The 72,089-nt window shown below is 39.6% G+C and overlaps 1 protein-coding gene across 1 annotated transcript; it reads left to right on the plus strand.

Annotated features, from left to right (window-relative positions):
- Nucleotides 1-4,342: 4,342 nt before the first annotated feature.
- LOC148027259 (altered inheritance of mitochondria protein 32-like) lies at nucleotides 4,343-53,950 on the plus strand. Its single transcript, XM_087691835.1, has 5 exons — nucleotides 4,343-4,832; nucleotides 5,758-5,834; nucleotides 5,959-6,264; nucleotides 6,356-6,439; nucleotides 53,455-53,950. Exons 1-5 carry the CDS (start codon nucleotides 4,587-4,589, stop codon nucleotides 53,756-53,758), a joined length of 1,017 nt encoding a protein of 338 aa, XP_087547961.1. The 5' UTR covers nucleotides 4,343-4,586; the 3' UTR covers nucleotides 53,759-53,950.
- Nucleotides 53,951-72,089: the final 18,139 nt, after the last annotated feature.

The raw sequence follows: 72,089 nt of genomic DNA on the forward strand, positions 1-72,089 counted from the left end.
CAGTACTTCTTCTTCCTCATGATAATCCATGACATAAGCTGGCTGTCCTTGGTACCCTGCATAGTGTGTGCCATAGGCATTATTTGCACCCATATCATGCTCATATGCATAAGATTGATGCTGCCCACCATTCATGCATAATGCACAAGCTTCATACTACTCATATGGATCATTATATGCATGATTATCCACCCTTCCATCAAAATATCCATGTCTGTCTCCCATTTTATACATGCAGTCTGAGTATACAGCAGTGGAAAATCCTCAATAACTTGAGCTCCAATTGTCCAAATTGAGTGCTTTATGGCTTTGTTTGAAGCTTATACAATACTCTTTCAAATGAGTTATCAAGCTCTGCAAATGGATAAGTATAGACAATTCTGGAAATGCTTTTTGTTGTCAGCCAGACACACTCTGTAAAGAGTGAATGCCTTGTTTCAAGTGTCTTTTGTACTTCTCATCAAAATTTGAGCAAATATCCAACACCAAAACACTCAAAGGAGTAGGGAAGAGCTGTAGGGTATTGAAATAGATGAAAATAACCTCTGCAATTCCAAAACTGAAGCAAATCTTGCTTAAGAATACCCAAGAAATGGTCAATATGAATCCAAGTCAAGGTTCACTGAAAGAGACTCTCTTTTGCCCATAGGAAAGCCAATGAACATGTATGCCCTATTCATACCCCTACATACATCAAAGTACTAACTCTTCCAAAGTATAGGGCTGAAGTAGATTGTATTGTACATTCATTGCATACTCATCCCTGCATTCCATTTGTCCAAGAGAGAATACATCTTGCTGCCATTCTTCATTACCATGTTGCATCCATAACATTGAACCATTTGTCCATAGATGTTCATTGATCAATTTCCATTGATCAAACAACCAAATACTTGAGTATCATACCCTTGAGAATGCTCCATCGGTCTATGCTGTCCAAGTTCTTCAACCTTCAAGAAATGGTCATGGATATTTTGATGTGGGCAGCAGTGAATTACAAACTCCTTTTGAATGCAAGGCTTTTCCCTGATATGAAGTTGACTAGCATGCATGCCATATTCTCAAGCAGTACACCAAAGCAAAATACATTTGTCCATGAAATCTGCTGCATAAATCACACTTCTGTTGCTGGTTATATATATGAGGAACCTTTAGGAAGCATCAACGGCCAAAAGCCCCATTATCAAGATGAGGAAATTTGAGAATATCAGCCCGCCTCTTCCTCACGCCTTTGTTGGCCTGAAACACAGATTTCTAAGCTGCAGCCTTAATCCACTGATGATCTGCAGAACTCTTATAGCTGCTTGTTCTGTCTCTATCAACTTGCTCTGAATTGCTCACTGTTACTAGAGTAGTTACTGTAGGCTTAAAGCATGCTTGCTAGTTGGCTGAATACACGCTGGTAAAAGCTGGTTGATCATGCCAATGTCATGCCATAAGAGTGCCGCCTCCTGGAATTCATAACTCCTGCCTACTTGTCTTTATCTTGCTTTGTCAAAAGCCCTGTCAAAGGCTAATAAACCTTGTAGATCTGAGATCGCGGCTGCTCTTCCTTTGATAAATGAGGTTGTGATCTAGTTCTATAGCTGAAAAGGATGTAGCCCTTGTGTCTAATTCTTGCATCAATGATGACACCCTTGAATAAGAAATAGCATTAAGCTGGACAGACACATTCCTTTGCTCAACAGAAGCATCATCCACTACCGCATTAGCAAGGGAGTGATGAAGCTTCTGCCATTCGTGTGTGTCCTTCTCTTGCCTCGCAGCGGAAGTCACATCTGTCGTACCTTCCCCAAGCATTCGACATCACCAGTTGTGCATTAGTACCGGTGATGTACAAATCTTTATATCCCAACGCCTTCAACTTTTAGGAGCAATGATGATCATGTGCTCTACTTTAGGACTGAAATTTCAGAAACATATGCTTGCATAATGGCATGCCCCTGGTCTATGAAAAGATTGCCAAGACAATTCTTGCAAAGCTACAAAATGGGACTTCCACAGAAGGATTGCGAGCTTCTCGGCCTTTGACAGGAAAGAACCCCATTAGCTACAGTGCTTTTGCATTTCAAGACCGCAATATTGAGCATTGGTCAAAACCACAGAGAAGGTTGCATTGCCATGAACCTGCGGCATCTTTCCGATGGTTGCTGAAGGGAAACAAGTGTGAAATTAAGATATGATTCGTCTTCTAATCTGCAGATTGTTCCATACTTGACCTGATGAATGAATTCGGTGATCAATACTATGCTTCAATGTTACTCTCTGGTCATCCAGACTGAGTAGACGGAACACGTCAGGCAGGCCATGATCATTAGTAGCCCAGCCAAGCCACCGATGAAGCAGCAGAACTACACATCTGCAGAGGCCATGGCGAGTCTTGAGAAGAGGAGAAGGAACGACCTCGCGAGGAGAGGCAAAGGCTCCACACAAAGAACACAGATAAACCTTCAATAAACCTTCATCCAGATATCATTCTGATGGCTCTTTTCGAAGACTTTCTCTTCTTCCTCTGATGAAGACATACCAAGCTCGTTCGTTCGCTACCAGGGTTGCCGTCATCCCTTTTAGGGGAAATGACATTCAAGATGCCGTCGACACAACCAGATTGTGTGGACTTGACACTTTGGATAGTTCCTGATGAAGAGCCATCGTAGTTGATCTCCAAGCGCAGCTTACAGAGTCTTTCCCGATGTGGACAGGCATGACTATGATACGGAAATTTTCCTACCAGACAATGTGAGGTTTGATGCGATCATTCTCTCCATAGGTTGAAATAGGAATTGTAGTTGATCAACAAGAAGCTTGAGATGAGGTACAAAAGCTCAAAAATCTTCATGATCACAAGCAATACAGCACCTTGAATTTTTGGCACAAGCAGCGTGAGTGCATGCTAAAGTACAATGAGATCTAGAGGTGGCTAATAAGCCATTTGAGTACTCAATGGAAAGCTTAGAGCATGGAGGCTTAAGCTATCAGATCCATTTTGACAGTAGAAATCATGGGAGAGAGAGAGGATGGAGATTTTGGCTATGGAGGATGAAGAGAGCTTGAAACGGGAGAGAGAAAGACTGTGTCTGAAAAGTAAACCCTTCCCTCTCAAAAGTAAACCCCACTAAACTCAACCTCAACCCAAGTTACCACTGGATAGTGCCAAGATCCACCATCTTTAACACAGTTTGAAGTAGTACAACAACATGACTACCTAGTCACTGTCAAGTAGAAACCAAACCATGTAACTGTGTCTTCAACTCCAGTTACGCAAAAATTATGTCTATAACCAGATCTTCCATGAAAATGACCTCCCCAACCAGATCATAATCATGAAAATGATGGAATTAAAACCTGCCTTGGATCAAAGCAAGGCTCTGATACCATTGTAATGAAGGTCCTAGACTGCCATAAAATCTAACTATGGAACAATGGAAAATGAAGAAATCACTACATTAACCTATGGTGAAAACATGAATACAAGAAAGGAATCTTGGAACACACCCCAAGCTGGTGCCATGGAAACTCACCTCCATGTAGGTGAAGGACAAGAAAACTAATGTGGCTACCAAGAAAACTTACATGAATAACATGTCCAAATGGCAAAAGGCCCCTAACTATGGCTAGGGCTGCCTATTTATAGCAAACCTTAAGCCCTAGACCTCTAGTTTTATCACAAAGGCATTTAGCCTGCTATCATTGTTTGCCATTGGCCTTATTTGCTTCATTACAGTTGTGCCGTGGGGAAGTCGCGTCACGTCTTCAGACGGTGGGGTGTCGAGGTTGGGGCGTCATGCTGGGGCCGACGCGTCGGGGGGGCGTTGCGACGTGGGGCAACACGCTGTGGGTCGTTACGACTTCGATTTCTTCGGGGCACTGGATCTTTCCTCCTGCTTCCGTGAGCACTCCTTCACTCCGAGCAAAAGTCACTCTGATACCAAGTGTGATAAGCCTGCACTCGTTACGCACTCAACACGGCACAGAAAGGTAACACGATATATAAGCTCAAGGTATACTCTTGTATTATTCAATCCAAAAAGCGAGACAACATAGACACATTTCACGACTACACCCTCGTGATGCCACATATAAAAGGGTTCACCACTGGGTATAGGGAATCACACGTAGAGTGAAAACAAGGCAGGGCTTTGAGTCACTACTACTCCCTATATAGGTGCAATCGGTAGCAACGACATGGTATAGCTACAAAGCCTTTACAGGGGAGGGGGTTAAAATACCATCACTTTACGAGCATCCTAAATGACCCGCACTTCGGAGGCCCTAACTAGGATTCGCATAGGAAAAAAAAAATCGTACGAGGTAGTTCGCGTCTCCTGAAACGATAAAAAGAATTCACGTCCTCCCTTTGGAGCCTTGGTCCCTAATGAAAGTTTTTCCTTTCCAATGCTCCACGGCTATGGCGACGAGTACGCACTGTTGAGTTGGAGCACCTCTCATTTCTTTTTGCATCATCAGAGAGTCGTATTCCAAGCGCTTTCCGTCCACTCGATTTTGTATGCGACGTATATCTTCTGGCGATCTCTCGCTTCTACGGGCGCAGGCTCTCGTCCTCCTCCTCCTCCTCCTTGGCCGCAATGGCGTTCCCTCCTTCATCCTCCGTTGAAACCCTAGATGCTCAGGATTTGAAGCATGGATTCAGCAGGCCTGAAATGTATAAAGAATCTCTGGCAGGCACCGTCCAGCTGTATGAGAAACACGTCTTCTTGTGCTACAAAGAGCCTCAGAACTGGCCGTCTCATGTGGAGAACTCCGACAAGCATCCTTTTCCCCGCGCTCTCGCAGCAGCCATTAAGGCTCGGAAGAATGACATGCCAAAGAAGGTCACGCACAGAAAACCTTTACCCCAGATTTTTAAAATGGCATCGTCTAGAAAAGTTTGTGATTTCAATTCAGTGTTATGACAAGACAAGCCAACGGCTTGCTGGTTCAACGGATCTATATTTTCATTTTCAGAGCTGAAACACACTTCTTATAAGGGAATTGATGAAGGCTAGGTAACTCGTTTACCTGTATGTTATAGTTTTTGTCTAAAACAAGAGGAATGCAAATCATGGTAAATTGTTGAAAATTTGTGAAGGATTCATTTTTATTAGTAGCTATCTCTCTCACCTGCTTCAATCATCTCCTTCAGCGATCCGTTCTAGCTGACCTTGACATGCCTCTCATTGCCTGATAGCATACAACTTTAACGTGATCCAACATATGTTTTCGAAATTTATTGCTTCAATTCCTGTCTGTGAAGTAGGCTTACAGTAGTTCTTTTGATACTGTGTAACGTGAGGAATACTTGTCCAAATTTGTTTCCTTTTTTTTTGGGGGGGGGGGGGGGGGTTTGGGGGATAATCTGCTTGATTTCAGAATGGGATTTGTAAGCAAGTCTCATGTGTTTGTCCATTGGAAGCAAGTAAAGTTTGAAATTTCTATGTGCGAATCAGACTGTTTTCTTGACTTTTGACAAGTAAGGGACCATGCTTTCATGCGTTTAAGTATGGAGGATGAATCACTTGAGATTGGTTAAAATTTACTTCCGTCACATTCTAGAGGTTCTTTGAGTATTGAGTTGTTTGCAGTTCACTTGGCGGTTACATCCTAGGCAAAAAACTAATGCTTTAGGGCTTAAAAGAGGGGATTGTCTCACCTGAGTGAAATTTGATCAAATAAGTATACATGGCAACTTGCATTTCGGAGTTTGTTTGTGTAGTTCCAGAACCCTCTTCTGAAGCGCTATTTGAATGACTTGGACAGACACGGCTTACCATTTGTGAAGGTGGTGATGAACTTGATGGTGATGTACTTATTTTTCCTAACATGATCTGTTACAAGTGAGTTTCCAGAGTCTGTTGGTAGTATGTTATTGGCACTCTTGAATATCATTGGCTAATATGCTCAAGAGGCTGTCAAAGTTGCTTCAGTCCTCTTAATACAGGAAGTATTGAAAACTTTCAGGGGATTGACAAGGGCAGATGTGGAAAATTTTGTGGAGGAGGTTCTTGTTCAAGAGCAAGAGTGGTTGTCAAAGAAGGCAGAAAAACTCAAGGGGTCTCATGTTTTTGTCTGTACCCATGCCAGCCGTGACATGCGTTGTGGTTTATGTGGGCCTGCTTTAATCAAGAAGTTCAAAGAAGAAATCTTTAGTCGTGATTTGAACGGTCATGTGTTTGTAAGACCTTGTTCTCATGTGGGTGGTCACAAATATGCTGGTAACATTGTGATATACAGTCCAGATGCGTCTGGAGAAATTGCTGGCCATTGGTAAGTCTGTTATAATGCCCATGAGTTCAATAACTATTGCTTTGCTTTTTGTTTGAATCTTCTTACAGCAAATTGTTTCTTACCATATTAGGTATGGGTACGTTACCCCAGATGACGTTGCTGTTTTGTTAGATGACCATGTTGGCAAAGCTATTATTGTTGACAAGCTTTGGAGGTTTGTTATCAATATGCCTGTTCTTATGTGATGTTTTAAGGCGCTGGTGTCTGTTCTTTCTATAAAATAAAAGTTAAGTGTTGTGAGGCAGAAATTTTACATGGTAACTGTAGGTTGAGTTTAGGCAACAAACTCTTAAGCTCAATGTCCATATGGTATGAGATAATAACCATCATGTAACTTGTTTGACAATGTCTTTGTTGACTTGCAAATGCATTGTATAATTCGTCTCTCAAAGAGAATGTATGATTTTTTGCACTGGATCTATTATTAAGTGAGGACTTCATGACTGTTGTCATGATTTTACATTTATACATGAAGTTATGCCTACAAAGTTAGATGAGGAACTTTGTCTAGATTCCAACGTCTTTATGTGACTTAACAACAGAATTGCAAAGTTTACGCGAGACCATGACGAAATCAAATCCCCTAGTTGCAGTCTGCGGCCCCCATGGCAAGGGTTAAGAGCCTGGTAAGGACTTTGATTGAGAAATAGAAATACACGTACACAACTCTTTTTTTTTTCCCGGGGGGTGAAACCACTATTCATTGTTTCATTAAGTCCAAACTTTACAAGAAGAATAGACTTCATCATAAAATTGTTAGCAGAGTATTTGTCAGCTCGTGTGTGAGTCTAAGCTTGATCTGGGCTGGGCATTTTTATTAGGTATTTTAGGTATTTTTCTAGTGTGGCATTTTATGCCAGTGGAGCATTTTATGCACCAGTCGGCCAGCTTTAATGCTGTTCGACCAGCATTATTGCTCCCCACTTTTTCAGTCTATATATACTCAGTGGCTCCTCCTTAGTCATCATCATCATCTTCACCATCTGCAGACTCTGTGGAGAGAGGAGCCAGTGCCAGTGCCAGTGCCAGTGCCCACACAGCCAGTGACTCACTGTTGTATGCGAGTGTCTCGTGTTCAGATATATGGATTCCATTTCCCGTGCATACATCTGAGTTCTCATCTGTATCGTGTTCTTTTCTCTTTTTGTCTCGTGTTTCAGCAGTTTATTTGAGCACATGTTTATGCTTCCACCGTTGCTCCACTTCTGACATGGTATCAGTTTTCAGGATTTGTGTTTTTGCTGTGTTTTCTTGCTGATTTCAGGACTGTTTTGTACCCCTGCTGATTAGACGACTGCTGTTGCAGCCAGGCGACCTGTTTTAGGGCTGTTTTCAGCCTGCGTTTTTTGCAGTTTTGCCATCGCCTGCTGCCTACGCACCCTCTGCTGCCTGCGTTTTTCATCTGCAGCTGCTGGCGATAGTTTTCTACCCGTTTTTCTCCAGTTTACAGCCTGCGTTTTGCTGATTCAGCGTCTCTCGTGGCTGGGTGACTGTTACTTCAGGCCGTTTTTGCTGTTTTTGGCAGTTTTTGACTGATTTTTTTGACTTTCTGCAGCAGCTTTTGTCTTCTATTGATCAGATTTTGGATTATATTGCATGTGAACTCTCATTTTCTGCCGTCTGTGCTTGTATTTTGGCTGTGTTTCCTCTCTAAATTCCATCTCTTCTCTACTTCTCTTCTTATCCTCTCCATATGGCTCCTCCGTGCACTTCCACTGATGATAAGTTACATGGACCTGATTATCTCACATGGAGTGCTGTCATGAAAGCTTGGTTTGTGCAGAAGCCGTTATGGTACATCGTCTGTGGAGCTATTCCTCAACCTCTCCGTCCTTTTCCTCTTCCTGAAGACTTTGATGAGGACAACCCTGAGGAAGCGGTGCTCACATGGGACTCAGACGATGCCCGTGCTTACTTGGCGTTGCTTCGGTGTATTTCTAAAGCGGTCTTACCGGCGGTTACCTCCTGTAGGACATCTCCTGAAGTATGGCAGAAGTTGCAGCAGATGTACGAGGCACCTTCCACCATGCGGGCCGTCACACTTTATGGCCAGCTCCAGCAGATGACGTTTGAGCCAAAAGATACTATTCAGTCTTTTCTTCGTGTTACGTAAGTACAGGACCAGCTTCGGCACATGCAATCTGCTCTTCCCGAGGCGCATCTCGTCGGGACGGTCCTCTACAAGCTCCCCCCGGAGTTTGATGGAGTGGCCAATGCTTTGTGGGCGTAGACATCATCGACTCTTGTCAGTTTTACACATATGATCTCGATGCTTCTTGAGCATGAGACATCCTTGAGATTACAGGGGCGGCTTCCGGCACATTATGGAGGCGAGGCTTATGTCGCTTCAGAGAGGGGTAACGGGAAGAAGAAGTCGAAGGCCCAGTGTTACCACTGTGGCAAGAAGGGACATTTGCGGAAGGATTGCAAGACGTTAGTGGCTTCCAGGAAGGAGCAGAAGACGAAGCGGGATGTTGACTCTACCGATGAGTTCTCTTCTTCATCCGACTCCGATCCTACGACCAAGGTGAAGTCCAAGGCGCGGAAGGGATCCTCTTCTTCGGATCGCGGAAAGGGCTTGGTGGCCCCTTCCTTGGTTGCTTTCTAGTGGTGGTGATGAGGTCATCCCTCACGACTCTCTTGTGCCAGAGAGGGAGTGTGAGCGGATGTTCAGATGGGGCAGCCGCGCCTCATCTATACTTTTATACAGGTGCACAGGTTCCAGAGAGGGACGTCCTTGACGCATCGACTTCAATCTGGCGGAATCAAATCCTGGAGCTGGGATTGACATCCAGGTTCATGATGAGCTGGTTATCTGACAGAGAGCGGGAGGTTTTCGTCTGAAGCTCACATGAGGGGACACTTTGGCGGTCTGACCAAAGGCGGGGAATCCATGGTCACCTATATTCAGGGGCATTTTTACCAGGATGGTCTTGTATGCTACTGCGAGACATTGGTGATGGACACAGAGACATGCTATGATCTTCTCTATTTTCAGGTGTTTGGTACGATTGACATCGACATCAGGTTCTCTCCGAGGCACCTTGGTGGTGGCTTGATCACCCACTACTTGGGTATCCATGGTTCTACTTGGTGGTTCTATGTTGTATAGTTTCTGATCCTTTTTCATTATACTATTGTATTGTATCAAATCACCCATGATCTGAGAGAGGATGTTAGCAAAGTATTTGTCAGCTCATGTGTGAGTCTGGGCTTGATTTGGGTTGGGCATTTTTATTAGGTATTTTAGGTATTTTTTTGGTGTGGCATTTTATGCCAGTGGAGCATTTTATGCACCAGTCGGCCAGCTTTAATGCTGTCCGACCAGCATTATTGCTTCCCACTTTTTCAGTCTATATATACTCAGTGGCTCCTCCTCAGTCATCATCATCATCTTCACTATCTGCAGACTCTATGGAGAGAGGAGCCAGTGCAAGTGCCAGTGCCCCCCCACCAGTGACTCACTGTTGTATGCGAGTGTCTCGTATTCAGATATATGGATTCCATTTCCCGTGCATACATCTGAGTTCTCATATATATCGTGTTCTTTTCTCTTTTTGTCTCGTGTTTTAGCAGTTTATTTGAGCACATGTTTATGCTTCCACCGCTGCTCCACTTCTGACAAAAATTTATTCAAAGAATTGAGAAATAGTGGTAAAGCATATCCATAGCAGAAGCGTATAAATCTCCAGCATGGTGTTTTTACTGTGAATGTCTAAAATAGACATAGGGCTGAAATGATGGAGACGAGTGGGGCGAGCGTTGAAGAGCTGTCCCTGATAGGACAACGAGAAAGTATTGAGGAGTCCCCCATAGGAGGGTGAGAGCATTGAGGGCGAGTGGTGCAAGTGTTGAAGAGCTGTCTCCGATGAAGAGCCCTCCCCCATAGGAGGGTGAGAGCATTGAGGACGAGTGGTGCAAGTGTTGAAGAGCTGTCTCTGATAGGACAGTGAGACAGCCTCATGGATTTTGAGAGTGGAGTGTGTTGGTTCATGCTTCGGCTCTCCGAGCCATACTTGTACAACCGTCTACTTAACTACTATAATAAAGATTTAAGGATCACTTCCATCTTTTTGTGTTCTTTCATCTTTTGCTAAGTTGTGTGAATTAGGACCTAGTGTCTTATAGAAAGACCATCCAAAAATATCCTAGTTTTTTGGCAATAGCAAGGTAGAGATGATACTGTCTCGTTTGTATGTGAGCATATGAATAATGAGATGATGAGTTAAGGTAGTACAACATTTTGTCAAGTTTTTCCATGGCAAATATCCAAACCATGCATCTCCAAAAGTAAAGCCTTTTAAAAAATTTACGTAGATTTGATTTCCATCAAGTTCAAGATTTAATTTAAAAATTTAAAGATAAAAATTAAGTGTAGCTTACCTAATTATCATTAAATTAGAAATAATCATACATAAATTTAAAAAACTCTTAGATAATTAAAATAAATTACAAAAAAACTAAATAAGAGGTTAATTTTATATTCTCTTAGGACATTTTTCCTTTTTAGATCTTATCATTTTGATGCACAGTTTGACTATTATTAATTTTTACGTATTTGCAGGTATTTTCCTTATGTGTTTTTGCTATTTTTCCATGAAAACATACTCTCTTCTCATTGGAACTATGTTTTCACTGGATAGCCCTCTACGATTCATATTTCTTGTTATTACTTTTTGAGTGTGTTTTCTTACATGTTTTTGCTGTTTTTTCCTTATGAATGCGCCCCACTGGCATTGGCACCGTGTTTTGACCAAAGAGCCATATCGAGCCCTTTACCCAAACATTTTTTCTTTTCATTGCACTCTGTTCTGACTCATAAATTCTCCCAAATTAATTTTTGATTCATTCTGTGTGTGTGTGTTTTTTTGACATTTTTCCATGTGATCCCACCCCTTTCACGTCTAGCTTGTGTTCAAACTAGATAGCCATGTGCAGCTCAACATCTTGGATACTTTATCTCCCAATATTATTTTTTAAGTGTGTATGCATGTACTTTTTCACTTATTTTCCATATGAATCGTGCCTTATCGAGAAAGGGGTGAAATTTGAAAAAAATGAATGTCCTCCATACTAATGCAACAGTCCAAGTTTTCACTTAGTCTACGTCCTTTCGTGCCATATGTCACTTCATACTCATATGAGTTTGACAATTCATACCTATAACTGTTACTAACTGATTCTCTTGTCCTAGTTGGAATGATTAAATGAACAACTGAATAATATGGTTGTACAAGCCTTTTAAGCCTAAATCCATTAACTGTAGGCTTCAACACATTTCCCTGCAAATCTTTTACTAAGAATGTGCCCTAACCAATATCCTTGAATATCACAAATGGGCATGTATATCAAAGTTTTAATTTGCTGTGAAATTTTCCAAGTCGGAAATTATAAACTACAACCCAATCTCCTGGTTTGTTAGCTTTAACCTCTGAAAAGGCACTAACAATAAATGGTGCAAATAAGGGTGTTATTTCTCCAAATGGGTCTATGACGCATATGAAGTGCATGAATGTGACATGCAACCATGTAAAGATAATAATTGACAGGTCTCATTGATCACATCATCAATGTGTAGGATTCCCAATTTTAGGAGATTATGAGGTTTGACAGGTTCTCGAATTGGTAATGGTTCTTCAAGACACAACAATGCAACACTTGGCTGCATTATTTCTTTTTTGCAAAGAGTTACCTTGTAAAGGAGGCTTGCTAACCATTGACTATGAGATAACATTATGTTCTGGTCTTGTAGTAACAAGTGGAGTAAGGATAGCCTAGAAATTCCCCCTTGAAGTGACCCAATATTGCTTCCTAGTGGCCCACTATGCAACGACAATATGCCTTAGTTTTCTTGTTAACATACATGGCTGCTATCTTAGTTGCTCAAGGCTCTTTGTGCTGAAAGAAAGGAACCAACAATGTAGCTTTCTTGGCCAACAGATAATCAACATGAAGTATATTTAGGCCTCCATGCATATTGGAAGCATATATTAAATGCACCTTCAATAATTGCGAAGCCTTGTCATTTGTACTAGTTTTCCAAAGAAGCTCTATATGCTCTTTGTGCTGAAACAAAGGAGCCAACCATATAGCTTTCTTGGCCAATAGATAATGAACATGAAGTATATTTAAACCCCCATGTGAAACTAGCCTTCCTTCTTGGATAGGGTGGTAAATAACCTGATTAAGCATTGATTACAAGAATCATGAAATTCACCTAAACTAAATTGCAAATATCACCACTTAATCGTGGACATTGGATACCTTGTTGGCCCAAAAAATTGGTGCTCCTTGTAGTATTTCTTTAGCTTCTATTAAAATTAGATGAAGTACATTGAGATTTGGCTCCAATCTCCTTCACTATCCAATGTCTCTTACAATAAAAATGAGTAGCAAGCCTTCAATCTGATTTGCCCCTTGATCTAGTAGGGGATTGAATTGACCCTTCGTTGGTCAAAATGAGCCCCAAATCCAATTGGCTTGTTGGCTTCTTGAAATCTCTAGCAATTCCTCGAATTCTAGCTGCTGTATTCACATACTAAGCCTTCAATTTCTTGGCATGAGACTCAAGGTGGTGCCAAAACCCTAAATTTTTACCGTAAATTAGGGTTACAGCAGCAAATGCTTTGTTACTCTTTATTAGGGCTTGAAAATGGTTGAGAATTGCTAAGGGAACTCTTGTAGAGAAGAGAGAAAGCTGAGGAGAGAGAAATCTCTGATTTTTATCATGAGAAAGTGGTCAAACGTGTTGCTGCTTTGCTAAAAATGGCTGAATGCAGCCCACCACCAATAGGAGTACCACATGCAATTGCTTGCCCCTATGGGCCCCAAACTTGTTGTCACTTACTTGTAGACAGCCTATAGGGGTTGCACCTCCAATGGCCTCTTGATCAGCTAGCAGTAGCTCTTTGATAGTCTCCAATGGTTGGGCTAATCACCAATGCTTGGAAAATTGCAGCAATAGCTCTCTCTCCTACTCTCCCAACCTTCACAATGTTGGAATGAGACGCCAACAGCCTCTAATAGCCTTTCCCTCACTTGCACGAGCAAGTTTTGCCCAAGTGGCACCCTTCTAACTAGTTTTTTCAGCCATTTAAACTAATATTTAGAATTAATAATTCTTGACCTTGTTTGGATAACTAGACAATGGGATCAAGAGGTGTGGCAACTATTGAGCTAAGAAATATCATTAGCCACTTAAACAGCCCCAAAACAACTTATTTTATGCCTATTTTAGGCTTATTTTACTTAAAACCCTAAAATGGGGCGTGGTATGAGAGAGTTAAGTGGGGGCTCCCAAGCTTTCTATAAATAGGTAGTCTACCCTTCACTCTCCCCAATCTCGTTTTTGCAGAATTTAGGTCTTTCAGCTTGCTGCCGACACCCTAGATGTGGAGGATATTGTGGTCCAAGCTGGCCATTGTTGTCTATAACAGTTTGGCACCTATTTCCAGCCTTCTACATGCTGTTCGGAGCTGATCTCAGCTAGGCGATTGCTGTTGAGGTATTTCCCTGCTGTCACCAACCTCTCCTCACGAACCTGCATGCATTTTGTTGTTGGAGCTATCGGTTGTTAGATTTTCTTTCTCCTCAGTTGTTGCCACCCTCTGCAGACTGTAGATGCCTTTGCTGGCTGTGCCTGGCAGTTTTCTCTCTCCTCTAGCTATCGCTCAGCCCTTACAGGCTATGTTTTGCTATTTTCTCTCTTGACATTGTGTTTATTGTATATTCTCTCTCCTTTTTGTTATCTGCATAAAATCCAACACTTACATTGCTGCGTTTGCTAGTGTTCGACATCCGAAGGTTGCCTTGTTGTGTTTTGGGATCCATTCGAAGTATGATACACTCTCCAACTCATTACCCTAGCCCTAATCCTCGAGATACAGGGGTTTGTGGTACAATATTCACTCACTACGTAGTGTGTTTGTTGTGTGAGCATTGTATATTCAGCAATCATTCACTTCATTATTCTCTATGTTCATTGTCTTTGAGTCACCCTAACCCTAATTATGTTTTGTGTTATCAGTTTGTGCACCAACTGAAGAGTGCACTTCTGCTATGATACAAAAAATACTACCTCTGGAATGACCTACCTTCATCCCCAAAAAATAAGACAATTGATAGAGGTCAGTTATGTCAAATGTGGAACTTAGTTGGGCTTTAATTTCTGCTATGATAGTAGAATTTGAGTCACTCAGAATTCAATCGTTTACATATAGCAAAATAGAGTTTACCTTCTCTAAAGTGATATGGACATGTAAGTTCGGGTCATAAGGGGCGGAATGGTATTAGTGAGTCCTAAGGAACTTGTTCATTCTCTAGAACCAAGACTGTGGTGCTTACTTTAGCCCATAACGAGCTTTCCGCTAACGAAAGACCTTGTATTTTTGGTCCTAAAGAGGTACACTTGTCATTGTACCCAAGAACGTTGTGCTCACTCTCCTCTCTACTCTACACACACACTCTCTCTCTCTCTCTCTGTGCTATGTGAAAGCATCGTGTATCTCGATCCTCGTGCTCTCTATCTTAACAAACTGGTATCAGAGCTCACAGGTCGTGCACGCTTTCTGAATTCATTAATAGTCGTCAGGTTGAGTGACAAATGAGCAGGAGCTTATAGTCGTGAGGCTCTGAGTGTCGTAGGTGACAAGAGTTGCAGGTTGTGGGCTGCAGACGTCACGCGAGCAGGCGATGGTAGCAGCTGGGCGCGATAGGGCAGCTGACTAGGCAGTGACTAGGCGCAGGTGTGGATAGTCGACAGGCGATTGTCGATTGTGTGATGGCTAGTCGACAGGTTGCGGGTGCCAGACGGGATGGATGGCATTGTGACCGGACGAAGTGAGCTGACGGCACATGTTGATAGGTCAACACGTTGAGTCCAAGATTCGATAAACGGACTCCTTTTTTGTCATTTTTTTTTTCAAATTCTTGAAATTTTTCCTTCTTCCCTTTTGCCGGGCATTCATATGCACAAGCACAATGTGCAATTTTGACATGGAAAAATTGGGGCTTTTCTCGGATTTGGGAATCTTAATGTAGAATTGGACAAAATTTGACTCAGAAATTGCAAAATCAGTGCACATTTGCCCGGGGATTTTGGGGCTTTTCACATTTTGGTGATTTTTTTTCAATTTCACTGAAATTTGTGCACATCGGACCCGAGAAATTTGGGGATTTGTCTAGATTTGATGTGAGCAAGACACAATAGTGATATTTGTCTCAAAATTGCAGGAATTTGTGACATTTTGCCTTCGACATTTGGGGGTTTTCATGTAGATGCAAGAATTGGGCTGAAATTTACCCAATTTCTTGACATTGATGCACATTGGACCCCATGCAATTTGGGGCTTTTGCTGTTTCGGCGAAATTTGTGTGCCATTTGGTCATTTTATGTACATGCGGGTTTAATTCCATGCAATTTGGACATCTAACACTTGGAAATTTAGGGTTTTGCTGAAATTGCTCTATTTTGGCAACATTAGCCTATTCTATGCATGTCGGAGACAGTGCAGATGTATGGTTGATGCTTTGAGCACAAAATTTTGGGGCTTTTGACCATGTGTGTCAAATTTTGTGCCCATGGGTGTATGTACAATAGAAATTGCAGCCAAAATTTGGGACTTATCATATAATGTGATGTTGCCCTTGAAACAGTTGTAATCAGTTGTGGAGGGCTGTAGCACAAGGTTTAGTGCTGCTGAAAATTTATTTGCAGACCTGAAATATCTGCTTTTACAGGGCTATTTATTGCTGGTTGGTACTTGCTTGTACTGTGGTCACTTGTGTGCAGTTTGGGCTTGCATTTGCTGAATGTTTTGGTCACATTTGGGTTGAAAATCATGGCTGGCAGCAGTGACATAAGTAATCTCATGCACATTAAGGAGCTTGAAGGAGCACATAACTTTGCAGTCTGGCAAAAACAGTGCTACAATATCCTGTTGTAGAAGAAGCAGGCAAAGCCGATTAAGACCAAAGGGGCAAAGCTGGCAAATATGGAATAGGAAGACTAGGATGAGTTAAATGAGCTTGCATGCTCAACCATCGAGCTATCGATTTCTGATGCCTTGGTGTTTAACATTGAAGGTTTAGATTCTGCCTATGCTATTTGGACTCGATTGGAAAAACTATATGCACAGAAGAGTGCCCCAATAAAAGTTTATTGGCTGAAAAAGCTTATGGATTTGCGTATGAAAGAGGGTATCAACAATGTCTACTCTCTTGAGCGAGTTCAACTCCATTTTCAGCCAGCTGGTTGTCTTGAAGTTCATGATTGATGAGGAATTTAAGGCTACTTTCTTGCTTTGGACTCTACCAGAGAGTTGGGATATATTCAGGACTGCTATGAGCAATTCTAATGCGATCCTTCTGTATGCTGATGTAGAGAGTGCTCTACTCATGGAAGAAATGAATCGGCAGAATAATGCATCCAGTAAGTCTTCCAGTGCTTTGCATACTAGGGGTAGATTACAGCAGAAAGGCAAATTTGATAGCAAGGGACGCAATAAATCACGTGGTAAGGATGTTGAATGCCATCATTGTGGCAAGAAGGGTCACTTTAAACGTGACTGCTACAAATGGAAGTAAGAGAAAGGAAAGGGCAATAAGGCAGATGATAGCAAGGAAGAGAAGGAAGAGAGTTAGCCTAAGAAAAGCAGTGTCAAAATTGAAGAGGTGAATGTAGTCACTCATGATAGCGACAGCGGGAATGACGTACTCTTTGTCTCTTCACACTTTAGTACACATGCTTTACTTGCAGATACGAATGATGACATGCATACTTGGATTCTAGATTCAGGTGCTTTCTTTCACGTCACCCCTCATCGTGAGTGGTTTTTTAACTATATAGGGGGTCGACATGGTGTTGTCCATCGTGGGGATAACTATGCATGCGACATTGCAAGTATTGCCAGTGTGCATTTGCAGTTTCAGCATGGTTTTGTCTTCACACTCCAACATGTACGACATGTATTTCAGCTCAAGAAGAGCTTGATTAGCACATGGCAACTAGATGACGATGGATTTCATACCACCTTTAGTGATGGGAAATGGAAGATTTGTAAGGGATCTAGAGTGATTGCCAGAGGTTGTAAAAGTGATACCTTGTATCCTCTCCATGTATCTAGTGTGAGTGATCACGTTGTTGCCGTGATCGAGCAGCCAAGTGTTTCTTTTTGGCTTGGCCGGTTGCGACACATGAGTCAAATTGGAATGAAAGTGCTTTCTCGTTTGGGTTACTTGCCTTGTCTTTGTTATGTTGATTTTAGGCATTGTGAACATTGTGTTTATGGTAAACATGCACAGACGTCTCATAACTAGTCTCTTTCGTTGAAATCTTCTCCTCTAGAGTTAGTATATTCGGATATATGTCAAATGCCAAGGTTATCTTTAGGGGGAAATAATACTTTGTCACCTTTGTTGGTGATGCTACGCGGAAGGTATGGGTTTACCCTATTCGTAGTAAGGATGAAGTGCTTGACAAGTTTAAAAAATTCTTGGCATTGGTTGAGAATCGGGTTGATAAGACACTTAAGTGTCTTTGCTTTGACAATGATGGGGAATATGTGTCCAAGGCCTTTCAGGCATTTTGTGATAGCAAAGGGATAAAGAGGGAGCTCACTGCCCCTCATAATCCACCCCAAAATGGAGTTGCAGAGCGTATGAATCGGACCATACAGGATAAGGTCTGTACAATGCTGTCTCATGTTGCTTTACCTCATGGTTTTTGGGCAAAGGCTGTTATGACAGCCGTACACTTGATTAATCAGTCATCAAACAAGTCTTTTTTGGAGGGGGGGAGGGGAGTTTCCCAAGAAGCGTGGCCGGGCAAGCCTCCTTCGTATGCACACTTGAAAGTGTTTGGTTGCGAAGCATTTGTGCACATACGTAAGGAAAAATGCAGCAAACTTGAGCCAAAGTTTTGTAAATGTATTTTCCCAGGATATGGTGATGAGGGTGAAATGGGATATAGATTATGGGATCCCGAGAAAAGGAAAGTAGTACACAGCAATGATGTTATCTTCCGAGAAGATTGTATGCATAAACAGTCCGAAAAGACTGAGGAGGTCTGTAGGGTTGTATTCCTGGAAGAAATACCTTTTGGACAGCAAAATGTGCCCGCTATACAACAACAAATACCTGTTGTAAATGAACTTGCAAATGCAAAAAATAATGCTGGAAATGATGAGCCAGCTATTGCCCATAATGATGAGCCATTGGATGTGTAGGAATAGCCAGGACATCAAGTTGTTGATATTGATTTGCAGGTTGAAATGCCAAGACAGCAAGCTGAAAATGGAATTTTCTTGGCTCAACAGCCAGCAAACAAGGATCATTGCATCAGGAGATCGTCTAGGGCTACTAGACAGCCTAATAGATTCGTTCCTCATGCAAACAATGTGGTTGATTATGTCATGTTGACAGACTGTGGTGAACCGTCTTGCTTCAAGGAAGCAATGGACACACAGAACAACAAGAAATGGTATAAAGCCATGTTGTTAGAGATGGAATCTCTTGAGAAAAATGGCAACACATAGGACAACAAGAAATGGTATAAAGCCATGTTGTCAGAGATGGAATCTCTTGAGAAAAATGGCACTTGGGACTTGGTGCAGTTGCTTGAAGGGCAAAAAACCCTTCCATGCAAATGGGTTTACAAGATGGCCACTTCTGGTTCCTCGCGAAAGTACAAAGCAAGATTGGTTGCGAAGGGGCAGAAGCAAGAACATAGAGTTGACTTTGATGAGATCTTCTCTCCTGTAGTCAAGATGACCATTTTGGGCTTGGTTGTAGTTGAGGATATGGAGCTCATACAGATGGATGTAAAGACTGCATTTTTACATGGTGATCTCCATGAAGACATATATATGCAGCAGGGTTTGTGGCACAAGGGAAATAGAAGATGGTATGTAAACTCAAAAGGAGTTTGTATGGGCTGAAACAAGCATCAAGAGAATGGTATCATAAGTTTGATACATTCATGCAGTCTCAAGGCTTTCATAGAAGTCAAGTGGATCATTGTTTGTACGCCAAGAAGGCAGCAGATGGCAGCCTGATTATCTTGGTTCTGCATGTTGATGACATGCTGACTGGTAGGGATACTTATACCTTGGACTCACTGAAGCAAAGTCTTCATGATAGCTTTGACATCAAGAATCTTGGTGATGCAAATCACATTCTTGGCATGCGAATACTCAGAGATAGGTCAAAAGGATTACTCTATCTATCTCAAGAGGAGTATATCTCCAAGGTTTTGCAGCGTTTTAATATGGAGGGAGGGAAAACAATTTGGGTTTCATTGCCTCCATATGTGAAACTCAGTGTAGAGGACAGCCCTATATCAGATGATGAGAATGCTGAAATGGCCAAGATACCATATGCTTCAGCTGTTGGCAGCTTGATGTATGCTATGGTTGCTACATGTCGTGACATTGCCTTTGCAGTGGGAGTGGTTAGCAGATACATGATAAACCCTAGTAAAAAGCATTGGAAAGCAGTGAAAGGTATTACGAGATACCTCAAAGGCACAAAGGATTTGTGCATTTGCTTTGGAAAGCATAAGGCATTTGTTGTTGGCTTTACGGATGCAGACTATGTTGGTCATGGGATTGCCGAAAGTCCACTTTTGGGTATGTGTTTACTTTCACAGGAGGAGTAGTCTCTTGGATCTCCAGGCTACAAAAGTGTGTTGCATTGTCTACTACAGAGGCAGAGTATATTGTTGTCACTGAGGTATGCAAGGAGGCTTTATGGCTTTCACGTCTAGTGGGAGAGCTTGGCATTACGAAGTTACCTATTCTCCATTGTGATAGTCAGAGTGCTATCATGCTAACACGGAATCTCGTCTTTCATGCAAAGACGAAGCACATATAGGTGAAGTATCACTTCATTAGAGATGTACTTGACAACAAGAGCATTGAGCTTGTCAAAGTGCATATAGATGATAATCTTGCAGATCTTCTCTTGAAGGGTCTTCCAACAAAATGGTTTGCTCATTGCCGATAGATGATGGGAGTTGGATAGATATATGCATTCCAGTTTTGTACATACCTAGACTTAGTTGATTCTTTTCTCTCCTTAAGGCACATTGCCTTTAGGTGGGAGGTTGTTGGGAATAAAGGTACCTTTTTGATTTCTTCATATATTTCAGTTGGGTGTTTTTATTTATGTATGCTCTTCTAGGAGCCATCTTGACTTGACATTTGTCACCTTTGTAGATTGCTCCTTGTTAGCAATTGTACACTGTTTGATGTAGTGTTATGTTTTGGCTCCTTATCATGTAGACTTCCTCGATGTTAGTTTGATAGTCTCAAATTTTAGTTTTCACTATTCAATGTTATGTACATGTTAAATGTTTAATGCTTAAAAGGTTTCAATTGTCATGGTCATAAGTAGGAAATTATATATAACGTGATAATTGTCTGGTAATTGGTTAGTGAATCTCCGGTTGATGATGTGGATTGTGTGTGGTAATGTCTCTCCAAGTAGTTTGGCTAATATGCATAATGTACGGTGAGAAATATCCTAAAAGTTCTCTTGTTTATTATTTTTTAAAATAAAGGTATGTATTTTTACATATCTAGAAAATTTATCCATATGAAACGATGTACAATACTTATTTATACATACTGTACATTACATATGGAACCACCTTGCTCTTGCTCTTTCTCTCTTACCACCTCTCTTACCACATTTTCTTTCTCTACCTCTAGAATCTTCCTCTATTTCCACCTCTCTTATCACCTGCTCTATCTACCACCTTTCATACCATCTCTACCACCTCTCTTACCACCTTTTCTATCTACTATTAACATGCCTAAGGCTCTTTATGAAGCCTTTGCCTTACACACCTCTCACCTTGAGAAAGCTATTAATCTCACCATACCGTTGGACTTGTAAGTATTGTGGCAAGGTCCAAATGTGTAGTGTGACTAGGCTTCTCTTCCACTTGTCCAAAATGAATAGAGAATACGCTCCATGCCCAAAGATTCCTCAAGTGGTAGCTGACGAGATCAAAAAGTATTCTCCCATTTCAAAGGCATCGAGCAAGGTCTTTGTAAGTATGGCCCATGCTTAAGAGAAGATAGTCTTATTTGATATATGCACACCACGCCACTCCTTTAGCTACTTCTATGGCTACTATGGAGGGATTCATAAATCCCTCTGATTCCCCTTTTAGTTTGGTTGCCTTTGTCATTGCCATTTGTGGGTCCAAAAGGCTCAAGAGACAAGTCACACTTGTTGATGCCATTGGTTGTGTTCAGGGCCCACTATCATCATTCCTTAGGGAGTGACAAAGGAATACGGAAATCAAGTTTATACGAACCATCTCAGAAGGTGTTGTAGTTGGTTGTGGTACACAGGTGGCAATTAGTAAAACTAGCCTTCCTCTTCCAATAGGGTGGTAAAATCCGATCAAGCACTTAAGTACGATAATGAATAATTGAGCATAAATTGAAATGCACACATTATCTTAACAATCTTGGACAATCGACATCTGGTTGGCCCCAAAATTGGCGCCCCTTTTGGTATTTTTTAAACTTTGATTGGTAATGGACAATGTACAAGTTGAGATTCCATAATCTCCTTTGCTGATCCAAAAGCCCCTTACTGTACATACAATCAGCAAGCAATTTGGGTTATTTTCCCCTTGACTTTTCACTTGGGACTCGCATAAATGGAACCACAAATTGGCCAAATGCTGCCCCAATTTATATTGAATGTATTGGCATCTAAATTCCCTACCAATTACACAAATTTCAGGTTTTGAATTTAGTGTACAATGCCTTTTCCTATTGGTGTAGGTCCCAAGGTGGCCATCAAACCTTAATTTCTATAGAAATTTAGGGTTTATTGCCGAAATCCTCCTCCTGTCCATCAAATATGGCTGAGATTTTCTCCAAATGGTTGAGAAATGCTAAGATCTTTTGAGAAATTGCTGGAGAAGATAAGAGAAAGCCAAGATGAGATAGAGATCCGATTTCCTTCGCGAGAGAACCCTAAAATCTACCTGTTGCCTGCTCCAACTTGTATTTGATGTAGTCACCTATTGACAAACATCTCCAAACTGTTGTCACTTGATCAATAATGTTGTTGACAACCCTTGGAACGTGTCTCCTTGCTGTCCATTACCTTGTTGAGGCCCCCAGATGGCTATCTTCTGCAGCAAATTGCCGTTCTTTGATCAGAAAATGGACTAGCAGCTCCCTCCCTCCCCTCCCTCCCTCCCTCCCTCTCTCTCTCTCTCCCCCCTAGGCTGTAAACTAATCAAATGTTTGAGACCTAGCCCCCCAAAAACGTTTTCTTAGTTTGCATTGGTATTTTTGCCAAGTGGAAGCCTTCTAAACCCATTATTGAGCATTATCCAGCCATTTAATTAATTTTCAGAATTAAATAATCTTGAAAATTAATTTCAACCCTTTTGACCCTGCCTAAAATTATCCATCCATAATTAAATTGAATAGGCCATTTGCAACTTAGAGTGGTGCCTAACCTCTTGTGACCCTTAGATTGACATTAATTGATTAATTAATGCTAGTCCCTAGTGTTACCTTTGACACTTATTGGCCAAACAATTGTCCTAGGGTTAAAACTGAGACCAATCGACCCCTAAAGCCCAAATGGCATAACTTATCACAACTTTTTTCTTTGACACCCATTGCATCCTCGGGGCCTTGGGTTGTTACCATGAAATAACTTTCATGTGTATCACATGTGCTAAATAACCTTGCACATTTGATTAATATCTTAGTCAAAAGTTATCAGCAAGATTAGAGCATCTCAAAATTTCACGCCCTCGTGACAGTCAGAACTTATATGAGGTATGGTTTTGAAAGCTCTTTTGCACCGATTGTTTGTGTTGTTGAGGATACCTTTGTTTGAGAGTTATAGTATGATGAGCAGGGAAACCTCCTTATCAATGGTGTATTTGTTTGAGGCACTTCAGACTCATGTAGTGATGACCATGAGTCTCATGCAAGTGATGGGTTCGAGGACTCATTTGATATCTAGTATGGACTCTTGAGTCTTAGGTTCTTTTTGTATCTACTACTTTTTGTACTTGGCACTTCAGACTCATTTAGTGATGACCATGAGTCTTAGGTTCTAGGCACTTCAGACTCATCTAGTGATAATCATGAGTCTCATGCAAGTGATGGGTTCGAGGACTCATTTGACATCTAGTATGGACTCTTGAGTCTTAGGTTTTTTTGTATCTACTACTTTTTGTACTTGGCACTTGGCACTTGTGGCTTGCTATACAATGATCCATGAATCATGATTCATCATTGTAGCTAGCTCTTGAATCATGAATCATGATTCATCATTGTAGCTAGCTCTGGTTTTTGATCCATTGTACATGCCTGTAATCTTATGAATGAAATTGGATCTTAGAAATTACTTGTGGTTAGAGTCTTGGATTTACATTTTGTCTCAACCTTTCATCCTATTCATGAATCATTGTTGAAACTTGAATTGAAGCAAAGTCATTTGTGGTCTAAATTGTAATAATATTGAATAGATAACGCCTTGTGACACTCTATCTCATGGATAGTGACTCTCACGTTAAGACAAGTAATATTTACTAGACTAACCCTTAATTTGCTATGTTTTTTAAATGACCATACAAAACATCGGATTTTATTCGACATTTCTTTTTATGTAAGTTTGGTACTATAGCAAGTTCATGGACTAGATGGATCAAATGGATCGTACTTGACTACCCTGTTCCTGGTTGTTGTTGGTCATTCAAGTTAGCCCCATGAATAGAAGATTGAAGGTGATCCACCCAAAATCTTAGTGTACTTAATCTTTGAGTATCACAAGGTAAAGAAATACACCAACAGGCGCTGGTTGTTGGGGTCAATTAGGTATATCAAGTGTCCAAGATTGATTAGTAAAGTTTAAATTTCACATTTGTGAACTTTTATTGCTTGCTATAATAAGTGTTAAATCAGGTCATCCACTACCCTTTTCTAGAAGGGAGGTTGGTTTCATATGATGTGGATCACTTTGTGTGCACATGCATTGTATGTTAGAAGGTTAAGTTTGACCAACAAAAATGTATTGGATTTGTTGCTGAAACCAACCATCCTCTTCGGATAGGGTGGTGAAACGTGATCAAACACTTAATTTCAGCAATTAATAACTAGCACAAATTGAAATGCACAATTTGCCTTAATAATCGTGGACAATGGACATCTTATTGGCCCCAAAATTGACACCTCTTTTGGTAATTCTTTAACTTTGATTGCTAATGGAATGAATATAAACTAAGATTCCACAATCTCCTTTGTTGATCCAAAAGCCCCTTGCTGTAATAAGAATTAGCAAGCAATTCGGGCCATTTGCTCCTTGACTTTTTACTTAGGACTTGCACAATTGGAACCACGAACAGGCCAAATGCTGCCCCAATTTACAATGAATGGTTGACATTTGAATTCTGTGGCAATTGTATAAATTTTAGGTGCTGAATTCAATGTACGTTACCATCTCCTATTGGCACAGGTCTCGAGGTGGCTATTAAACCCTATAATTTTTGTAGTAATTTAGAGTTTGCGACAAAAATCCTCTTGGTGTCCAAAAAATATGGTTGAGATCTGCTCCAAATGGTTGAGAAATGGTGACATCTTTTTAGAAATTATTGGAGAAGGCAAGAGAAAGCCAAGATGAGAGAGAGATCGGATTTTCTTCGTAAGAAAACCCTAAAATCTACTTGTTGCTTGCTGTAGCTTGTATTTAATGTAGTCACCTATTGCCAAGCGCCTCTAAAATGTTGTCACTTGATCAATAATGCTGTTGCCAATCCTTGGAACGTGTCTCCTTGTTGTCCTTTGCATGTTGAGGGCCCGAAATGGCTATGTTCTTTGCAGCAAATTGTTGTTCTTTGAATCAAAAAATGGATCTCTCTCTCTCTTTCTCCTACGCTATAAACTAATTGAATGTTTAAGATCCAACCCCCAAAAACGTTTTCTTAGTTTGCATGGGCATTTTTGCCAAGTGGCAGTCTTCTAAGTCAAAATTTTAGCATTATCTAGTCATTTAATTAATTTTTAAAATTAAATAATCTTTAAAATTAATTTAAGCACTTTTGACCTTGCCTAAAATTAAATATGTCCATCCATAATTAAATTGGCTAGGCCATTTGCAGCCTAGAGCGGTTTCCAATCTCTTTTGACCCTTAGATTGACATTGATTAATTAAGTAATGCTAGTCCCTAGTATTTCCACTAACACTTATTAGCCAAACAATTGTCCTAGGGTTAAAGCTGACACCAACTGATCCCCAAAGCCCAACTAGCATAACTCATCACAACTTTTGCCTTTGACATCCACTGCATTCTCGGGGTTCTTGGTTATCATGAAATATCTACCATGTGCATTACATGTGCTAAACAACCTTGCATATTTGGTTAATAACTTAATCAAATGTTATCACTAAGATTAAAGTATCTTAAAATATCACGTCCTCGTGACAGTTATATCCCTTACCTATTGTTGATAGATCATGGTTCAACTTGATCATGGATTTTACCTTTAATCTTTCTTAGATATCTATACGTAATGATGGCATATGGACCATTATTTGTAGGTTTACCAAACACACTCATTTCACTTTGAGAAAAAGATAATTGCAAATCACATGACAAGATTGTTGATGTAGAACATCTTTAAATATCATGGCATGCTGCAGTCTATTATGAGTGACATGGCCCTCACATGATGAGTCTCTTTGGGAGAGGCAGTTTTAAGAAGATTGATATGACTCTAAAGTTTACATCTTCTTTTCATCTACAGACAGATGGATAGTGTGAAAAGACAAATGCCATTGTCTTAGATTTTTAAAAATGCTATGTGTTTGAGCATAAGATCAACTGGGAATAATTTTGTCCACTCATGAAATATGCTTATAACAACATAGTATATAGTTCAAGTGGCAAGGCACCATTTGAGATTGTGGAAGGGGAGAAGAAAGTCCCATTTATTTTGCATACAAAGGATAAAACCTTTTAGGATGATATGTATATTGAGAGTATAGATAAAGCTTATGCTAAAGGAAAAATAGTTATCCAAAAGACTTAAGCAAAGAAAAAGAAAGGGTGATTGGATATTGTTATTTCTTGAGAATGTGAGGTTAACGAAAATGAAGGGTAAAGAGTTACTTTTTCCTAAACTCAATGTGATATATTATGGGCCTTTTCAAGTGTTGCAAATGATCAATGAGGTGGCTCATAGGTTGAAGCTAGCTGATCATTAGAAGATTCGCAATGCTTTTCATGTAAGTCTTTCTAGGCCTTTCCATGGTGATATGCCTAAGAATATCAACGATGAGATGCAGATTGAGGTTGAGGAACTGAATGAAATCTTGGTTTCGAAGCAGATATTGATAAGAAAAAGAAGGTCAAGGGTAAAGTTTCCCGTCGCTATTTGGTGAAGCTTCAGAACTATGCACGACTTGAATAAAAAAGGAGGATTTTGTAGATTATAAGTTTACCTTGATGCCTTTTAGTTGAAGTGATTTAGGTCCAGGGTCAACAGAGCACAAATTTGGAGAATTGCATGATGCTCAAAGGTTGGATCTGGGGTAATCAGGTAGTGAGAAGAGAGAAAGACTAAAAACATTGGTACCTCAGGAGAGAAAAAGTGGGCGACAATAGATGAGTGCAAATATAGCCACTAGGAGCTAGGTGGCAAGTAGGAGAGAGACAAAACACCTAACATAGATGCTAGATGACTAAAGGACAGCTAGAGAGTGATGGCGATAGCTCCAATAAGTGGCGATAGTAGTAAATGCAGCTTCAAAGGACGAAGCACCAACTGTAGAATGATAGCGACAACCAACAGGTGGAGGTGGAGACTTGAATCGAGCGTAAAATGGTAGCATACAATAAGTTGACTGCAACATCCTTCGCAAACGAGGTGTGGGTGGTAGAGATAAAAGTTCTTGAAACTTGAAAAAAAAAGATTGAGGGAGAATGGTAGGTTGCATGCCTATTTACAGAAAGTTTGGGGCACCCAAATTAGGGTTTAGTATGTGTGATACGACTACTGTCTTAGATCACCTTTTTTTTTGAAAAATAATAAGGTTTCTTCATTAATTAAGCGTGTTTTGGGGTAATTTAAGTTAGGCTAATGCATTTTTAGCTCAATATCCCCTCTCGGACCCAAAATTGAGCCATGACAAATAAGCCCTTGTGTTTATTTTCTTTTATTCCAAGGCGTTTCATCCTAAAGCAACCAAGGCATCCGGCAAAGGGTGTGCGTTGGCTGCCTAGTGACCTACCAGGACTATATAGACAATGGTTATCTAACCAAGGGATCCCAAGTGAGAATCCCAAAGAGGCTAGGGCATTAGACGAAGGGTGCTCATTAGCTGTCCTAGGGGTCTACCAAGTTTTACAAAGGTGGATGGAATCAACAATGGACTATGTTTTGATTTTTGTTTCATTTTTTGGGATTTGTTTTAGTTTGTTACAAGATTTAGCATTAAGTGAGAGTTTCAAATCAATGTTTATTCGATTGAGTCACTGTGTCCCAAGGTACGGAAAATAAGGATGGGTAGCTCTACTACCTCAATAAAATAAGCAAAACTAATTCATACACTACTAAGATAAGTGCCTAAGGATTACCTAAGGGTGTATGTGTGTGCAAATAATATAGAGAATATGTGGAGAGACAAGCAATACAATGTGTGAGCAAGCAAGACAAGCAAAGCTAGCATGCAAGCATAGGAAAAAACTTCATTTTGAGACTCCCATGTGCAATGCTACAAGTATGGTGGATTCGACCACTCATAGGGTGACCGAAAAGAGAGAAATGTGCACATATACATGTTTATGTGAATAGAATGCCGATGCACGGGGTAATGCAAAGGAAGACGCAAGTTTTCATGCTCATGCAAAATTTGATGCAACGGTGCCACTTATACATTGTTTACTTGTCCGAGTGTTCTTTTACAATTATATCTTCTTGATAGTGTGGATGAAGTTACAAATGTCCATAGTATATAATACAAAGTAAATAAATGTTTGAGAGTGAAAAAATATAAACATCATCACTCTCACTATAAAGAAAAGAAAACTGCCCCCTCAAACTAGACGGAGAAGTAAGAGTGAAAAACTCTCCTTGTCAATTTGAAGAAGTAGAGGAGGGTGTATCCAAGCCGACCCGAGATAGAAGGTATTGTAAAATTGGCCGGTTTACCATCTTGGTCAAATATTTGCAAAATTGTCATTGCAAGGCACAAATTCTAGTTGAGTAGTGCATATCTCAATTTGTTTTGTAGTGAAGTGGAATTGAACCACCATGTGCCGTGTTCGAGTTATGATGATTGGATTGCTTGCAAAGGCAATGGCACTTTGGTTATCACAGTAGACAATTGTAGATGCCTCACAAGGAAATTGAAGCACAACTAGCAAGTTCCTTAGATAGATGGCCTTAGTAGTACCATTGAAGAGAGCTCGATACTTTGACTCGGCAATCGAAGCCACGGTCTCTTGCTTACGGCTAGCCGAAGAGATGGATGTCGTGCCCAAGGTAAAGAGGTAGCTGCCATGGGAACGTTGGGTGTCACGATCTCTTGTGCAGTTAGAATCAACGTACCTATGCAAGCATAAACCATGACTGTAAGCTAGTCCATAATTATAAGTACATCTCAAATATCTTAACACACGAAGACAAGCAATCAAATGAGACATTCTAGGTGCATTGAAATATTGACTAAGTAAACTAACTGAGTATGCAAGATCTGGCCTAGTATGTATCAACCAAAGTAGTTTCTCTACAATAGAGTATTAGGTGTGACCATCAAAAGGGTGATCTAAGGTATCCTTATGTAGATGGACAGTGGATCAAGGGCGTGGCCACTGGCTAGATCTAATTGGTGCAATATTGTTTCATCAGTTGTAGGGTGTAGTTTAGGTGTGACAAAAAGATACTTTCCCAAGAAATAAGACAACACATCTAAGTTGGTTATCTTAAATGTAGCACAAAGCTTTGTCTTGATTTCTATTATGGCCATAGAATTTGAGCCAGTATGAAGTATGCTATCAACGTAAAATAGGATATAGCTAACCTCCACACTTGTGGTGCGCACATATAGATTTGGATCATAGGGGAGAGAACTCGTCCATCCTGTGGTACCAAGACCTTGGCGCTTGCTTCAGCCCATAAAGAGCTTTTTGCAAGCGAAAGACCTTATCATTATGGTCAACCGAAGAAAAGCCAAGAGGCTACTCCACATAGAATTCCCATATCAAATGATGGTTCAAAAAGGCACTTTTGACATCCATCTAATAGATCGGACAACTATGGTGAGAAGTGAGCGAAATCAATAGACGACAAGACCCCAACTAAGTGGTAGGTTCGAAGGTTTCTTCATAGATAGTGCTATGCTTTTGCGTGAAACCTTGCACTACAAGGCGAGCCTTGTATTTGTCTCGATGACTGGCTTGTGACAAGGATAATCCACCAAGGTCCAAGTTTCATTTCAGTTGATATTGTCTCGTTCCTTTTCATAGCCTCATGTCATAGAGGATCCTAGACAGTGTCCTGCCGTCTGTCCGACTTGGAGTGTGCAATGTAATTAGTTGTAGATAGCGATGCATATGAAGCTTGAGGGATGAGTTGAGGAGACTTTCTAGGGCCCTCTAGAGTGGAATCTAGTGGAAGGATCCCGGAATCTTGCATGGTCTGCTAGTACTAGCAAGGTAATGGGTCTCATGGAGGGGGCTTGGAAGCTGAAGTGTTTGCAGAAAGATCAAGAGCAAACAATAGACCCAGCTCAGAAGGCACAGTCTCATGCGATGTGAGTGAAGGGGAGGATGTAGAGTTTGGTACAAAAGATTGCATGGCGTCCTTCTCATCAAAGACGACGTCTCTCCTAACGATCACCTTGTTCGTCCGAGGATTGAACAAACGGTAGGGTTTCGATTTGGAAGAATAGCCCACAAAGATCAAGAGATCAGCTCAAGGGGTGAGCTTTTCTATATTGTCATCAGGAGTGCGCATATAAAGATGACTATTGAAGACTTTGAAGTGAGAAACAACAGGCCGAGAGCTAATAAGTGCCTCGTACGGAGTTTTTTTAGGGATTGCCGCGATCAAACATCGGTTAAGGATGTACGTCGAAGCGTTCACAGCCTCAACCCAAAGGCTCTCAGGGAGCTTTACTATCAACAGCATAGAGCATGCTATATTCATGATTGTTTGGTTCATTAGGGATGGGCCCCCTTGTTGGAGAAGGAGATATGGAGTATATTTCATTCTTTCATCCTCTTTTGTCTACTCCGGTGCAAGGTACTTGAGATTCGTCTTTTGTTCCTTCGTCTTTTACCTATTTTTTTTTGCAATATATTGGTAGAAATCATGCTGAAGAAAGAGTATAGTCTGTTGACTATGGAAAAGGTTCTTGAGGACCACTTATTGTATGTTAATATACGTCGTGGGGATTATAAGAAAAAACTAGGCACTTCTTTTTCTATCCTTTCTTCTTTTAAGTTTAATTCTCAAAATCAGAATAAAACTGGTGTTTCTATTCCTTCATTGCATGATACATCTTTATTATTATCTTTTCATTTTCAATCATTAAATGGGAAAAATGAATGCATCTTCACTTTTTACTCCACAAATTCAAGACCCACCCATCCCACCCACCATCGTCTTCTGTTGCCTCTCCACTTCCATTCACACCATTCACATTTCCATTTCAGACACCTCATGTTGTACCGCACATCACACCGTGGGTTTATGGAAACATAGGCACACCTTTTAGAACCTCATTCTTGCCCTAGCCGGGTGGTGTTCCACCTTATTCTCACACACTTTCGAGATCATTGCAACTTGGGTATCCCTCCCAGTCTCTCCCAAGTGTGGATCAGTTGGTATCACAATTTGCCTCCATGGCCTTACCTAGTGGACCTTTTGGTCATCCTAGTGTGCCTCAGCCGAACTTTGGACAAGGCTTCCATGCCCCAGTGTCTCCATCTACACGGACACCTTATGGAAATATTCATGTTCTAGTGCCTCTGCCTCAATCGGCACTTGTTGGACATTCACAGCTCATTTTTGCCTACTCATCTCTTTTCTCTTCTTCTTATCAGACCCCTCCACCACCAGCACCATATTATTTCACCAATCCATCTTACCCCACTTTCACGACACCTCATGGTGCTACCTCATCTTCGGCCAAGCATGCATTCAATGACAAGACTCGTTTCAATGGGTCAAACTTTATCAGTTGGTTGAACTTGATGAGACATGTCCTTGACTCAGAACCTATGGGATCTTGTGCAGGGGTTGGAACGCCAACTCGATCCTGCACTTGTTCCATACGAGGTCGTCTGCTCATGGAAGGCTAGGAATGTTGTTGAGCTGATGCAGGGCTTATTGTCTGAGTTTCATTCTCAGCTTTAGCATTTTGACTTAGTGTTAGAGTGATGGGCACACTTGACTGGCCACTATGCGGTTGCCGATTCTATGGGCAGCGCCCAATGTAATTTGTGTGGTGTGGACACTTATTAAAGTGTCAATGTAAGGTGTGTACACCTAGTGTCTTAGAAACTTAAAGTAGTGACACTAGGCTCTAGAGTAAAATAAACCTAACTCTAGTTAGTTGGTGGAAGGCTGGTTAGGTCAACCCTTTACCCAAACATAAGTTGTACTTTCACTCTATCTTTCATTCTAGCAAGTACACTCTTCTCTTTTTGCTTTAGCTCACTCTCTTGCTGTCATTCTCTCTCCTCTCTCTCTCTCTCCATAGCTGGCTGCCATTTTCCAACATTTGGTATCAGAGCAGCTCATACGTGCGGATTCCATTCAGCCACCGTCAGCCAGTGCCATCCCGCCCAAGGTCCTACTGCTGCCAGCTTGGTTCTCAGCTTGAGGAAGAGTTTTCAATTGCTGTGAGGTGCTGCTAAAGTGGAGGAGCTGTAGCTGAGCCGTCTCTCGTCTACTCCAGATCTGTCCAATTCAGCCATCAGCTCCAAATCTGTCCATTTGCTCCAGATTTGTCTAGCTTAGTCGCTGCTCCAAATCTGCTGTTTTCAGCTTGCGCGCAGCTCTGCACGCAGTCCAATGCGCAGTCCCACAGGCAGCCTTACACGCAGCCCGAGGAGCTTCTGTTTTGGAAGAGCTGCTGCCGTTTTCAGCTCTGCCTGCCATTTTCTCAGTTCTGCCTGCTAATTTTCGTAAATCCTAATTTTCTCAGTTCTCTTGAAATTTCTGGAATTCCAGTCTATTTCAGCCATCTCTTCTCAAATCTCAGCTCGTGCTGCCCAACAATTTGGGGCTTTTACTAATTTCTGCTCCCGGAGTTTGAATTGACAATCAATTCGAAGAAATTTCTCAATTTCTTCGACATTCCCACCAAAAATTTGGGGCTTTTGCCCGATTGGAGCCCTTTGCACAAATTGTTATCAAACTCATAGGCATTGCGCAATTTCTTCCACATTGACTCAAGAAAATTTGGGGCTTTTCAGTTTTTTGGATCTAGCATGCATCATGAGGTAGATCTTAGTTGCTGTTCACTGCTGACACACATCCCAAGGCGACATTTTTGCAGAAATTTCAGCTGTAAGGTACAAATTTCTTCAATTTTTTTGAAATTTTAGAAAGAAATTTGGGGCTTTTGCTCGACACGCACTCCAAGGCAAGAACAAGTAGTACATCAGTATTCAATTGCTGTTACAGTCAGATTGGGCAGAGAATTTTGAAAAAATTCAGTAAATTTTGGTAAGAATCAATATTAAGTTGTTGTATTTTGTACTTTTTTGGGTACACATTTCGAGGCGGGTGTGGTACAATAGTATAGTGCTGTAATTTACTGACTGAGTGCTGCTTTGGGTGGCATTGTGTACACTTTGGCATTTGAGTGATAGTTTGATACTTGTTTCTTAATTCCGTGGGGGATTTTGGTACTCTGAGGAGTATACTCTACACTTCAGTATTAAAGTATTTGGTTGCATAATGATCAGAGCAACATCCTTGGTGTCCTCACTCAAGAGGACAAACTTGATGGCTCAAACTACCCATTGTGGAGTTTTATGGTCTGTAACCTTCTTGTGGCGAAGGACTTATGGGACTATGTTACAGGTGATTTGCAGCAACCAGGAGGTCTTGCACCTTAGACACCTTTGCGTAACGCTCGAGAATAGGTTGGTGGTGCTATTGGTGCTGCTATTGCTACTGCCTCTCGTCTCCCTCCTACCGAGGATCAAAGGAAATGGGACTCAAAAGATGCACATGCACTTTCTTTGATTGCCTTGTCTAGAAAAGAGCAATTATTCCGCACATTCAGTCTTGTAAGACCTCAAAATCGGCATGGGATGTACTTGAGCGTATGTTTGCAGCATGCAATGAGGCCAGGATATCCTATCTCCGTAGAGAGTTGGCCAATGTGACCATGGATGAAGGTGATAGCATGACAGAGCACCTTACTCACATACGTGATTTGCGTGAGTAGCTACTCAATGTTGATGAGATCATTCCGGATGCTGAATTAGTAAACATCACATTGAACTCTCTTCCAGGGTCATATCTTGGTTTCCACACTTCTTTGATGTTGTCTTTAAGGGGGGGGAGGGGCGGCAGTCCCTTATATTTGTGGAGTTGGAAGGCCTCTTGTTGCAAGAGGAACAAACTCGGAAGAATGTGACTTTGCGCTCGGGTGATGTGGCTATGCTTTCCAAGTTCAAAGGCAAAGGAAAAAGTAAAAAATCAGAAAAAGGGTGATGCTGGACAGCCATCAAATAAGGTTGTCCAAGACACAGAAAACACTAAAAAGAAGGGGAAATGCCATTATTGCAAGAAGCTCGGTCACTATATCGATGAATGCAAAAAGAGATTGGCCAAAGAGAAGGAAAAGAACTCCGGTTGGCTGTCCAAGACATATCAGCTAGCAAATCTACTAATGATGATACTTCAGCCAACTTTGTAGAGGAGGACTATGCATTTCTCACATGCAGTTATGGTTCTTCAATGGCTGATTCAGCATTTAATGCTGCTGAAACATATAGCAAATATGGTATTTTGACAGTGGGGTGTCAAAGCACATTACTTCCAGGAAGTGTTTGTTTACCTCTTTGTATTCAGCCCCTGCTGGGAAGCGTGTTACATGTGCGAACAACAACAGTTATGATGTATGTGGCATTGGGACAATCACTATTATTGCTGCAGATGGTTGTGATTTAATGCTTCTAGATGTCTTCTTTGTACCTGGCATTACAAAGAACTTGTTGTCTATCTTTGCTTTTAATAAGCATGGCTTTCAGGATCATCTTTGAGGATGACAAATGCATTGTTAGAGACAGAGAGATGGATTATGCACTTAGGCTATCCGGCACCCTGCATAAGGGTCTATTTTTGTTGGATACATATAACAAACAGTCTCATGATGCTTTAGCAGTCACTACTCTTCGCCCGCTATGCAAAATGCGGAGCTATGGCATGCCCGCTATAGACACATGAGCTTTGGGAGTTTAATGACCCTTTAGAGGTGTCATATGGTAGATGCATTGCCTCCAGTGGAGACTCCACCTCCTCATGCATGTCAGGGATGTATTTTGGGCAAGATGCATAGGTTTGCCTTCAAAAAGGATGGTGCAGTGCATGCTGTCCGAAAAATGCAGCTTATTCACTCTAATGTTTGTGGTCCCATGAGGACACACGCACTTGGAGGTCATCAGTACTTTGTTACATTTATTAATGACTACTCTTGGTATACATGGGTATATGGGCTGAAGGCAAAATTTGATGTGTTCATGCATTTCAAACATCTTGTTGGAAAGGTTGAAGCTGAAACTGACTTAAAAGTTTAGACACTTTGCACAGATAGAGAGAGGGAATACATGTCTCATGCTTTTGAGATATATTTGCTTGGTCATGGCATTACGCATGAAACCACTGTTAGAATGACTCCTTAGCAAAATGGTGTTGCTAAAAGGAAGAATCGGACTCTTATGAAGATGACTCGTTGTATGCTAAAAAGCAAGGGGCTGCCTCATAAATTTTGGCTAGAAGGCCTTTAGTGTGCAAATCATGTGTTGAATCGTGCACCTACTAAGGCACTAAAGACGGTCACACCGTTCGAAGCTTGGCATGGCAAGAAACCCAAAGTAGACTACTTTCAGGCGTTCTCATAAATTTTGGCTAGAAGGCCTTTAGTGTGCAAATCATGTGTTGAATTGTGCACCCACTAAGGCACTGAAGACGATCACACCGTTCGAAGCTTGGCATGGCAAGAAACCCAAAGTAGACTACTTTCAGGTATTTGGTTGCATAGCCTATGCGCATGTTCCGAAAGAGCTTCGTGGGAAGCTTGATGACAAGGTTGTAAAATGCATATTTATTGGCTACAGTTTGGAGAGCAAGGGCTAGCGCTTGTATGACCCATGCACGAAGAAAGTCTTTGTCAGTAGGGATGCCCTATTTACTGAAAATGCTGCATTTTCATACGATTAGTTTCAAATGCCAGCCACCTGTGACATTGGTGATGTCTTTGAGGGTCTTTTGCCACTTACTTTGGAGTCTGTGCCTGCAATACAACAAGCTGTTGCTGCACCATATGCTCCCGAACTGGAGGGTATCGATGATGGTTGCCACATGCAGTGGAAGAAGCAGTACAGCATGAAAGGGCTACTATAAATGCAGCCAAAACAGTCCCAAGATGGCTGTTATAGACTCTCCAGGAGAGTAAAATGGATGCTCCTATACCTCAACGCACTAGAAGGGCTGCGAGAAATGCAGCAAATGATGTAGGGGGGGTACATTTGATTGGTTTTACGGAAGTAGATGATTGTGATGAGCATGTGTTTATGAGCTCACTATTGGACGATGATGAGCCTATTTCCTTAGATGAAGCTCAGCAAGATGTGCATTGGATGCCGGCCATGCAGGATGAGTTAGACTCTATTGCCACTAACTCTACATGGGATCTTGTGGATTTACCACTTGGCAAGAAGGCTATTGGCACAAAATGGGTTTTTAAAAAACGCAAGGCTGATGGTACAATTGGCAAGTACAAAGCATGGTTGGTAGCAAAAGGCTATGCACAAAAAAAGGGCATAGATTATGAAGAAACTTTTGCTCTTACATCCTGTATGAGTACGGTGAGATGTGTGATTGCTATGGCTGCAAAATATGGGTGGAGAATACATTAGTTGGACATTAAGACATCATTCGTGAATGGGAATTTGCATGCAGATGTTTATGTGTCACAACCTCCAAGGTTTGTGGTTAAAGGGAAAGAGCATATGGTGTGCAAGTTGCGTAATGCTCTTTATGGTCTCAAACAGGCTCGTGCATGGCACTCCAAAATTGATACTTATTTGGCTAGCAAAGGGTTTAAAAATAGTCCAACTACTCCCACTCTATACATTAAGAATGAGGGAGGGACTTGTTGATTATCATTCTTTATGTAGATGACATGTTGCTCACTGGATCTACAGAAGAAAAAATTGCAGATTTTAAGGCTGAATTAAAATATGCATTTGCTATGTTAGATATGGGCTGCCTACACTATTATTTGGGGATTCAGTTCACCCAAAATCAGCATGGTATCATGATGTCATAGTCACAATATGAAGATAAGCTGTTACTCAGGTTTAGTATGCAAGATTGCAAATCTATGTACACTCCTATGGAGCTAGATTTAAAGCTGTCTATGCATGATGGTGAAGAGACATCTGACGTTGCAATTTACAGCCAGGTGGTTGGCTGTCTTATTTATCTTTGCAACCCATGCCTTGACATCCAGTATGCAATATCTCAGGTGAGCAGGTATATGCCTAGCCCATGGACCATATATTGGCAAGTTGTTAATTTGCAAGGTGCTTAGTCACATGCATTATTATTTCCTAAGGGGGAAGACTTGCACTTACAGGCTTACAGTGATTCAGATTGGGCTGGTAATGCAGATACTAGGCAGCCTAGAGTGGACAATGTTTCTTTCTAGGCCGTTCATGCATTTCATGGCTAAGCAAGAAACAACCTATAGTAGTTATCTCATCTTGTGAGGCTGAGTACAGGGCAGTCTTCACGGCAACAGTGGAATGTGTATGGTTGCGCAGATTGTTGGTTGATCTACATATACCATTGGAGAGTCCTACACCCATTCTTTTTGATTGTCAGAGTGCTATTGCAGTAGCACGAAATCCTGTGTTTCATGCTCGCACGAAATACATAGAGGTGCATTACCATTATGTGAGAGAGAGATGCTTTGCAGGAGAGATCAACTTGATGTATATAGCCACATAGAAAAATGTTGCAGATATTTTCACCAAGGCACTACCACGTGAGAAGTTTGAGGCTCTTCGAAAGTCCTTAAACTTGTTACCCTTTGGTGATTGATTATCCTTGTACTTCATCACATTGGCGCTGCAAGGGGGGTGTTAGAATTTGTGGATTCTATGGGCAGCGCCTTATGTAATTTGTGTAGTGTGGACACTTATTAAAGTGTTAATGTAAGGTGTGTACACCTAGTGTCTTAGAAACTTATAGTAACACTAGGCTCTAGAGTAAAATAAATCTAACTATAGTTAGTTGGTGGAAGACTAGTTAGGTCAACCCTTCACCTAAACATAAGTTGTGCTTTCACTCTATCTTTCATTTCAACAAGTATACTCTTTTCTTTTTGCTTTGGCTCACTCTCTTGCTGTCATTGTCTCTCCTCTCTCTCTCCAAGCTGGTTGCCATTTTCCAATAGTTGTCCACTCATGGAAGGCTAGGAATGCCTCCGCCATTGTTGATTTGATGCAGGGCTTATTGCCCGAGTTTCATTCTCAGCTTCAACATTTTGACTTAGCACCAGAGCAATGGGCACACTTGACTGACCGCTATGCGGCTGGGGATAGGACCCATCGTATCAATCTTGACCATGAGCTTTAAAATTTCAAAATCTCTAACCGGGATGACTTGAAAGTCAAGTTGGCTGAGAGTCAACATCTTCTTGCCGAATTCTCCACTACGGGGACTTCCAAGTCCTCGGATGATTAGGTCACACTATTTTTAAACAAACTCATTAGGAAATACTTTAATTTTGTGAAAGGTATAGTTTCAAAGCCTACCATATCTACTTTGTATGAATTTGAGCGTTAATTGTTGCATTATGCATGGTTGTTCGATCAATTTCACATGAATAATCCCTTAGAGGGGGCTCTTGTTGCTCATTCTTAGAAGGGGCAGCAAGGGAAGGGAAAACAAAATAAAAAATAAAATCAATCCGGGGAATCACAAGGAAACTCCTAGTCACAACTCAAACTAGGGTGGCAAAATGTACCTAAAAAGAATAAGTATTGTCAACATTGTTAAAAGACTGGCCATTTTAATGGAGTGTCGATCAAAGGCAAGAGACACAACACTAAAACCTAAGTCTCAGAGTCTAGCCCCTTACTCGGGCAACCCCAGCAGGGGAGGTAGGGTGATGCCAAGGGGCAATTTAAAGCTTAGACTCACACTGCCATTGGTTAGTCATCTCAGTTGACAACGTTCTCAACTCAAAGGGATTGTCTGATTGGTTTGCAGTGGCCCACATCATCTTCGTAGAGACATCAGATCCGTATCTGTGAGATGACTCTTGACAAGGTTTCCGTAGAGGTCCACTTGTCACAACTGAGTACTTCAGCTCCTGTTTGGATTGTGGACAGTGGAGCTACACATCACATGACTTCTATAGAGGACATCTTTCGTACTTGAGCTCCTGTAGCCGGGCGGGTCTCCATAGGAAACAACTTCTCGATCAAGATTCACTTAGGCTCAAGGTCATGTTAGTTTTGCCACTGACAAGGGTTTAGATTTGGCTTCGCTGAATAATGTATATCATGTTTCTTAGCTTAGGGTGAACTTATTATCTGTTCAACAACTTTGCCGGTTGGGGCGAGCAGTTTTCTTTACAATAATCATAGTCGAGATCCTTGATTCTCAGACTGGTTTAGTAATTGCTTACGGTGAGACACAGTCTAATGGCCTATACCACATGACACACTTTTTGATCGAGTCGACAATCGAGGACTTTGTAATCCATAGCTTCCAAGCATTTCCCACATCTCAAGAGCCTACGAACAATGAGCGTTTTTGGCATTTTTGCTTAGGGAATCTTGGTTATGACCCTCTTTATGAGTTGTTGTGTCGTGAGTTGATTGAGGGTCTTTTCTACTTGAAGCTAGCCCGTGATGTCTGTAAAGTCTGTCAGCTTGAGAAATAGCACCATACCTGTCATGATGACATGTATTTTTGAAACCTCACTTAACATGTGGATTAATTTTTAATCACATGGTTAAGTAAATGTTGCACATGTGAGGTGTAATTAGGATTAGAGTAAATGTGCAAGCCCAAGACTTGAAGAATCACGAGATGTCAAGGCAAAAGTTGCTATAAGTTATACCGCATAAGTACTTGGTGGTATTTGATGCTAGTTGTTGGCCTAGGTCATTCATTTGGGTATAAGTGGTAGTTGGAGATACTAGAGAAGTGGCGTTTAATGGTACCTAATGCCAATTTGATGGACAAAGATGACGCATATACACTTGGGAATGGAAGTTGCCTAGCCAAGTATTTAAAGACTGAAAATCAATATTTAATTATGACTAATGTTGGAAAAACCATTTGGGAATGTTGCCACTTGTAAAAAATGCCCATGCAAGTCTGAAAAACTTCTTTAGAGATTGGAGAGAGGCATTTTTAGTGTATTTAGCCTGTAAGAGAGAGGGAAGAGATGCTGCTGGTCTGATTTGCAGCCATTGGAGGACCTTCTGAGGCAGCCAGGGGTAGAAGAAGACCAATCAATAGCAGGTGACAACATTTACAAGCTGTTGAGACAGGGCAATAACAGCAAATGATTGAATTTCTTTAGTTCTTTGCATCCACAAGCTGTTGTGGCAAGGCAATAGCTACATTTGATTGATTTTCAGCCATTCTTCGCGACAAAACTTTGAATTTTCTCTCTCTACAGCTTTCTCTCTCATCTCCCAGCCATTTCATAGCGTTTCTCTGAAGATCTCAGCATTTGGACCCTTGGAGGCTGAGAAATTGCAAATTTCTTTGTTGTAAACCCTAATTTACATAAAAAATTAGGGTTTAGCAGCAGCCTTGGGAAGCGTGCTAGAAATTGGAAGCTCCAAGACTTGGATTCAATAGGGCTAAAGGTAAATTTCAGGTAAATTCAAGTGGACGACTAGCCAACCATTGAATTTGGGCTATTTCCATCGTCCATGAAGTGGGTGAAGGCCAATTAAGTGTCCGAATGAAGGGGTAAAATAGATTGAAGACTTGTTGGTCACTTTGGACAGCAAGGGGAGTTTGGATTGCGAAGGGGATTGGGAGAATCCCATTGTAAATTAACTTTTTCTTCAATAAAGCTAAAGAAATACCAAAATGGGCTCCAATTTCGGGGCCAATGGGGTGTGCATTGTCCAAGATCAGTAGGTAAATTTGTATTTTCAGATTTGGATTAATTGTTTTCTGTTGTGATTAAGTTGTAATTAGGGATTTACCACCCATCCACGGAAGGAAGGCTGGTTACATGGTTCCGTTGTCAGGACACCATCAAATCCTTTGAAGTGGTGGGCCTGTGGTATATGATTGCAACTTGGGACTATTGCATTATTGCTATAATTGTTCTCAGCAGTGAATTACAGTAAGCATGTCTTCACATGGTGATATGGGATCAAGTGGAGAGGATGTATCACTCCTTGGTTAGTCATTTGGTGAAGGGGGAAATGCAATGATTGATGTTGGGCATGGTTCTTAGCATGGACAGCATGCTGAAAATGTGGGAAATGACCCGAATGTTGGTACTTCAATGCATAAAGAGGCTGATGACCAGCAAGGGGCTGAAGAATTTGATGATAGCTTCACGGATCAAATGCGTACAACAATAAGTCTTTTTGCTGAATTGGCAAAGGATCCCCAGTTTACTCAATTCTTGAAAGCCCCAAAGAAGGACAGCAAAGGCAAAGAGAAGAAGACACCTTCTACAGCTTTGGGACAGCCACAAGAACCGAAGGAAATGCCTAAGCTCTTCTTTAGAAGAGCCCAAAATGCCTGATGAGCACAAACAATTGGTATCCGTGGGACAAGAAGTGTAAATGCATGGTCAACTTGGTAGTGCTAATCCATGGGAACATGGGTAGCAAGGCAGTTACGCACATGCAAGCATGGGACAGCAAGGATGCTTTGGTGATGGTACCATTTTTCATGCTATGATTGGACAAGTGCCGCATATGGGAATGTATTGCACAAATCCCTAAAGTATGCAGTAGCCAATGCATGGATCACAACACCCAATGTATTCGGGTAATGCAAGTGGAATGCCTAATCCCATGTATGGCAGCATAAGCATGATGCTTGGGGCACAAAGCGGGCCATATGGATATGTATCGGCACCCCAGGGTCTGTTGGAGCATAAGGATTTGGTGCTGGTCATGTAGGTGCTTCAAATAGTGCTAGTTTTTATGCAAATACAGCCAATGCACCCTTTTTACAGCAGCCCATTTATGATAACTTGACTCCCATAGGTTTGTTGAAGGACTATGATGAAGGTGGCAAAAGCATGAAGTTTGAGTCTTTCAGTGGTGCACAAGATAGACTGAAAGCACTTGTTTTTATTCAGCAGGTTGATGCAGCCTTTTAGTGCCATATTTTTGAAGGGAAATGCATTGCATTGGTGGTCTACACTTTTTATTCAAGGGAAGTCACGTACCACTTGGGTCCAGTTCAAGCAAATATTTGCTTCAAATTGGTTGACAAGTACCTTTGAAGCAGACATTATGACATCTTGGAATTAGTTGAATTCCAAAGATTGCAAAAACTTGGATCAGTATAATAAGAAGTTTTGGGGTGCATTGTTGCCAGTTACTTCTTATTGCATAGTACCCCTCCATGAGCAGGTGGAGAAGTATATTTGTGGTTTGCCAAAGGGTATTCGGGATTTTTGCATTAAGTTCACTGTTTTTGGCATGTCTCAGCTTATTGAAACTGCTACTATAACCGACACACTGCTGTATGGAAAGGATGCAAGATTCCATGATGATGATGCCAAGTCACATATCAAAGAGGCAAAGGCTAAGAAAAATGGTAAATTTGAAAATAAAGCCTAAAATCAGGGCAGATTTGAAAAGTTGAAGGAAAAGATAACTTCAAATCCTGTGTTTATGTTGCCCCCGACCTAAGGAATTCATTCATAGTTCCATGTGATGCATTTGGTAACAACATTGGGGTTGTTATTATGCAAGATAGTTGAGTTGTGGCTTATGAGAGCCGAATTCTTCATGGTGCAGAAAAGAATTCACAGGTCTATGAGAAAGAGCTCTTGGCTGTAATTCATGCATTGCCTATGTGGAAACATTATTCGTTGGAGTTTGATTTTACAATGCAGAGAGACCATCAAACTTTGAGGTACTTTCTAACACAGACAAAGTTGTCAGAGAAGCATATGAGATGGGCAATTTTTCTCTCTATGTTTCATTTTCAGATTGTACATATTGATGGTAAAAAGAATGTTGTGGCTGATGCGCTGTCACGTAAGCCACAAATTTCAGCTGTCAGCATGGTTTATCACACTGAGTTGGATGCTATGAAAGAGCAATATGTTGCTGATTCGGACTTTATTAATGTTTATGATCAGCTTTGCAATTGCCAAAGGCATGGACACTTTGTACTAAGAGATGGATTTCTGATAATGCATGGACAAATTTGTGTCACAAAGCAGTTAAGGCCTAGAGTTATCATTGACAGTCATGCTCTTCCGTATGCAGGACACATAGGTATTGATTGGCCAGCTTTGAGGCATGATGTAGAACAATTTGTTAAGACATGCATCGTATGTCAGAAGGTAAAGCATGATAGGCAAAAGATGTCGGGTTTGTTGTAGCCCTTGCTTATTCCAAATAGGCCTTGGCAAGAGATTGCAATGGACTTTATTTTTGAGCTTCCTAAGACACCTACAAGGAATGATGGGATATGGACTATCATTTGCAGATTTAGCAAACAAGCCCATTTCATTCCGGTGAGGAAGAAAATTAAGGCTAATCATATGGCACGATTGTTTTTGCAGTACATCTTTAAGTATCATGGTATGTCAGAGTCGATCAAGCCCATTTCATTTCGATGAGAAAGAAAATTAAGGCTAATCATGTGGCACGATTGTTTTTGCAGCACATCTTAAAGAATCATGGTATGCTAGAGTTGGTCATTAGTGATCGAGACCCCTAGATGATTAGTTTATTTTGGAAGGGCTTATTTAAGAATATGGGTACCACGCTGAAATTCTCATCATCTTTCCATTCGCAGACAGAAAGTCAGTTTGAGGAAGCAAATTCCAGTGTTAGAACTTTCGATGTGCTATGTTTCAGACCACAAGACACAGTGGGAGTAGTATTTGCCTTTGGTTGAGTTTGCTTATAACAACACAGTGCATAGTTCTACGGGCAAAGCTCCATTTGAGGAGGTAAGAAAGTATCCCCTATTTTGCACACAAAAGAAAAGATCTTTGAGTTTGATCGTTATGTGGAAAGCATGGATGCATCTTAAGAGAATATTAAGTATGCGCTCCAAAGATCACAGGATAAGCAAAAGAGGGCAGTTGATCGTCATAGGCGTGCTTTGCACTTTACAGAGGGCGATTATGTTTTGTTGTGATTTGAAAAGGCACGGCTGAAAAAATGAAGGGCAAAGAGTGATTGTATCCGAAGTTGTCTACGAGATACTATGGGCCATTTCAAGTGTTGGAGAGGACCAGTGATGCATGCTATAGGCTGAAAATTGCCTTCACATTGGCGGATACGCAATGCCTTTCATGTGAGCTTGCTTAGACCTTTTCATGGAGATGTGCCAGAGGATGTTTGTGCTGAAATTCAGCCGGAGGTTGAATAGCTCGATCAAATAGTGGTACTAGAGCAGATTTTGGCACACAGAGAGAAAGATCAGGGGTAAGGGTTCCAGAAGGTACTTGGTGAAGTTTCATAATTATTTACCAATGGATGCCAAATGGATGGAGGAGAATGACTTGGCAGACCATCCTCAGTTGTTGCAGCTTTACCTTGATGCTTTCCAGTGAGAGCCGACTTTAGTTCAGGCTCAATCAAGTTCAACAGAGTAGAGGTCCAGAGTATTACCTGATGATTGTGAGGGAGCTAGCACCTCCGCTCCTCAGTAATGGACAGCTCTAGAAGTAGTGGATCTCGAATGTATTCAACATACATTCAGGGTACTGTAGCTGAATAGCATGTTTGCTAGGGGATCACTATTCAGTGTACCAGTCACTACGTTTGGTATGCAGATCGGTATGGTTTTCACTGCAGCTCTAAAACTGTACATTTGCATCCATTATGCTCAGTGTATAATCAATTATGCTTGGTATGGCATTGGTTACACTTGGTATAGCATCAGTCAATGATGATCAAGGGCTGATTATTGAATACTGGTTTTCAGCGTATGATCGTTAATATCCAGTGGTATTTAGCTCAGTTTTTGATTAGCTTGAGAACCGTTTATGGTCACTTTTTGGATCGTTTGTATCCGTTTTTGCATTGATTACTGGTCAGTTTTTGCAATGAGTTTGTGATCAGTTTGGGATCACATTTGCAGCAGTTTGTGATTAGTTCTCAGATCAGCAAGTGATCATTTTATGATCAAATTATGCTTAGTTTTCAATGGTTTACATCTAGTTTTATGGACAACAACATATATTATGAGGCCATTGATGTTCTAGCCATGGTTTATACTTGGTTATGCTATGCTATGGTTTGGTTTTGCCAGATGAGTTAAGGACATGTCGCATGATAATTTGACAATGTTTTTGAGATTCTTTGTGAGTTATGCATTAGATCGAGTCTTCGTTGTTTGCGTTTGTTGGTGTTTGACATCCAGAGATTGCCTTGCTGTGATTCGGGATCCGTTTGGAGTACGACACACTCTCTAGGTCATTATCCTTGCCTTGATCCTTAAGATACAGGAGTTCGAGGTTCAGTATTCATTCACTGCATAGTGTGTTTGCTGCATGAGCATTGTATATGCAACAGTTGCATCACTTTTTTTTTTCTATGTTCATTGTCTTTGAGTTATCCTAACCCTAACTATGTTCTTTTATTAGTATGTGCTTTGTCGTACGGTTTCTGTTTGTGTTTCTGTGTTAGGGTATTTTTTTACAAGTTTGATTCTTGGATTTTGACTGTGTGTCTCGTGCCTTAGATTGAAACTCGTCATAATGGGCATATCTTGATAATATCTATTTTTCTTACACTCTAATGTCAAGGTATCTACACCGAGTCTAGACCTTGTTTGTTTCATTATAGGTAATTAGAGGCTTAATGGGAAGAGCTGAAGTATTGGAATATATTAAGGGTTCTTTTGCTTGGCAAGACCTAGAGCATTAGAAATGAAGTGCTCTTTGGAAGATATAGAAATTCTTTTTGTGTTTTGGTGGGGATGGCAAGAAAAAGTGTTCAAGACCTCGTTGCAATTTCAAGGTGCCTAAAAAGTGTTAATAGAGTTGTTGCTAAGCTCTCCGATAAAGTTATGTAAACTTGTCACAATGCGTTGACATTCTGCCATCCAAGTTTGAGAGTAGATTGTGTGGTTCCTTGGGATTAGCTAGTATTGTTTTGATTTTGATTTTGATTTGAGCTTGAATTTTGTTTGTCCTTGCCCTATTGTCCCTTTTGAAAAGATGCAACGAGAGACCCTCTATCAAGGACACATTATGAAATTTATCGAACAACCATGCATAATGCAACAATTGACACTCAAACTCATAAAATGTGGGCATTTGAGGTTATGAAATCATTTGTTGCACAAAATGGAAATATTTTCTTGGCAGCTTGTTAAAAAATAAGGTAACCTGATCATTAGAACACTTAGGAGTCCTAGTGGTTGAGAATTCAGCAAGCGAGGAGACATCAATACTCAGATAACTTGACTTTCAATTCATTCTTCTTTGTGATTTTAAAGTTCTAGAGCTCATGATTGAAATTGATGCGATGGTCCTATCTTGAGCCACATAGTAGTTAGCCAAGTATGCCTAATGCTCAGATGCCAAGTCAAAATGATGAAGCTGAGAGTGAAACTCAAGCAATAAGCCTTGCATAAGCTCAATAATTGTGGAGGCATTATGTGCCTTTCATGAGTAGACGACCTCATATGAAACAAGTGTGGGATCAAGTTGGGGTTTCAACCCTTGCATTAAATTCCATAGGTTCTGAGAGTTCAAGGCGTGGCTCATTAAGTTTAACTTGTTGAAACACATCTTATCATTAAAAGCATGCCTGACAGATGAGGAGCTAGAATCATGAGGTGTTTGTAAAGGTGGATAGGTGGGGTATGTTGGAGGATAAGAAGAAGAAGAGGGTAATTGTGGATAGGCAGAAATAGGCTGGTGATGCCCAATAAGTATTGATTGATGTGGAGATACCGAAACTGCTATAGGTTCATATGGTACCGAAGGTGGAGGTAGAGGCACTGGGACACAATAGCCTGGTCCAAATGTTAGCTTGGGCACAACATAATGGCTGGATGGTCCACTACGCAATGCCATAGAGGCAAATTGTGGTACCAAATGATCCACACTCGAGTATTTTTGGGATGCACTCCGAGAGGGATAACCCAAAGTGTGTATGGGAGATCTAGTCTTCGTCACATGTACACCATTTGGAAACGAGTATGTAGAGGTCGTGAAGGCAATGTCTTAGTGTGTAGAACCCCTTGGTGTGGTGTATGGTGGTAAATGTGGTACACTTTTAATGGAAGCGGAAAGAAAAGTGTAGCAGAAGGGTGAGCGAGGGATGGTTGGGAGTCCAAATGGATTAGTGATAGATGTTGTCGTGGAAAACATGGTTGATTTCTTTTGTCCATTAAATACAGTAGATTGAGAATTAGATTAAGATGCATCTACTTCAATTTGACCATTAGAAATAAAATTGTTTGAAGGAAAAGGAAGGGAAAGAATACTTGCAACCTTTTCTTTCAGCTTCTTACCTAGTTTTAGTCCATAAAGAAATAGTCTTTCTCATTACTTAGAAATCAAAGGTTGTTTTGAAGAGTCCCTTCTTGATGACAATGAGCATTTCCTGATCCAATAGAAAATACTGAATTAGTTGGCATAGAATTTGACATAATAGGGTTCATACCTGATATTGGAGAAAAGAAATACTATGGAAGTGGAGTGTAATTTGAGCTAGGTTTTAGTTGCGGATGACCGATCCATAGTGGAGATTTCACAGGTCTTGCAAGATCATTAGTTTTGTGCGTCGAATCTAAAGGAGATAACTCAGGCTTATCTTCAATCTCCTGCTAAGCCCTATGCAAAAGGATGAGATCATATTTAGTGGCGGAAATCTGATATAGTCTTTGGACTCCATGGTAGTCGAATGGTTCTCTGCCCATGTCAAATCGGGTAGTAGCAAGCTGGAAGGTCCACTCTTGATCATTTTTGTCCATGTTTGGTTGTGAAGACTAGAGGGATGGTGTGAATGTGTTCGAAGTCATTTGACCCTTGTATTATTTTTGCTTTTGCTTTTGCTTTTGTGGATGAGCTTTTTGATCAAAGACTAGGATTTCTCAGAGAGCACATAGCTTTGATACCATGTAAAGAAATGCTTTAAATGCAAAAAACACAAAACCAATTGTATGGCAAAACACAAATTGATAACACAAAATACAGTTATGATTAGGGTAACTTAGAGACAGTAAACACAATGAATAATAAAGTGAATGACTACTGAATATATGATGCTTATGCAGCAAATGCACCATGCAGTGAATACTGAACCTCGAACTCTCGTATCTCTAGAATCAAGATAGAAGTTATGAGCTAGAGAGTGTGTCATAATCTAAAACGGATTCCAAAATGTAGTAAGGCAACCTCTGTGTATTGAATACCAGCAAACGCAACCTAGGAGGTTGAATTTGATGCAGACAGGCAGTGAGAAGAGAGAGAAATACTAAAAACGCAAGTACTTAAGGAGAGAGAAAAATTGAGCGATAGCAGATGAGTGCAAATACAGTCACAGGAGCCAGGTGACATGCAAAAGAGAGAGAAAACACCAAATATAGATGCTAGATGACCATGCGATAGTTGGAAAGTGGTGGCAACAGCTTCAACAGGAGGTGATAGCAAGGAGAGGGGCGCATCACATCGCGTCGCACTGTGTTTGTGGGGGGATGTTGTGTTATGTTAAAGGATTCATCTCCCTGATCGTTTAGAATTTCCAATCAGAGTCCTTGAGGCGACTGCTTCCAGCACCTTGAGGGAGACTCTCGACACATGCTCTTGAGGACGCACAAGTGCCCCTACTATCAGTTAGATAACAATCGGGAAGGCAAAGATCGCCGCATCTAGCATGGATTTTAACTTAGAGACGTTTAGTCATAATCCTACACATGGTAGTTTCGCGCCACTGGCTTTTCAGCCAAGCGCAATGATCAATTATGTGAATCAACAGTTCCTCTCGTACTAAGTTGAATTACTATTGCGGCACCACTTATCAGTATTGTAAAATGGTATAAAAGATATTCATACCTAAACACACTCTTACACATATACCAGTGTGTGTTCACACACGGGGATAAATAATAACTAACAATTCCTTGAGGTCATGGATGATTGAACTCATGATACAAAACATATAGAAAAAAAAAGTGAAGGTTTTACCTTGAACAGATAATATCTAATTCTATACAATGATTCTGGAAAAGAGATGCATAAGTAAGAGAGATGTATTATGAGATAGGTCATGACATAGTATATTGAGAAGCTCAGGGACCTGAAGTAGAACATGATTCAAAGATGCGTGTGCATAGCTTAGAGATTGATCAAAAGCCAATATGGTTGAGAGCATCGGACACATGATGGCAAGAGGTCAAATACGTGGATATAGCTTTCGGGTTCAACTCAGAGGTTATGCATAAAGTTGTTACAAACCCTTTTTAAAATATTACTCCTTTAAAAGGAAAGTAAAAATAAATACAACTCATTTTGGATTAAAATCCAAGTAGAGAATCCCGCACAATTATTTAGTATAAGTGACGGAAAGACTTTATCATGTGTGTGCATGGCCATTGTCCTAATCACATGATTTTTTACTAATTTTAAAAATTTTCATTCTTTAGAAATTTAAATATTATTTTTTAAAATTTAAAATTTTCAACACAATTAAAATCCCCTTGATGTTGAGGACATTGTGATTGGTGTTAATCGCATGTGACTGCATGGCCAAGCATTGGGCGGATCATTTTTCAACTTTTTACTAATTTCATTTTAAACTAATTTTTAATTTTTTTCATTCTTTAAAATTTTAAATATTATTTTTGAAAATTTAAAATTTTCAACACAATTAAAATCCCCTTGATGTTGAGGACATTGTGATTCGTGTTAGTCGCTCTTGTGATAGCGTGGCCAAGCACTAGGCAAGTCATTTTTTAACCAATGCCACAAGTAAGTGATTAGACGGTCTTCAACATGTTTTTCAAGGCCTTCATTTAGTGATGGAGGGCTCTAGGGTAAAAATTCCCATATTTCAATGAACAAATTTAGAGAAATTGGGCTTAGATTGGAAACGCCCCAATCTACATGTGAACAATTCTTTCTAAAAAAATGAACTTCAATTATCCAAGGTTGTATTAAAACCTTCTCTCTCTAAACTTGGGGTGGATACTAATGTGACTTGGAGAGTGGAGACGACAAGTTTGTTGATCTAGGGTAGATTTGATGGCTAGATGACGTGATATAAGAGATATGGCAGGTGATAAGACTTGAGAATGTGCAGACTAGAGATGTGGTGCTAGGCAGCCAACATGTGTGGCGCATAGTAGATTGTGATGAGGTAGGCTATGATGATAGGATGCACAAGCTAATGACGTGTTGGGGCTTCTATTGAGGCAAACAATTGTTGAGACGGCATAAACCAATGGGTAGTTGTAGCAACGTTTCATAGTAGGGCTCGCAACACAAAGACGAAGAAGACTTCCTTCTCTTTTTCTTCCTCTTTTTGTACTTTTGTCATGATAGATTAGTTTCATTGCTCTAATATCATTGTTGGGTATGGAGCTTGCAAAGATTGACTAGCAAGCTATGATGGATGGAATTTCATGGAGATAAGAGAAGAGAGAGAGTAAGAGGGGGAGAGAAAGAGAGAGAGTACTCTTGTACGTACACGAACTGAAAGAATAGATTGATTATAATAAGTGAGATATCTAAGTACAAGTGATAGGACTTGGATATATAGGTTGAGATATCCACCTATACTTTTCGACTCTTATTTAATGTTAAGCGGTGTAAAAGTCCTTTGTGCCTAAACACGTACTTTTATCCCCAATAATGTGTGTTCACACACGGAGATGGATAATAATTAACAAAACATGTATTGGTCATTTCGTATACCATGTTACCCTTTTAAATGTATACAATCAAGGTTGCTTGCAATATTTCGAGAGGAGGGGATATTACTAGAATGATATTTGATTATACTTCATTGAGATTATTAATTAAAATAAAATTTAGTCAAAGTGTCCTTAGCTCTTGGCATGGTGACCATTACATCGGTAGTAAAGGATTTGACATTGGGCACGTAGTGGATAAGTATACAGGCAATGTGGTATAGGAGCAAGGAAAAGTAACAAGGTGCAATGTGAAACTTTCATTAAATTGAAAGTTTGCACCTTAAGAATTGAGTTATATTGAAAGTTTCGCTTAGTAAGTAACTCATTTAGAGCACTTAAGTTGTAATATAGGCCTTGAGCTAAAGTTTGTTCTAGTGAAGCTCACTTATGATTAATGATCAAGTTATTAATTAGCCCTTATAAAAAAATTGGAAATCTTGGCTATTTGGGACACACACACACACACACACTCACTCACTCTCACTCACTCTCTGTCTCTCTCTCATATTTGAGTAGCCCAAGTTTAAAGATAACCTTAATCTCTTCTTTGTCGTAGAAATTGTAGGTTTCAAGCATGGAATATGAGTTGATACTATGAATAGAGTGTGGACAACGGCCAATCTTCTCTTGGGGGAATCAAATATTTAGGCAGCTTTAGTAATGCATGTTATTGTTTTTAATCTAGAAATTAGAAAAAGAGGGTATTACAGTATTAAGGGTTGAGATCCTCTCTTCTCTTTTAAGATCTGAAGCCTAGTGCACTTTTGGACAACTTTCTTGTGAGCAAAGTGATATTGTCATAGTTTCATCGCAAGAAATCCCTTTATTTGTAAGAGGAACATTGTGGGATTACATGGGAACTATGTAGGATAGTTAGTTATTTAGGCAAGTGCTCCACAAAATTGGGCTTACATGTTGGCTGTTATTTTTAGGCTTTGGCAAGCTGAAGTGTTCATTTGCATTTTTTGGACACTCTACAGTTGGTTGGGGCCAACATTGAAGGTGACAAGGTCATTGTGCATTTGTCGATGAGTTGTGTTGCGAGAAGTTGCTGAAATACAGCCATTCATAACTAGTTTTGAGCATACATCAGTAATCTAAAGAAATACTGAAAGGGGGGACTAAGCTTTGGGGCCAACAAGTGTTACGTGTGGTGTAAGAGTACTCTAGCTCTAGTTTTGTGTGGGTTTTTCTTGCTGAATTCACTATCAAGCTAAATTAAGTATTTCCTAACGTGTGTTTATTGCCCTTTGGGCTTTTGAAGGCTGGTTTCATTGGCGTTTGAGGGAAGATAACTATCTATAGTCTTGGTAGGTTATTGGGTAGCCGAAGAGCTCCCATTGACCAATGCTTTGGTTGCTTTGGGATTGAATCTCTTGGGGTAAAAAGGGGTAAGCTTTGCTTGACAGTCCCTCTTGGTTTCCATTTTAGGCATGAGAGTGGGTGTTAAGCCAAAAAGGATGCATTAAGAAGCCAGAAAAGGTACATTAAGATTAAATATTTCATTAAACTCATTAAGTAGCACCAAAACTCAAATGCACAATTGTGCTTCAGCGTCCCATAAGCAAAACCCTAAGCTTTGGTTGGTTCCAATTGTTAGAGAGTGCATTAGTTCACTTGCATCCTTTTGCATCCTCAACCTCCATAGTGTGCCCACACCATCTGAAGGCTGCCCACACCTGCGTTTGGTTTCAGCCTGCTGTCACCATCACTTCAACCCCCTTTGCACGTTGTCCAGCCACTGTTAAAGAGTTTCCGGCTGCCGCTTTGCTCATAACCACCTGGTAGACTGCTGCATTTACATCTGAACAAGCTGCTGCTGCTGTTCATTGCATGGAGGTTATCCACATTGTTGACATCACGTTCTAGAACTGCTTTTTCAGTGTCTACAGCACTCCCTCATCATCACATAGTGTAGCTGTTGATCAGGCTGCCTGGACTGCCGCATCATTACTCTAGTTGCCAGCTGCTGCATTTTGAGTTTTCAGCACTTACTCTACATCATCCTCTGCTGTAACTGGTGATTACTGCACTTAGGACCCACAGCTGTTGGACTGCCCTGCCTTTGAGCATTCTGTGAACTTGTTCATTCATTCAGCATACATTATTCATTCAGTTTCATCTTCTTCTTCCCTAGTTTGCGTTTTGTATTTTTGTTTGAGTTAGTGCTTTATTTGTGTTTGTACATTCTATGTGTACACATGTTGCATATCTGCGTAGACTCACTATGTATAAATGTTAGATATCATTGTGCATTCAAGGCCTATTTTCAAACCCCTTATCTATAAATGTATCATTATAATCCTTTCTTTATTCAATATGTGACAAACACCTTTGAATGGTACCCTTCTACCTCAAGTTTTCAACCAAAAAGGTGTAGTGATTTTTAGATCAACAGATGCATGCAAGACAGGTCCCAACTCAAGACAATGTTTACCCAGTAGCTAGGAAGTCCATAGATGCAAGATTATGATGTCAATTGCTTTCCGGAAAGGTCAAATGACAAGAATGATCTCAACTCAAGGTGCAATTAGGACCAAGCGCCTTACATTCTAGCCTTTGTTTTGTAAGAGGCAGCCTGTCTTGGAGTCATTTCACAACATTGATTAGCTAGAGAGCCCTTGGATGAAGTGTCTTAGATATGTGACACAAATATTCTAGGATGTAAGGTGTCTTAACTTAGAGAGTCCTAGTTCACAATATTTTCATATGGATTTGTGGATTGGGTGTGCATTGGAGATCAAGCTTTTCTAGGAGGCATTCCTTTTTACTATATGTTTATGTTCTGGCATCTTGAATGTGATTTTGGCAGGGGTCAGATGGGCTTAGATGAGGAGCAACAACGCATAAAATGTGCAGAAAGAGGTGGCTGTTTTTGTAAGCAGGAAACCGATGTGAATGGCTCTGTCGATGCCAAGAAAGCTGCTCCTGGTGCCTGCTGTCAAGAAAAGGTGGATAAAAAAACCAGTCACTGTGGTGGAATATGTGGTGCTTGGAGCAGGTTTTCGTCCTATTTTGATGGCTGGGAAAGGGGTGATACTATGGCAGCCCTAGCTGTGATTGGTGCTGCAGCTGCTGTTGCAGTTGCTTTTGATTATTACAGGAAACCATCGTAGGTTTAGACCGTCTGTAACTTCTAAATATCAGAGCACGCTTTTAATACCTTACAGAAGCATTCAGGTTTGAAAATGGTGATCTCTTATACATAACCAGAGACAATAAGAACCCTTCTACTGGTAAAAAAGTCATCCTAAACTGCATTTGATAAAGTTACCTCTTAGATATCACAGTAATCATGGTACCCTGTTTATAGTGGCAAGCTTTTTATTTGAAAATGTGGGCCCTGGAGTCTGTAGGTGTAATATATATGATTATGCATTGCTCTAGTAGAAAACTAGTCACGCTTTTTGAAATGATTGAAGAACTGATCCTTTCTGAGAATACTCCAGGTTCTCTTATCATTTATTGAGATTTTCTTGTGCAATTATTGAGATTTTCTCTGCACAAGATTAATTGATGAGTGATATTCAAGGATGAGCTTCAAAACCAAGAGATTAGTCTTTCATTATTGGACTTCCTACAGCTGCGCATTTACATTCATGGCAGAACTTGAGTATGGGCTTGTGTTCATATTGAAATTGGTTATTATTGAATGTACATCACTTTTAAAAGTTTAGTTTTCTCCATAGATGTGCTAGTACATCTGGATAAATTCAACACCAGTTCGTAAGCCACTAGTTGACAATGAGTCTCTCTCTCTCTCTCTCTCTCAATTATTGAGATTTTCTCTGCACAAGATTAATTGATGAGTGATATTGAAGGATGAGCTTCAAAACTAAGAGATTAGTCTTTCATTATTGGACTTCCTACAGCTGAGCATTTATATTCATGGCAGAACTTCAGTATGGGCTTGTGTTCATATTGAAATTGGTTATAATTGAATGTGCATCACTTCTAAAAGTTTAGTTTTCTCCATAGACGCACTAGTACATCTGGATAAATTCAACACCAGTTTGTAAGCCTCTGGTTGACAACGAGTCTCTCTCTCTCTCTCTCTCTCAAACAGCAGTTGTAGTTCAGTGACATCTCTTTGACAGTTGAAGTCAGAGCCACCTCCAATTGCTGTTAGACCCCTTGGTCAGACAGACAGTTACAGCTCTCTTAGCTTTCTGTCACACCAGTTGCTTCTCAGTCTGTGTTAGGCTGCCATCACAGCGGTTTTTTTGCATTTTTGCCAGGATCATAGATAAACTTGCCTAAACGCAACTCAAAGAATGACTAGGGAAAAATAGCCAAGACCAAGTAACTAGAAAGGAGGGTAACCGTGTAGTTCATCAAGGTTACAAAGCCATCATAGAGGAGTTCAGGAAGCCTACGCACTACGTCACTTTTGGGTCACTATGTGTTTAGTAACTTCAATAGCTTTTGTAGTGGGTTTTCTTTTTCTATCAATGGAGCTTGCACTTTTCTTTTTGTGCCAATGGCACCCTGAAGTGGGTTGTAACTAAGACCAGACCCCTTGGAGGCCTTTGAAAAGATGTTAATACAACTTTCTTTCTTACTTTCACAAGCAGATCTTTGCCAAGATCTATGTATGCTTTGCAATTCTTACATATTATTTGGATTCTTAAGCTAATGACTTTGGTGTTTAAATTGAGAAGATGGATGGTTCTAAATTTTAGGAGCCTTGGATTGGCTTGAAAGAGAGTTTTAAAGAATAGAGATAATATCTTTAACATCATGAATTTTGTGTGTTGGCAATGTTTACTAAATTTGGTTATTTTTATTCTTGATAAAATTCACCTAAAAAACAAAGGTAATGATACTTGCCTTGCATTACTTCACTTTTTCTTTTTGCACTAAGTCACCCTTCTGCTCATTTTCTCTTATTTTATATCAATTTTGCTTGTTGTAAATGTATTTATAAAAGTTGAAGATATTCCAAAGTTGGTTAGAACCATCTTCTCTTCTACTTTTCCACCATTTAATTAATTTAAACATTTTCTTTCTCATTGTTGTTTTATAGATCAAGAGATATGTAAATTCTTTACAGCACCTCTTTTTTAAAGCTCTATTCCATTTTGAGATAAAAAAGAAAGGCATAACAATGTAAAGCTAATCCAATGTGAATAAGGGTTGATTTTCTCTCTCCTTTTACTCTTTAGTTTGTAAAGTATTTGCTTGTTTTATTGCATAGCAAGTGATGCATGTATGCATGTACACTTTGTACGATCTTGAGAGAGTGAAATACTTTTGCTCACTCTTAGGTTGATCGTAATTGAGTTTTTTCTTAAGGGACTTGGGATGAGTAAAAATACATTTCTTTATGGGGGAGAGGGAGAGGAATTCATCATCTTTAACTCTCAACTTGTTTCTATTTCTTTTATATTTTCATGCTTATAAATTTTTGAATAGTTTTTACATTTAGCTTTAGATATTTGTTTTTCTTTATTTTCTTGAAATACTCAGTTTTTAAAATAGGCGAATGTTATAATTGTTGAGTATACTATGTTACTTAGGAGTTAATAATTATGATGGTAGTCGATACATAGAGGTGAGATGCTAATGTGCCATTAATTTATAATGATAAAAAATGTGGATTTAAAGTGATTCAATATCAAAGATATCAATCGATGTAAGCTTACCACTATGTAGCTAAAGCCGAAGAAGATTGAATTAGCTAGGGTAAAAGCTGCAATAGAGAAAAGATAGGCTTTGCAAAGAAAGAGTTATTGACGAGTTCTACAAATCGTGGTCTTCATGACTCTTTGCAATATTATGCATTTTTGTATATACTTTGCAAAAATTAATAAAATATAATTGAAACTCCAAAAATTACTAAAGTGTATTATTTTACAAACGTTAAGGGATATATTGAAAATTTGAAAAAAATTGCAAGGGGTATTTTGAAAAATATAATCAAAATACAAGTACATATTGGAAACTAATATTTATTTCTTAACTTTTCTAAGCTCTTCAATTAACTCAATTTTCTACTATCAATATTTTTCTCTACTACTTTATTAATGATGGATCTATGAAAATTTTCATTTATTATTAAAAAGCAAGAATAAATGAGAAAACATGTGTGGTGTTCAAATGTTTGCGTGGCCGATGATGGTCCTGCTATTGCTTGTGTGTCTTCACAACATCATGGGAATGAAAGACAAGAAGAGAAGGGTAATGAAGACTCCCACACACACACACATTCGATGTCAAACTTCACCTTTATAATATCCTTCTTTGCTTCCTTTCCCACTCAATAAGTCTCTCTTTCTCCCTCTATACCCCCCCCTCTCTCTCTCTCTCTCTCTCTCTCTCTCTCTCTCTCTCTCTAGTTGACAATCTCACGGCTTGCCCAAGATCCCTATGGTGGTTTGAGAATTGGGGTGGGGTGCCTTATCTACTAAGGGGAAGAGGTCTAGCTTATTATAATATTATTTACACATGGTTCTTTTAACATAGAATTTGGGGGCCGGGGGGGGAGGGGGGGGGGCGCGATTTCACTTCATGCAAGGAGGGGGAGACTATCATGCTGTGGATGTAGGAGATACAATGGGGCTTAAGGGTAGGAGGTGATGTGATGTTTTTTTTTTTTTGGGGGGGGGGGGGGGGATTTACTTGTTCATATTAGGAGCAGGGAGACGGTTATTGAGATGGACAATGGAGGGGGATGCCATTATGTGTCCCCCCTCGGCATTGTAATTATGATGGGCAAGGGCTTATACATGTAATGGAAGGGGGGGCGGGAGGGCTAGGAGTGGTTGCCATAATGATAGGCTAAAATAGTCGCCTCCCCCCCTTTTATTCACCTCCCCCCTTTAACCTTAGTTTTAAAAAATAAATTAACCTAATAAATAAATAACTAACTTATTTAACTAGTAACTAATCTAACTAATTGCTAATTTACTAACTTGGTTAACTAACTAACCTTATTAATAACTATTCTTTTTTTCCTTTCGTTTTAAATATTAAATTCTCATAGGAGAAGATCTTTGCAAGCGTTAGGGATTTATGTATGGCAACTTGAGTGTTTGTGTGTCCATTCATGGTGGGGAGAAGGGTATATTACATTGCCTTCCCCTTAGAGAAATTGAGATGTCATCATCTTGAGAAAAACTCGAGAATTGACTCTACTTCTACATCTATCATGTCTTGAAAGTTGGTTCAATATCTAGTGCACCCTGTGGCAAAATTTTGTGCTATGCCACATGCCTCATTTCTATTGCTTCTTTACTTGCTTGCTCTCCATATTCTTGAGAAAACTAAGGGAATTTTTTTTGACAAGTATCCCAACTCATTGCATTGGAAATATTGATGATTTGGACATCTTCTTTGGATGTGCCTAAGTGCACCACATTCAAAGCATTGTGGGTAGCTAACTTATTTGCACAACTCATTGAGATATTCTTATTGTTGAGCCTAAGATATACCCCATGGGATCCTACCAAGGTGTTAGCTCAAATGAGAGCATCTTCTAGGTCGGAGGGCATCATTGCTTCAAGCTGACCATTGAGGGGTGAACTTAGTCCCTAACAAAAAATGTGCAACCTATTGGGTTATGGATATTTGGAGGACATGCTTTTGCAATGTGACAATGTGGGAATAGTAATCCTCTTGAGTCAAGCCTTGTTGTTTCAAGCTAAAAAACTCATTCATTTTGAGGGTTTGGTATGAAGAAGATAGGTATTTTCCCCACATAGCAGCCTTGATTTGTCCTAGGTTGAAGAAGACCTAGTTATTGCCTTGTTGTGAGACCATTGCTTCCACCAAAAAGGGGCTTCTCTTGTAAGTGGAAGATGGGTTATCATTGAATACTTTGCAGTAATAGTGCCTATTATAGAGAAATAGTATTCCATGGTCTTAATTTAGACCTTTGCATCAATCTCTATCTTGGATCCTTTGCTATTGAATTTAGGCAATTTCACTTCCTTTAGGATGAATTTCTTCTCTTGAAAATCCCTACCATTGCTTGAAGGTGGTACTTGACGACAATCAATGTCGTAATATTTAATTTTACATTAACTCCCTAAGCATTAATAATAAAAATCTAATATTATATAAAGCATTTTTATATTTTTCTCTGATACCATGTATCTAAAATCAAGGAAAAGAACATTTGGCAGCCGCTTGAATGTCTTTCTTGAGCAACACCATCTAGACCCATTAGTATTCACAGACTTAGTGAGGTGACTTTTGACCCCACCTCTTGCAGTAGACTGTCATGGCTTGACTTGCTAGGATTGACTTGAGGGACCTATGACCTAATAGTCCACTGCCAAGCTAGAAATTTTACTTTGCAATTGAACCTGACTATCACTCTACTTGGTTCAAAGAGAGTGAGAGATGAAGGGGAGTTGAGCTCAACCCCTCTACCCATAATGCATTATCTCTAACTTTGGCCCCCTTAAACAATGCTTTGTTGGGATTTATGACATGAAATCTAAGAAATTAGTGTTTGGTCATGTTCTTAGGATTTTCCATCAATAAAGCATACAGAATTCGTGTCCATGTGTCCATAGGGAAACATCATTGTGACAATCGTGATCCCCTTTCCACATAGGTGCCCAACATTCTTAATTATTTCATTACATCCTACTATACTATCAGAACACATAAAAATAACTTCATTAATTACCTTTATATCAAGTTCATTGAATGCCTTTAACCACTATACAAAAATACATTTTTCCAAATAGTTACATAGACAATTATTTAACCAATCTCAAATCATTAATTGTTTGGAAGAGTGCATGCCTCACAATTATTATCTTATGCAACATTGCATAATAATTTAACATGGCAAATCTTGAGGGAGAGTGCATGCCTCACAATTCCATAATAAATCATCACATAACATCAATGGTAGTTCTCTTTTAGTTACATCCACAAAAAACTATATGTAACTATTTTTCCAAATAGTTACATAGACAATTATTTAACCAATCTCAAATCATTAATTGTTTGGAAGAGTGCATGCTTCACAATTATTATCTTATGCAACATTGCATAATAATTTAACATGGCAAAACTTGAGGGAGAGTGCATGCCTCACAATTCCATAATAAATCATCACATAACATCAATGGTAGTTCTCTTTTAGTTACATCCACAAAAAACTATACGTAGACACAAGAATTTCAAGTTGTAATCCACTTTTAAACAATCATTCCTATTTATGAATGTTTCTAAAAGATATCAATGCATGGTCTTTATCTTTAACAACAACTCACCTAGCCAAACACAAGGTACGATTTCTAAGAAATAACCTTAAATCTGACAATTATCCCCACAACAATACTATAGCATGATCCCTATCTTTAGAATCAATGCCTCCATACAATCACCAGATATGATTTAGGAAAAAGTTATATCATTTATGCATTTTCCTATGTTAATTAACCTCAAGGATACCATCGCATGATCGTTATAAGGTCACATCCATATGTATCTAGAATGCCATGGCTTGATACCTATTTTAGAGAACTACAAAAATATCATGTTTCCTTATATAAACTAACCTTGGCAATACTATTACATCTTTTCTATATCTCCTTGTCTTCACTATTCCCAATGATACCATCTCTTACTTATTATTATAAGTATCCCCTACTACAGTAGTTCTAAATTAATATGCACCAATTCATCTATAAGAATTGGTTAAAAAAATCTCATAAACGCAACATTATCCCTATAACACATGAGATACCAAACTCATTCACAAGAGCAACCATATCGCATGTACATATTCAGCCCTATCCTTGTCGAATGTACCAAACCAACCCATAAATGCATGTATGTTGTTTCAACCTGTAAGCAATCCATATTCACCCCACAAAGTCATGTTTACATTTTCAATCCATAAACTATCCATTAGAGTAGTAGTATCCATGCCAAACACGAGAACAACCTTGTCCCCATAACTATATACATATCCATGCTTGTCTCTCTCTAACGTACCAAAAAACCCATAAATGCAACATTATTCATATAAAACATGAGCGCAACCTTGTCCCTATCAAGCGTACCAAAAGTCATTCACAAGAGCAACCTTGTCCCAAGTCACTATATACATATTTAGCCCTATCCTTGTCTAGCATACCAAAATAACCCATAAATGCACGTGTACATTTTTAGCCCACAAACAACCCATATTCAACCCATAAATACATGTATACATTTTTAGCCCATAAACTGTAAATGAGAGCAACAATATCCATGCCAAACATGAGAACATCCCTATCTCTATCATTGTATATACATATTCATCTCTATCCCTCTTTGATGTACCAAAATAACCCATAAACACAATACTATCCTTGTAAAACATGAGAGCAACAAACCTGCCAAGCATGCCAAAAGTCATTCACAAGAGCGTCCCTATCCCATGTAATTGTATACATATTTAGTTATGTGTACATTTTACAAAACAACCCATAAATGCATGCACACATTTTCAACCTGTAAACAATCCATATTCAGCCCATAAATGCATGCACGCATTTTCAACTTGTAAACAATCCATATTCAACCCATAAATGCATGTACAAGTTGAAACTGCATGTATGCATTTTCAACTTGTAAAAAATCCATATTCAGCTCATAAATGCATGTATCCATGGCAAACACCATCCATGAAACCAACCCTATCCCTATCTCTATATACATATTCATCTTTGCCCCTCTCTAATGTACCAAAATAGCCCATAAATGTAACACTATCTCTATAAAACATAAGAGTAGCCTTGTCCCTATCAAGCATACCAAAACTCATTCACAAGATTGCACCCTATCACATGTCACTATACACATATTTAGCCCTACCCTTGTCCAATGAATAGGCCATAAATGCACACACACATTTTTTTCCTTTAAACAATCCATATTCAGCCCATAAATACATGCATGCATTTTCAGCCCATAAACAACCCATATTCATCCCATAAATGCATGTACGCATTTTCAAATCATAAATTGTCCATGGAGACTACAAGTATCTATGCCAAACATGCGAACATTCCTATCCCTATCGAAATACCAAAATAGCCCATAAACACAACACTAAAACATGAGAGTAGCCATGTTCCTATCAAGCACTCCAAAACTCATTCGCAAGCAATCCTATTCTATGTCACTATATACATATTAAATCCTATCCTTGTCCACGTGTGTACCAAAGTAGCCCGTAAATGCATGTATGTATTCTCAGCCTATAGTTAGCCTATAAATGCATGTATGTGTTCTCAGTGGATAAATATGTATGAAATTTTGATAGTGCAGTGTGCCCATAACATCCCCATGCAATCTTGCATACAAAACATGCATACCAAACAATTAAGTTTGAATACCACAAGACCTTCTCAATTGTCTCGAAATTATCCATAAGAGTGTTAGAAAAGTGGCCCCATACACCAAATTTCAAACAAGGATCCTAGGAAAGTGGCCCCACATGCTAGACTTCATAGTTGTATCCATGCCAAACACTAGAACAACCTTGTCCTTGCACTGTATGTATATTCATCTTTGTCCTTGTTTGACATAGCAAAATAGCCCATACATGTAATACTATCCCTGTAAAGCATGAGAGTAATCTTGTCACTAAATACATATTTAGCCTTGTCCTTGTCTAGCATACCAAAACAACCCATAAATGCATGTATGCCTTTTTAGCCCAAAAACAACCCATATTTAGCCCTTGTCATCCTATTCATACCAAGCCTGCATACTAGATAAGTCTATATGCCAAACAAGCTTGCATATATGAGACAAGCCAATACTAGAGAAGTTTGTATATCAAACATGCTAGAGAAGTCTATAGCCCTATCAAACATGAGAGGAGTGCCCATAATATCCCAATGCATACCAAACTTGCATACAAGGTCTAAATATCAAACAAGTCTATATATGAGACTGTATTTTGCCCATAAACACATGTACAAATAATATCCCAATGCATATCAAACATGCATACAAAGTTTGAATATCAGACAAGTCTACATACTAGTCACGTCTACATACGAGACCATATTAGCCCGTAAAAGCATGTAGCATTTCGAGGCCATATTCATCTTTTTCAGTATACGAAGAGCATCTACATCCCATTATAGCAACCCCATCATTATTAAAGCAAGGCTTACATATGAGACAAGCCAATATGAGACAAGTCTACATATCAAACATATTAAACAAGGTTGCAGCCCTATCTAACATGAGACAAATTCTCATAACATCCCAATGCACATCAAGCCTCCATACAAACTCTGAATGTCAAACAAATTTACATACGAGACCATATTGAGCCTATAAATGAAAATATTATTTCTAGCCCAAAAACAACCCACATTTAGCCTTTTTAGCATGAAGAGCATCTATAGCCCATGATAGCAACCTCCTCATTATAAAGAAGTCTATTCTAGCATGATTTTCAACCAATGCAATCACTGGCAAACACAACAATCAATATTCAACCCATAAATAACCCAAATTCAGCCCACGTATTCATTTATCAATAGTATTCGAATGCATAAACCTCCCATATTTAGCCCATAAATTCATGTACTAATAATTTCCAATGTATACCAAGCATGCATACAAAGTCTAAATATAAGAAAAGTCTACATACTAGACACACTTACATATGAGATCATATTCATCCTCTAAATGCATGTAGCATTTCTAATCTACAAACAATCCATATTTTGAATTTTCATTATGATGAGCATCTGTAGTCCATGATAGCAACCTCATGTGATGTACCTACCAAACCTTGGCATAGGGTAACATTTACTAGTCATTTAGGGTACGGTTCCAATTGTCACCATGCCAACTCTACCAAAATTCTTAAATTTTGATAGCTAGAAAACCTTGGGGTCTACATCACAAACAACTAAGCACTTGGCCTTGATCAATGAGGATCAACCTAAGGGATCTTATTGACTTGATAGTCTCTAATAGTATTCTAGTGCTTGGCCACAATGATCACATTGTAATCAATTGAACCCGAGAGCAAACTAATTGTTGCACTTGGTTCAAAGAGAGTTAGAGACAAGGGGGAGCTAGAATCGACCCCTCTGCCACAAGGCAAAATCAACTCTAGCCCCCTAAAAACAGAGCTTAGTGAGGATCTATGATAGTGACCCTAGGAAGTCTTTGATCAGCCATGGTCCTATTTTCATTCAATAGGTCCACCTAGCCTTTGAGCACTCTTGAGCGACAGGGGGAGGCACTCATATAATAGTAATGATATCAGGGATAATACAATCCCATTAGATGCACATACACAAAAGTAGATAAATCAATTCTTTTCCCAAACAATAGTAATAATGTATGGGATAATCCAATCCCATTCCAATCACTAGAGCTACAAGCTATCCTAAAAAAAAGGGTCCCACTTAGGTTCTATCACCCTTGCTTGTAAACCTTAGGCTTTTGATACCACTGCATTGCACTCATGCGAACTTTGCCTTATCTTAGGATTGGTTATGGAGCATTAGCAAAATCGATAGAGCTCCCTAGTTCTCACTCTACTATAAGGGGCAAACCTTTTGTATGTGACCTTCTACTTAGACACTAGTCAACCACTTATAGGTAGGTAAAAATTGGCTTGGATGTAAGAGCCCTAGTGATGTAGTATTCCTAAGGTCTTCAAAAAAATAAATTCTGTAACCTTTATAAGGTTATGCCAATTGATATGTTGTTGGGAGTCGTCATATTCCTTCTATTCCAGTCAATCATTGAAGGAAGAAGAGGGAGAGAGGGGAGGGATTGAGAAAGAGAGGGAGAGATTGAGTGTGATTATAAGACGTAGAAGGAGATTGAGAGAGATATTGAAGAGGAAGGGTTGATAGAGATAGAAAGAGGGAGAAAGAGGATAGAGATAGAGAGAAGGAGAGGGATTGAGTGAGATAGAGGGAGAGAGGTTGAGAGATCAAAATAAAGAGAAATAAAAGAAGACAATTGCTCGAGACACTCAAGACCCAAGGGGTTTTCCACCTTCCAAGCTCTCAACCCTATCAAGACCTCTTGTTGTTTGAGGAACTTCTCCTAACCCCTCAAGCCTCTCTTGTCAAATTGAAGACCTATCTTCATACTCAAGGAGAGCATCTGGTAGGATGGATTGATGAGCTCCTAATATCCCACCAAAGAATGTGATGAGCACAACATGCTAGAGGAGCAGGATGTGTTACAAAGTTTAGAGTTTGTCGACAACGATGGCCCCAAAGCAAAGGAGTATAGGAGTAGATCAAGTGGTTACACATGTAGACACCATCACTCCAATATGAACCCAAGTTCCTCCTTTGTTATGGTATAATTGAATGGCCATCATTGAGTTAAACTAGAGTAAGATATGTAGTACACCCTCCAAGTTCAGACACCTTGTGGTGTACCATGACTTGGTGGGCAAATCCATATTTTATGATACCCTAGGGGGGGCAACCATAAGGAATTGCTTCTTTATGATGGGGTCAGGTCATCCTAGTGGTTGTGTATTAATCCATAAAGGAAGTTTAATTAGTGACCCTATCGACCACAAGAGTCTCAAATGGATCTTTACTCAACCAGATCTAAACATGAGACATCAACGGTGGATTGAAGTTGGTAAGAATATGATTTAAAAATCAAGTATAGATCGGGCAAAGAGAATGTAGTTGTGGATGCTTTAAGCTAAAAAGCATTCCTTAATACACTAATATTAGAAGAACCTAACAGAATCCGTCACAACCATTGTATTAATACCAAGCAATCCCATCCTCTAGATGGCAAAAGAAGAAGCATCTAAGAATCCAAAGTACCAATAGTTGCAAAGGGAAGTCCAAGCTAAGGACCAAGATCCTAAGTTGAAGCTTAGATAGTAAGATTTCTCCATTGAGGAAGGCTTGTCTACTTCAAGACATGACTGTGCATTCCATCAAGTCAAGATCTCAATAAGAAGATACTTTGGAAAGCACACTACTCCACATTCTCAAGATAGCTTGGTTATGCTATGACACTCAATGCCATAAGGAAGAGATACCATTCAGAAAAGCCAAGGGGAGATATGCTTAAGTATGTCACTGACTGTTTAGGTGATGAAAGTTGAAGGTGTCAAGATGCTTGGCAAGCTCTAGCCACTTGAGATCCCTCAAATGAAATGGGAGTTTATTAGTATGGATTTTTTAGTGGCATTACCTTCAATACAAGAAGGATACAACTCCATCATGGTAATTGCAAACATTTTGACAAAAGTTACTCATATTCTTCCAATCCAAACAAACTATAAGGCTTTAGACACCGCAAGGCTCTTTATAAGAGATTTTTAGGCTCCATGGATTACCTAAGAGGATCACTAGTGATTGTGATTCCCTCTTTATCTCACATATTTGGAAGAGCCTAATTGAAGCCATTGGAACCCAACTTTGCTTTAGTATAAATTACCATCCCAAAATTGATGGTCAAATGGAGTGAGTTAATCAAGTCTTTGAGGACATACTTAGGGCACATTGTTTTGCAGAGAACTAATGCGGTGGATGAAAGATTTTTCCTTCATGCAATTTGCTTACAGTGTGTCATATAATTAAAGTAGCAAGATGTCCCCTTTCTAGGGCAAGACTATCTTACTCAGCTTTTCAAATGCTACCTTTAAGGTGAAAGCCCCTAAGAAGAATGTTGGACAAAATGGACAAATAGGTTAAAGCCATCAAACAATACATTCAAGCAGCCAAGTGCTCCTCAAAACAATCAACATTGGTGGTGGCCTACACCTATCATGACCACTTCAATATTGACCATGAACTCTTCCTCCTCTCTATTCAGGTGTGAATAATAGTGCTAGATTGGCCTATTTTGAGGAACATAAGGCAAGTAAAATCTTTTTTGGATTTTATTGGCTTCTTTTGGAAGCTCACTAAGGACTATACTCATATTGTTGAATCCTTAGCATGTTTGCTTAAGGGTATCCAAAGCAAGAAAAAGCACATTAGTTTGCCAATTGTTTGGATCAGTAAGCGCGATCAATGTTCTAAACATTGAACAACTAGTTACTATAACACTGATGCTACAGATTATCAATCCAAATAAACCTTTTGAGGTTGACATGGATGTAGGTGATTATGTTATGGATGATTTCCTTTATCAAGATGGCGGATCCATTGCATTTGATAGTTGTAAGCTTATGAACACCCAAACATGTTACAACAATCAAGAGAAAGAATCATTGGTAGTCATCCATGTGCTTAAAATTTAGTGTCATTATTTATGCCATGCCTAGTTCAATATCTGGATTGATCACCATTCACTAAAGTAACTATGGGGATCATCCTAATCTTCGTATTAAGGCAAGATGGGCGGAGCTTATGCAAGAGTTTGAGTTTGAGATTCCTTATCAAAAGGGAACAACTAATACAATTGCCAATACCCTTAGTTGGATCTTTGAAGTTAATGCCTTATCATCTCCAAAATTTTGATTGATTTCTATCTTTCTCTCAAAGGGTGTTGCTAGAACTATCATCTCATTGGTAAAATTTGGCAATTAGACCAAGATGGAAGTTTGAAATCAATAGTGAATACTCACAAGCCTAAATCCAAGGAGCACTAGGTGAACCATTCTTGCTTTAGCCTACAACTATGGTCAATCCACCACTAATAAATATGTTATTATATCCACGTAACCTTCTATGGTGTATATAGATCTTAAGTCTAAAGCTTTATTAATATTAGCCTTCTACTATAGGAATGGGTCTATAGAAACTCCCTATAAAGTTGAGTTCCATAAAATAGTCATATGGCTCCTAGTTTGGTCAAATTTTTTGCCAAGCACATGATTGAATCAATAGTGCTCCTCACATTGTAAATTTCTCTCCTTATTCATATATCACTCAATACTTTTGCTTGAAAAAAAAGAGAGTGCAACATGCTTTCTTTCTCTTTTTATGTTTTTTCTTCCAAAAAAGGCAAACCTAATTTGGCTTTTGCTTTGTTAGTTGTGCATTCTTAAAAAGCTAATTATTTTCACCCATTCTCTATCTCCTCAAAAGAAAAATTGGGATTCTCTTTTTCCACTCTCTTTCTCTTGTTCCTCCCTATTATTTTATTATATAAAAAGTGTATTTTGATATGTTCCTTATAGGTTCAGTCTTATGCACTCCCAATATTAGATTAAGATGTCATAAAATCATACAATGACTGATGCTTTTTGTGTTTTAAATGTATGGATCAAATTATATTGTTCATATACATGTTTAACAACATGTGAACTTGCAAATGTGCTAATAATCCACTTTTCTTCAGTAGAAACACTTGTGTTGACCCATTTTTCACTTTAACATAATAATGGGAACCTTACATCCTCCCCCCCATGGAGAAATCACAATATCCTTACCTTGAGGTGAGCTAGAGATATTATTTCTAAAGGGTAGCCTAATCTATCCATGTGGCATCTTCCTCAAGATAGTTTTTACATTGTATAAGGTATTCACTTAAAATTGGGCTTCTCAAGGATTTCTACATTGTCTCAAAGATCCTTTTTAGTTGTATCTTGAGAATCCCTTGGATTGACATCACTATTTCTTTATCATTGAATGCATGCTCAATGTTGGTTGCATATAGTTTGGGCATGGTCACATGGAACACATTATGCACACATTGAGATTGGGTGGTAGCTTGAGCTTGTAAGCTTGCTTTCCCATTACCTTGGTTATTTTGTAAGGTCTATAAAATCTTAAGTTTCTTGTACAACACATTAGTGGCTCACATTTACAAAAATCAATCATTGTGGATGTGGACTTGCTTGTTGAAGTTCCAACCAAAACTCCCAATTTAGCCATTGTTTTGGGCCACCAAATCACTCAAGATTTAGGGAAGGCATTAGGGAAGATGTATTTAGACATGTAGTTCTAATTTCTAGCCATTGAAAGAATCCAATCTTAGGGAAAATATATAAGAGTGTTAAAGGTATGTATTAATCCTTTAGGGATCCAAGTACGACTTTTGTCAATCTGTGGCATCCTTGATATCATGACAAATGGCCTAAACTTATTGGTCATATGGAGCTCGAAATGGGGACATTTTGATGATATGTTGATATGAAAATTATTGGCAAATTCTAATGCTAGTAGATGTTTAATTTCCCTTTCCCTTTCCATTTTCCTATCACAATAAGATCTTAGGATATCCTTTGATGATTTTGTTCACCCTCTCAAATTGGCCCTAAGTTTGTGGATGATGAGCATTACTAAGGCATAGTTGGGTTCTAATGGCTTGGAATAGCAAGCCTAAAATTGCAAGATGAAATGAATTTGAAATCTCTTTTGCTAATCATAGTCTTTAGCAATATATGTACTATGAATACCTCCTTGATTGTGTCAATGACATATGGGAAATTTATGGGCTAAAGAGATATGCGAGAAATCCATGAAGACAGAAATGGTCAAGTATTGGCAACTTAAGAAGAAAGAGGTAGAAAATAGTACAAAGGTAAGAATTAGAAATGTGGAGAGTCATGCATCAAATCTAAGTCCAACAAAGACATAAGGACTAGGTAAAATAGGTCATATCAAGAAGGACCATTATAAATGGAAGCAAGAGTATAAAGATAAGGAGAATAATGCCAAGGATATTGATAAGAAAGAGGGCAAAAGAAAAAGCAACAATTGAGAAAGTGAATGCATATTCAATGGAAGAGATGTGTAATTTTTATCTCAATATTGTTGACCCTTTCTATGAAGGCCTTTGAAAAAGGTGAGATGTGCAAGAAGAAATATAAGATTTTAGAAAAGAGAAGTGGAAATAAGAGTGCCTCACAAGCACTTTAAATTTTGATAGTTTGTAAAGAGAGATGGGCTCACTCTTCTGCAAATTGTAATATGATTTGAGTGAGACAAGCATAAAAATTTGTCTCAACAAAGTTGTAAAAGATTTACAAAACCAAGTGTGTTCAAATTGTAAAAGTAAGAGAAGACTAGTCTAGGCTAAAGAGATGGGAGGGCACCCAAAGAAATCAAAGTCATGTATAAAAGCTAACAAATGAAAGTATAAAATCATTTTTGTGGTATGCAAGCTTGTGGAGCTCTCTTTTTGCTTCTTGCTTGCATCTTGCTTTGAGAGAGAGAGAGAGAGAGCACGTGTGTGTGTGTGTGTGTGTGTGTGTGTACACGCGTATATGTGGATGTGTGTGCGAGAGGTAGAGTGAGAGACCAGTGTGGGTGAAGCTCTTGCTTCCTTTTCTTCTTCCTCCTCTTCTTCTTCTTCCATGTCTTCTATGTGAAGCATGTGTAACAATCGTGGCTATGGAGTTGGAGCTTGCTTGAGGAGGCACATTGCTTGAGTCATATATGAGAGCTAAGAAATGAAAGGATAAGCTCATTCTTGTGGCATGCAAAAATGTGGACCTCTCTTCTTGCTTCTTGTTTGCATCTTGCTGAGAGAGAGAGAGAGAGAGAGAGAGAGAGAGAGAGAGAGAGAGAGAGAGAGAGTGTGTGTGTGTGTTTGTGAGGTAGAGTAAGAGACTAGTGTGGATGAAGCTCGTGCTTCCTTTTCTTACTCTTCTTCCTAATCTTTCTCTTATTCTATGCCAAGCATGTGCGGATCAAAGCTATAGCATTGGAGCTTCTGTGAAGCGCATTGCTTAAGTCACGGAGTCATCAATAAATAATGCATTGTGTATGGACTACAATGAGAAGGTAAATTGGTGAGTTTGTAATGCCTTTTATGAGAGTATGAAATGGTTACATGAGAGGTACCCATAGCTATATTGATTGAAGTGTTTAAAATAATAAGCATTCCATCAATTTTGGCATTCAAAGCTTGCAAAAAAGACAACATTTTGGTTCCTTTGCTAGCACCCGACATTTGGAGCAACGAGATATACACTTTCTATGTCGATTGGTAGAATAAGAACTTATACTATAAAATATCATATAGATTAACTTAGGATGAGCAAGTCAAGAGGAAATTGACTCATGGTGTGTGTTTGATTTTTCTTTGGGTATTTGTAGGTACTTTAAAATCCTTAGGTAAGTAGGAATGCAATAAACTAAGGCCCAAAGGTTTAAAAATCTAAAAAGGTATGTGTTCCTAGATCTTTGTTACTCACAAGAAAAAAAAACAAGTAAGGGGTTTAATAAGTAAGGGACTTGAGAAGTAAGGGGTTAAGGGAGTTTATAGATTTTCATAGTGTAGACTTGTTACTTTCAAAATTTTTCTTTACCTTTGACTTTTGATGTTGCATTTATACTATTGGAAAATGTAGTTAATTGATGGTGGTAAAAGAATAGAGCGAGGAAGAAGAAAAAGAAGAACACCACTTATTGCAAAAGGGAGGCAAAGAGAGAATTTACTTCAATAGTTCAAGTAATTTTGCTTCATCACCAACAAGCTTGCAACTATGCCTTCCATGGTCTTTCTTTGTTCAATTTTTATGCTTGTTTGAATCATGGATGCTCTCATTCTCTTCCCCTTCATCCTCGAACTCACCTCTCTAGAGGCTTCGACTTGACTATTTGGCCCTAGAGATCTATGTTTGTGCAATCATGTGAGAATTTGATTGAGTTTGGATGATAGGGTTGTGAAAAGGCCTTTAAGGGCCTTAGAAGAGAAGGGTGAAAGGCCAAGTCATAGGCATTAACATCTTATATGTTGCAAAATAGCAAAGAGACAGAGTGATAGGTATTTTACGCCACCTCCTTAAGGAAATGGCTTGAAAAATTGGATAAAGAAACCAATGCAGCCGAAAATAGGAATCATGCAAGGTCACAATAGTGATATGCATATACCTAGCCCAATCCTAAACCCCATATCAAAAATTTTACAAGTCAATGCCTTTTAGGAGGGAACGAGATGTATGTAGTTATCATCATCCTTGTATTAGGCAACACAACTTGAAAAAGACTTGTCAACACAAGGACAAGATAATGCATTCTCACCCATACAATTCTACAAGCTTAGGGTAATCCATTTGTAGAAATGGTATGATTTAATGTAACATTGGCTAATGGAATGAAAGTGAAGGTCTTTGAGGTACTAAAAAACTGGCCAATTAGGATTGTGAGAATTTAGTCCTCAATGAACTTTGTTATCATGAAGGGAGTTGGTTGGCTATAGATGAGAAATACATGCGCAATTGAGGATAGGGGCAATGATCTTATGTCCTTTGGAAATTGCATGGGAGCAATTAGGATTCACATGGACACATGGAAGACCTCACTTGTCAACTTAGACATTGCTAAAAGGTGATACTGAGACCATAGCAAATTACGTCATGCTCACAAAATAGGTCATTTGTCTAGATGATGAGTGAGAATGGATGTATACCCTTGCAACCATTGCATTTGCCTTTTTCAAATGATGAGGATGACTACAAATGAGTAGTCAATAGAGTAAACAATGCAAAAGAACAAGGAAAGGAGACAGACTCATTAAGCCAAGCCCTACCCTCAATCTCAATTTGTATGATGGTAGAAATATATAAGTGGC

The sequence above is a fragment of the Lygodium microphyllum genome, chromosome 13, assembly GCF_053477565.2.
Source record: "Lygodium microphyllum isolate KBCC chromosome 13, Lygodium_microphyllum_v1.1.10, whole genome shotgun sequence".
In the NCBI taxonomy this organism is placed as follows: Eukaryota; Viridiplantae; Streptophyta; class Polypodiopsida; order Schizaeales; family Lygodiaceae; genus Lygodium; species Lygodium microphyllum.

Bases quoted from the DNA above. Each gene is read 5' to 3' on its own strand.
- LOC148027259 (XM_087691835.1), top strand. From the start codon at position 4,587: ATGGCGTTCCCTCCTTCATCCTCCGTTGAAACCCTAGATGCTCAGGAT. The intron at 4,833-5,757 runs GTCACGCACAGA...TGACTTGGACAG, and splicing joins AGAATGACATGCCAAAGAAG to ACACGGCTTACCATTTGTGA. The intron at 5,835-5,958 runs GTGAGTTTCCAG...GAAAACTTTCAG, and splicing joins CCTAACATGATCTGTTACAA to GGGATTGACAAGGGCAGATG.